General features: G+C 49.9%; 1 protein-coding gene across 2 annotated transcripts; it reads right to left on the bottom strand.

The window, feature by feature from the left end:
* Window positions 1-6,280: 6,280 nt before the first annotated feature.
* EFHD1 (EF-hand domain family member D1) lies at window positions 6,281-47,665 on the bottom strand. Of its 2 annotated transcripts, XM_059053093.2 has the most exons (4): window positions 46,927-47,348; window positions 24,397-24,544; window positions 16,663-16,797; window positions 6,281-7,572 (listed from the first exon to the last, which is right to left on the bottom strand). In XM_059053093.2, the coding sequence occupies exons 1-4, from the start codon at window positions 47,217-47,219 to the stop codon at window positions 7,438-7,440; spliced, it is 711 nt and encodes a 236-aa protein (XP_058909076.1). In that variant the 5' UTR covers window positions 47,220-47,348; the 3' UTR covers window positions 6,281-7,437. The 2 variants fall into 2 exon arrangements, with proteins under 2 accessions (XP_058909076.1, XP_058909077.1); XM_059053094.2 differs by lacking the exon at window positions 16,663-16,797 and having other exon boundaries at window positions 46,927-47,665.
* Between the last annotated feature and the right edge of the window lie 18,776 nt (window positions 47,666-66,441).

Genomic DNA, 66,441 nt, shown 5'->3' with positions numbered 1-66,441 from the left:
CTGAGAGTCACCCATAGAGAGGAGATCTTTGAAATCCTGGGGAATCACTGCAGCTGCAGTGATTCCCAGCAACTGCAGAGAGGAAAAGTATGGAGTTAAGCAGGATCTTGGGAAGAAAAGGTGTAGCTGGTGGACAGAGAGAAGTTGCAGGTAAGACCAGATAGAAGCAGGAACCAGTCTCAGAACAGAGGAAGGGAGAGATTGATCAGCAATGACAAATCTGCAGAGTTATCAAGGAGTCTGGGGCTGGGGACCAGAGGTGTTTATGGATCAGGGAGAACAGAAGAGTAGGAAAGAGTAGGTGATGAAGAAGGGAGGATGCAGAAATTTGAAAGTGGATAAAAAAGGAGGATGGATTCATCAGTGGAGAGGGCAGTAGCACTCAGATTGGTACCCTAAATAATAGTGTTGGACACACAGCTGAAAAGCAAAGAGAAAACACAAGGAAGAGAGTGTGGGAAGAGAGCAAGCCAGAGAGCGCAGCAAACATCAAGGAAAAGCTGCTCCGATGACAACTATGGAAACAGATTCACTTTTATGTTTAAAAACACTTTTTATTATAAAAGTACTTGCGTATTTTAAATTATTTTTTTAAATTTCCAACCTCCAGATGTATACCAAGAAAATTAAATCATAAAAACTATCTTGGAATACAGGTGAATGCCCCACGATGTGTCCCAAAATGTTATTCGTTTTCTCCTGGGTCTTGCATATTTAGGATTTCATACTTGCACTGTCCCAAAGAGTCTCCACGTGCATGTTCAACTGCTCTTCTCACTTTCTTTCTGGTCAGAGAGTCCCCTCTCTTTTTTAGTAACTGCTATTAACAGTTGCAATAGTAAAGCAGTGCATGTTTACAGTTTGAAATTTTTTGAGTTCAAAAACATATAAAGGAAAAAATTTAAATTCTCCCCAGACCTACCCAGGACCCTTAGTGGGTCCTTAGTGGGTCCTCCCCTTTCAAGTAACCCACTGGTGACAGTTTCTTGTATGGCTTTCTCCAAAATGTTGTATAAATAACAAGCACGATGTACTTCTTAGTTCTCAGCACCACCAAGAGCTGAGGATACAAGCAGTTTGACCCCAAATCTACTTGGCCACTGACCTCATGCAGCTTAGTTAACATGGGCAGAGATATGGCTTTATATCTCTCATGTAAAGCAAAACAAAACGCCTGAGCAGGACTGTGCATGCTGCTCTGCTCCTGGCCTTTTTCCAAGAATACGTCATGGGGTCTTCCACATCCTTTTCATTGGCTGCCTAGCAGTGATTATTTACATGGATGTATCATGATGCACTTAAGTGACCGCCTGCTGATAGACAGCCTCGTTGTTTCCATTATCTTTGCTAAAACAAACAATGCAATAACAAGTATCCCTTTAAATATACCCTTGTTCGTGTTTCTATTTACCTATAGGATAAATTCCCAGAGGTAAAAATCCCTGGGTCAAAGCTCATGAGTATCTCTGCAGCAGACATCTGCCATTCTTTCACAACTGTTCTGCATCTGAAGTACGTTCCCATGTTTGGGGGAAATAAGCATCTCGGTGGGAGACAGAGCTCACCTCCCCTTATAGAGGACAAATGGTCCAGATCCTAACCCTTCCCATCTCCAACACGTGGGCGTGTGACTGGGCTCAGCCTCAGACTCTGAATCTGGAGTAAGCACCTGAAGAAGCAAGACACCCCAAAGCCCTTATCAGCCAGGGCAGGGGCACCAGGCCTGTCTTGTTCCCATGGCGGGATTTCGGCTGTAGCGCCCAGCCACCTGGCCTCCTGCCCGTTTTCTCAGCCTGGTCCCCCAACCCCGCTAGTGATTCTGCGGGCTCCTCCTTGTCTTTTCGATCAGTTCTCCTTCTGCTTAAATCAGTCCCCTTAGATTCTGTTACTTGTAATTAAGAACCCTGACTGATTCTGCAGGAGCCGGCCTCCACGATGGCGCCCAAGAATTCTGAGCAGTCGGGCTGACCTGTGTGACCAGAAGGATATTATGGAAATGACAGAACGTGCTTCATTTATTTATTATTTTGGCTGCACAGGCTCTTCGTCACGGCGTGCGGACTTCTCTAGCTGCAGTGTGTAGGATCCTAGTTCCCCAACCAGGGATCGAACCCGGGCCCCCTGCATTGGGAGTGCAGAGTCTTAACCAATGGACCACCAGGGAAGTCCCAATAGACCATGACTTCTGAAACTTGGTCTTAAAAGACATTGCAGCTTACCCCTTTCTTGTATCACTTACTTTGAGGGAAACCAACTGCTATGCTGTGAGGACACACTAGCAGTCCAGTGGAGAGGTCCACGTGGCAAGTAACCGAGGCTTCCGGCCAACAGCCAACACCAACTTGTGAACCACATGAGTGGTGGATGAGATCTTCCAGCCCCAGTCAAGCTTTTAGATGGCAGCAGCCCCAATTGGCGTTTTGACTTCTCATGAGAGAACCTGAGCTAGAACCCAGCGAATGCACTTCTGAATTCCTGACCCTCAGAAACTGTGTGAGATAATAAATGTTAATTATTGTTTGAAGCCACTAAGTTTGGGGATGATTTGTTAAAGCAGAAATAAATGACTAATACAAATACAATGTAAAATTTTACCAGTCTACCAAATTGCCCTTCCAGAGGACAATAGCAATGTACACTCCCACCAATACCATGTGGTAGAGTGCCAAAAGCGATTGGTTTGGGAAAGGAGAGGAAGGGAGCAGGGAAACTGACCCCCGATAAGGTCCCATCTTCAGTGCCTCCCTAAGTTGTAGCATTGTAAGTTGGCCCCCTAGAACCAGTTGGCCTCCCCCGCAACCAGTCGGGCTGGTGGGTAGGGATGTGGCCAGAATCTGGCCTGGTGTACAAGCAGGGTCAGTGAGGAGAAATCTGAGCAGGGACAAGGCCACAGGTGTCAGGTCACATGATCAGGCCAGGAGGGCTCAGCAAGTGTCAGCTGCAGGGGCATGGCAGGTGAACAGGCAGATTGGCAAAAATCTCTCCAGGTTGGTTGGGAAAGGAGACTCAAAAAAAAAAAAAAAAAAAACAGAGGAGCTAGGTGAGTGGGCATCTGGGCTTGGGGCCAAGGCAGCAGCCAGGACTGAGTGTTTCTGGGCCACCCTGGCCTGGAGTCCCTCGCGTGTGACTTTAAAGACCCAGGGCTCAGAAGGAGACAGAGTTGTAGCAGTGCAAGGTAGAAGACAGAGAGGGCACCCGTATGTCCTGAGCACTAAATATATGCCAGGGATGGAATCTGCCAGGTAGACAATCACCATTCCCATTTTACAGAAGAGGAAACGGAGGCTCAGTGAGGCTACGTTTCTAGCCTAGTATCTGATTGCAACTCCTATTACATCACGCCGTCTCCAGGGCAGAGGCAGAACTGATTTGTTTGTTGGTGTTCCCTATTTCTCAGTCAAAGGGGGGCCTTTGGGGAGTAGACTCATCACCTTTCCAGCGAGACAGATGTCCGCGCAATCTCTGCTGTCCTCACTTTCAGAGCTGTCCTCTCAGGCTAGGCTCCCATGTCAGGTGCTTAGAAGGTCCCCGAGTCAGTGGCAGTGGTCCTCCCTTGCCCATTTCTGTCTGCTCCCACAAACCTGGTACGCCCTTGTGAAACACACATGCACGTGTGGTGGCAGTTTCTCACGTGCGAGGCAGCATACAAGGCCTACAGCAGTGGCTAAGGCAGTTTCTGCCCTTCAAAGAGTCCGTAGTCCAAAGAAGGAGGAAGAGAAGAAAAGAGAAGGATACTGCATAATGTCATAAGGATTACAATAGAGAAGAATTTAGGGTGAAATGGGAACCCTGAGAAGGGGCACCTAGGCTGCATGCATTAAGAAAGCTTCCTGGGCTTCCCTGGTGGCGCAGCGGTTGGGGGTCCGCCTGCCGACGCAGGGGACGCGGGTTCGTGCCCCGGTCCGGGAAGATCCCACGTGCCGCGGAGCGGCTGAGCCGGTGAGACATCCATGGCCGCTGAGCCTGCGCGTCCGGAGCCTGTGCTCAGCAAAGGGAGAGGCCGCAACAGGGAGAGGCCCGCGTACCGCAAAAAAAAAAAAAAAAAAAAAAAAAAGAAAGAAAGCTTCCTGAAGCTAATCTCTTAGCTGAGTCACAAACAATGAGAAATAGTTTTCCAGGGGAAGGGAGGGAGTGCCAGGAACAGGGAACAGCATGTGCAAAAGTCTGGAGGAGTGGCATCCCTAGGAGATGCTAGGTATTGCATATTCCGGGAGTGTGTACCATTTGGAAGGGGGGGGGGGCAAGAGATGAAGCGGGAGGCCGTGAGCAGGGCCCCGATCCTGAAGGTGGGGAGCCAAAAACTGAAGGAGGGATGATAGCAACGGTCCGATCTTTATTAAGATCATTCTAACGGCACTTTGGACAGTCAGGGCAAAATGAGGGCAGGGAAACCAGTTCGGAGGCCGCTGTAGAGGCCCAGTAAAGAACCAGTGAAGGCCATGGCCATGGAGATGGAGGATGGGAACTGCAGGTAAGAAGCATGAAGGGAACACTGTCTATAGGGCTTCATGACCAAGAGGGGGCAAAGCAGTGCTACCACATTGCTACACTACAATCTACAGTAAGGTCAGCTAAACAAGCTATCGGGCCCATACCCCGAAAATGTTGGTTTATACCCTTCCCATACTAATAAACCCATTCGTCTCCATTATCACACTAACAACACTCATCCGAGGCACAATAATTGTAACCACCAGCTCCCACTGATTATTTGCCTGAATCGGATTCGAGATCGGTTTTAGCTCATACATGGCTCTGGTTGTCCACAGAGGGAAATGGACATTTGAAGTAATTATAGTGTTGTCTCCATTCCTTCCTTCCTTCCTTCTTTTTTCTTTTCTTTTTTTTTTTTTAATCAATAGATCTTATTTTTTGGAGCATTTTTAGTTTACAGAAAAACTTAGCAGAAAGTTCAGAGTTTCATATACCCCTCTCCTCCCTCCCCTTCCAGTTGCACCTATTATTACTATCTTGCATTAGTGTGGCACATTTGTTACAACTGGTGTGCTCATATTGGCACATTATTATTATTATTATTTTTTTTGTGTGTGGTACGCGGGCTTCTCACTGTCGTGGCCTCTACCGTTGCCGAGCACAGGCTCCGGACGCGCAGCCTCAGCGGCCATGGCTCACGGGCCCAGCCGCTCTGCGGCATGTGGGATCTTCCCGGACCGGGGCACGAACCCGTGACCCCTGCATCAGCAGGCGGATTCTCAACCACTGCGCCACCAGGGAAGCCCTTGGCACATTATTATTAACTAAAGTCCATAGTAACATTAGGGTCCACTCTTTGTGTTATACGTTCTATATGGATTTTGACAAATGTATAATGACCATTATAGCATCATACGGAATGTTATCACTGCTCTAAAAAGCCCCTGTTCATCCCTCCCTCCCCGCTCTAACCCCCGATAACCCTAATCTTTTTACTCCCTTCATAGTTTTGCCTTTTCCAGAATTTCAGAGAGTTGGAAGCATATACAATGCAACCTTTCCAGACTGGCTTCTTTCACTTAGCAGTATGCACTTAAGTTTCCTCCATGTCATTTTGTGACTTGATAGCTCATTTCTTTTCGACAGTGAATAATATTTCTTTTTATCCCTGAATCAATATTCCATTGTATGGATCGACCACAGTTTGTTTATCCATTCACCTGTTGAAGAATACCTTGGTTGCTTCTAAGTTTTGAACTATGAATAAGGCTGCTATCAACATTCGCGTGCAGGTTTTTGTGCGGACAAAGTATCTCAGCTCATTTGGACAAATACCAAGAAGCACGATTGCTGGATTACATGGCAAGAGTCTCTCCCTGCCTTTTCCATATCCACTTCCTCTGGTGGGGAGGTTGGGGTGACCCTACGTGGAAAAAGGATGCCTGAGAATTGTTAAGTCTTGGGTTTGTGCAGAAACAGAAGTTATTCTCCCTGGGGAGCTAAGGGTGTTCTTTTAGGCCAGCGGTCTTTACCTAGGTCCCCTAAATACCCTGGAATGATACATGGGAGGGAAGGGTCATTGGCCCTCATCAGAGCTTCAAGGGGTCCAGGAAGCAAGAGAAATTAAGCTGCAGATTTTACCTGCAGCTGAAAGAATCCTCAGGGATGGGAAGGGGAAGAGTAGCTGTAGAGGAAACCTCAGTACTCAGAACGCCCCGGAGTGAAAGCCAAACCTCTAACTGCACTTCGGGGACTTGGTGTGAAACAGGAGCCTAGGCTGGATGTGGTCCCCACAGAAAACACCCTTCTCTCCCCTCCAATGCACAGAAGACTAGAAGCACAGTGATGTGATGGCAAAGTCCATTTGCACTGTTTATTTAAAAAGAACAGCCGTAAGGTAAAAATGCAGATGTTTTCTTTTTTGTAGAGACAGCAGGTAAAAAAGAGAAGAAATAAATATGATGTTAGAAATTCTTTTATAAAATACAAAAAACCCCTGATATTTGTGAGCAATCCCAAGAACTCATAACATATAAAAAATTATGCTGAAGAACAGCTTCACCTCAGCACCTTAGAGCAGAGGTTGGAAACCAGCTAGGTGGTGAGGACGGTCGTGACTGGGGATGTTGAAAGGCTCTGGATTTGTCACTTGGGAATGTCAGGGGTCTACTGTAATATAATTTGCATGGAGTCAGAGTGAACAGGAACTCTTCTACTCATTAATACTACTTATAATCATTCTTACAGTTAAGTAGCACAGTATTTAGGGGTAGGGAAAAAAAGGCTGAAGTGGGAAGAAGAAAGAAAAGGATAGATACAGGGGGAATGCTAGGAGGACAGGAGAAAGGTGATGGGAAGGAACAGAATCTCCTCTCCTTTCACTGTTTTGTGTCATCTCAGCAGCACGCCGTGCCCCCGACTGCAGAGGGGATAGGGAGTGGTCCAGCCTGGCCTGCCTTAAACCTCACTATCATCAGAGGACAGAAGATGCAAAAGCACCCGGCAGGATCAGGCTAAGAATGAGAACAGGGAAGTTGGATGAGAAACAAAGGAGAGAGGGGCATGACGGGAAGAGGCACAGAAAGGGATGACCCAAGAAAATGGACAACATTAATGTCACAGGCCTCCAGGGACTATGTCCTCGGAGGACCACCAAAGAAAGAAGCATCTGTACAAATTAACACAGCAGACCACTCTGATGTGGAGTGGGAAAGAGATAAGGAAAGAGTAAAGGTTGCCACGTCGAGGCACATTCCGGCTACAGAGAAGGGTAGAGGAAGGCGAGCAGGAGAGGGACTGGGGGTGGGGAGGGGCAGCTGGAACCTCTGGGAGGGGCTCCCAAATGGAGATGAGAGCCGCCCCCCGCCACCCCTGTGAGGTTAAGGAGTTTGCGCTGGGTGGTGGTTGTTGGGGCAAAGGGTCAGCAGGGGTGAGGATGGCCGGCCAGCTCTCCCTGGGGCATCTGTGAGGCACAGCTGTGGCCAGAGGTCAAGGTCAGCCCAACTATGTACTGAAAGCGGCCTTGAGTTCCCGGAAGGCTGCCTGGCGGAGCCTCCTCTTCTCTTCTGCCCGCTTCCGCTCATCTTGCTCCGCTTTTAGCTCCGCTTCAAACTTACTGGCAGAGTTCAAGGCTTGGACCTGCAGAGAAACAGCGAGGACAGACCAACAGAGTGAGACAGGAGAGAGAAACCTGGAGAGGGAGCAGCCCAGCAGACAGAATTCGCTTGCCTCCAGCCACGTGACCTGGGATCCCGGTCCTGTTGGGGTCCTGACCCCCGCCCAATACTCCCTCCCCTTGGTCTTCCAGTGTTTGCTTTCTAACAGCGAGGACACCGTCACTTTATTCGCTGCTGTGTTACACATGCCCCTTCCTATCTGCTGGGGTGGGCTTTTCCACCTCAGCTTCTTTTTCAGGATACCCTTAACATCCACGCCTATTGCCCGCTTCTACTTTCCACCTTTAATTTCACAATAATATTCTTTAGTTCTAGGGGGAAACAAAAACCAAAGGAGCTTCCTGCAGGCATTTCGAATAGGATTGCATCAATCTGCCTGTGGCAAAGGGATATCTTTATAATGTACAGTTTTCCCTGAATGACTCAGTTTTCATTCAGTACTGGTTGTTTGGGTTTTTTTAATGTTACCAACTAAAATTTTCAGCTTTCTCTGAATCAGTCCTTCTAAATTTACTTCCAAATACTGAATGTTTTTTGTTGGCATTGGGAATGGGATATGAATCCATCTTCAATAATACAGTATCAGATAAATCCATCTTATCCTCTATTCTAGGACTGAGTCTTCTTTTTTTTTTTTTCCTCTCTGTGTGTCTCATCAATTTGGTAGAATTTGCAAACATGTTGGGCACGTACTTTTTTTTTTTTTTTTTTTTTTTTGCTGTACGCAGGCCTCTCACTGTTGCGGCCTCTCCCGTTGCGGAGCACAGGCTCCGGACGCGCAGGCTCAGCGGCCACGGCTCACGGGCCCAGCCGCTCTGCGGCATGTGGGATCTTCCCCGACCGGGGCAGGAACCCGTGTCCCCTGCATCGGCAGGCGGACTCTCAACCACTGCGCCACCAGGGAAGCCCGCATGTACATTATTTTTAATAAAGACTGCTCAACTCCTCCCCAAACAGCTGCTCTAGTTTGCACCCCACCATCACGGAATGCAAGCGCTCATTTCCCGACCTTACCAACGCTTATCATTAACCTTTTTCCTGTTTGCCAATCTGATAGGCAAAAAAATTGGCACCTTCTTTTATTTCCTCTTTGGTGAATTACCCATTTGTATGCTTTCCCATATTTTTATTCAGTTGTTTTTTTTCCTTTAATTTGCAATTCTTTACATAATTTAGGTTTAGTCCCCTATTACATATTTTTATTCAGTTACTTTCCTCTAGTCTTTTGTTTGTCTTTTAACTTCAAGGTATCTCGGGTCATACAAATATTTAAATTTTGATGTCATCAAAAATTTCAACAGAGACTGCTCTTTCTTGACTCTGGCAAGAAGTCCAGGTTGGAGTTTACTATCTACCCAGCCTCCCCAAGCATCCATAGAACCCTACAACCAGGGTTCACACTCCCATTCCCTAGTGTGTTGGCCTTGCCCTAGTCTACTTTTTAACCCGAAAAGGATGCCTGACCAATTTTTGCAACACACCTGTCACAGTACCTCCAACTCCCAGGACCTGCACTTCTTTTTTTTAGGACCTGAACTTCTGCCTGACACACTTCACCTCTCCCTTCCCAGTCCGCCAAGTGCTGCCCTTGGACCAAGGACTTTATTCCTGCTTGCAGGCTGCGAATGTGTTTTTCTTAGAAGTCTCACAAGGGGCTTCCCTGGTGGCGCAGTGGTTGAGAATCCGCCTGCCAATGCAGGGGACACGGGTTCGTGCCCCGGTCCGGGAAGATCCCACATGCCGTGCAGCGGCTGGGCCCGTGAGCCATGGCCACTGAGCCTGCGCGTCCGGAGCCTGTGCTCTGCAACGGGAGAGGCCACAACAGTGAGAGGCCCGCATACCGCAAAAAAAAAAAAAAAAAAAAAAAAAGAAGTCTCACAAGGACCGTGTCTGGACCCACTGGGAGGTGAGGATTTCCAGTTTGGGATGGGCCTTCAGTAAAGCTCAGCCCTCCTCCTCCCATCTCTTTCCCCACAGCGTCTTCCAAACAGCCGCAGCCTTTAAGGATCCTGCCACTCTCAGCAGCCCACCTCCTCCCTCATTTAGAAAACACAGAGGAATGCAGTCCGTCCACTCTGGACTCCTCTCCCACCCATTTTATCCATCCCCATTTCCCTGTGCTTCTGGAAGTGAGACCCTGGGCGCTTCATTGAACATCTCTAGGCTCAGAGGTGTACTGACTAGTACCTGCTTGCAAGCCAGTTGTTTGATTTCCAGGAATTTTATGAGCTGGTTGTTAAATATAGCCATTGTTAGGGACTTCCCGGGTGGTCCAGTGTTTAAGACTTTGGCTTCTAATGCAGGGGGTGCGGGTTCGATCCCTGGTCGGGGAGCTAAGATCCTACATGTCTCACAGCCAAAAAACCAAAACATAACAAACAGAAGCAATATTGTAACAAATTCAGTAAAGACTTTAAAAATCGTCCACATCAAAAAAATCTTAAGGGACTTGCCTGGTGGCACAGTGGTTAAGAATCTGCCTGCCAATGCAGGGGGGGCATAGGTTCGAGCCTTGGTCCGGGAAGATCCCACATGCTGCGAAGCAACTGAGCCCGTGCACCACAATTACTGAGCCTGCGCTCTGGAGCCCTTGAGCCACAACTACTGAGCCCACATGCCACGACTACTGAAGCCCGCGCGCCTAGAGCCCGTGCTCCGCAACAAGAGAAGCCACCGCAGTGAGAAGCCCGCGCACCGCAACCAAGAATAGCCCCGGCTCACCGCAACGAGAGAAAGACTGCGCACAGCAACGAAAGACCCAACGCAGCCAAAAAAAAAGTTTATAACAAAAACATCTTAAAAAAAATATAGCTTTTGTTAAAAATTAGATTTATATACTTTCACAATTAAATAAATTATATTACAAACAAAAGTAATACATACTTAAAAGTCATTCCTGATTATTTTACTACATTTCACTATTATTTGTGTTCTTGAGGTTACCTACGTCTGTTATATCTCTAAGGTGGAAATCCTATGTGATGACATGCTACCATGAATCTTCCCAACTCCGCGTTCAACAGCATCCTGTTGGTAGCTTGAAAGCAACTCCAGCGGGAGTATTTATATCTTGGAACAACTATGCTACAAACAAGGGTTTGATTATTGTTTCATTGACTGTCTAGATAATCTTTTCTTAAGAAAGTGATGGAAAAATGTTAAAAATGCAGATTAAACATGTGTAGTGTTTGTAGCCTTTATATTGTGAATAGCTCCAAGATGGAGAGAATGTTCTTCCAATGTTTGAAAACTATTATCAAATTCAGCGAAGATGTTGCTCACGTCATTGATGAATGAATGAAGTTCTGATATATGTCCTTTCACTTTTTTCTTAGAAATTAATTTTAAACAAAATACCAACCAACATTCATGTTGGAATTACATTTTTTTTTTTTTTTTTTTGGCTGCACCACACAGCATGTGGGATCTTAGTTCCCCAACCAGGGATCGAGCCTGTTGTCCCTGCATTGGAAGCACAGAGTCTTAACCACTGGACCACCAGGGAAGTCCCCATAACTACATTCTTTTGTCAGTTGCAATCATAGGCTGCCTACAGGTGCAAGAGTCCGGCAAAGGGGGGATTCCTGCTCTGTCCAGTGGTTAGGACCCCTCCGCACTTCCACTGCAGGGGGCACAGGTTAGATCCCTTATCAAGGAACAAAGATCCCCCATGCCACGCAGTGTAGCCAAAAAAAAAAAAAAAAGAGTCCAGCAAAAATCAAGGAGCCGTTCTTTAAGAATCAATAGGTGGGCTTCCCTGGTGGCGCCATGGTTAAGAATCCGCCTGCCAATGCAGGGGACACGGGTTCGAGCCCTGGTCCGGGAAGATCCCACATGCCGTGGAGCAACTAAGCCCGTGCGCCACAACTGCTGAGCCTGCGCTCTAGAGCACGCGAGCCACAACTACTGAAGCCTGCGCGCCTAGAGCTCGTGCTCCATAGCAAGAGAAGCCACAGCAATGAGAAGCCCGTGCACCGCAACGAAGAGTCTCCCCTGCTCGTCTCAACTAGAGAAAGCAGCGCACAGCAACGAAGAACCAAAGCAGCCAAAAATAAATAAAATAAGTAAATTTATTTTTTAAAAAAAGAATCAATAGGCTATATGGAATCTACAACTAAAATAGTATATATTTTATTATTTGCAAATTGTGTGCTACATATCTTTTATATCTGTAAAATACATTTATAATAAACTTAGGCATATATATATACAGTTTGTCCAGACAGCCATTTGCTTAACATTTATCAACAAACCACTGTCTACGCTTCAATTTCCTCATCTGCAAAGTGGGTCAGTAACTCCTACCTCCAGAGAGATTGTGCGAGCATTAGACAACACATGAATCTGAAGCGCTCAGCAGAGGGTCTGGCCAATCATCAGCACTCACATGTTTGTCAGTCTCCCCACCTGCCCGTTCCTGGCCAGGTCAGAGGAGGGCTGGGGGCCCTTGCAATTACTCTACTTAGGCTCCTTCTTCTCCACATTAAAAGTCTACTTCATCTCTTGATTCTGTGATCTCCAAGTCCTTGTCCCATCAATCACCCCTTCCTTTTTTTTTTCTTTTTTTTTTGCTGTATGCGGGCCTCTCACTGTTGTGGCCTCTCCCGTTGCGGAGCACAGGCTCCGGACGCACAGGCTCAGCGGCCATGGCTCACGGGCTTAGTTGCTCCGCGGCATGTGGGATCTTCCCGGACCAGGGCACGAACCCGTGTCTCCTGCATCGGCAGGCGGATTCTCAACCACTGCGCCACCAGGGAAGCCCACCCCTTCCTTTTTTTATCTTCATGTTTTCTTCTCCCTGGATCACTACCCTGTGACATAAAAGCACACCAACATCTATCTTCCCTAGTCTTTAAAAAAAAAACCCAAAACTCAGAAGTTCTTTCCTGATCCTAAGCTACCATCCACACTGTGTCCAGGCCCCTCTGCCAACCTCCTAGACAGAAAAGCAGCCATCAGGGCTCTTTCCCCCCAGTTCCCACCCACCTCTTACCCTATTACAATCTGCCCTCCACAGTGAACCTCATCTCTCAAAAATCTCCACTGACCCATTTGCTGGACCCAAGACCTCTGCTCTGGCCTCATCTGATTCAATCTCTTCTTGAAATTGCTCCTGGCCTGCAAAATAGCATTTTCTCCAGGGTTTCCTTGTATCTCTGGTTACTTCCTCTCCCACAGTCCAGTCACCATTACTTCTGCCCTTGGTCAATTCCCTCTAGTTCTCGGGTTTCAGCCTGTATCTTGTGAAGATAGATAGCTCCTGTGGTCTGTGTGGCTGAGTGTCCATGAAACATCCACTTCCTCCTTCTTTCTTTCTAAGAGATGCTCCCCTGGCACCTGGCCCAAGGATCTAGGGGAGTCTGACCTCACCCCTGGGCTCGAGGAGAGAATCCAATAGATTCCAATAGGTAGATACTCCAGCCCTCGCCAGTGGTCGGTTCAGGAGTGGACAAGTGTGGAAGAGATTATTCCATGACCCTCAGTATCTAGTATGCTCATCTTCCTTAGTAGCAGAATTACAACTGGGCACATGGATCTCCAGGAAAAAAAAAAAAAAAAAGGCATTTTGTAGCCTCCCATTTAGCTGGGTGTAGCCAAGTTCTGTCCAACAGAACCTGAGCAGAAACTATTAGCAAACAAAAGGCACAAGGTCTTTTGTTTTTACTTTGTTTGCAGACAATCAATAAATATATGCCAGGTAGTGAGAAATACTAGAAAGAAAAATACCCAATCTAAAGAGGCTTGGGTAAGAGGGGTGCTAAAAAAAAACCAACAGCGTACCCTTCCGATGAAGGGGCAGATAGATCTTCCCTTGCCTGAAGTCACCTCGAGACTTAACAGTAAAACCCAGCTTATCACTTTTCCTCCATAAACCATTCACATTCACGGGCATGGGTCCTGTCTTGATTTTTTTAAACATCAACCCCTGGCCATACAACTCCAATAACCTTGTGCCATTATACTTTCCACCTCCAATCAAGTGGTAATAAATACTGAGAGTTCTAGGGAGTAGGGGATTAATCCTTACCTCCTCCCCAGCCCCTGCAATTCTTTTGCACAGGCTCCGGACGCGCAGGCTCAGCAGCCACGGCTCACGGGCCCGGCCACTCCGCGGCATGTGGGATCTTCCCGGACTGGGGCACAAACTCACGTCCCCTGCATCGGCAGGCGGACTCCCAACCACTGCGCCACCAGGGAAGCCCGGACCTGCAATTCTTCTCCAGCCGCCTACGGAGGCCTCCCTGAGTCCAGCCTCCCCCGGGGCAAGTCTGTCCCCATAGCGCCCACCGCTGATCACATCAAAGCCTTGCTCTCCAAGCCTGGCTGTGCACTGGATCCACCTGCAGAGCCCAGGTAGAGTTGGGTGAGGTCTGGGAAACTGGTTGGCAGATAATTCTGGTCAGCCGTCTGGGGAAGGCCTGACCCTCAGGGGAGCCCAGAGCTCCCTGTCCAGCTACATCCAGTATGGACAGAGGCCAGCCTCCAGACACTCCCCACCCCCACCCCCCACGCCTTGGAGCCTTTGCTCTTGCTGTTTCCACGGCAGGAACGCCTTCCCTTCCCTGATTACAAGGTGAATCCCCATTCATCTCTGAACATCTGTAGCAAATGTCAGCTCCTTTATGGCCTTCTCCCAAACTTGGGCAATAATTCCTTCCATTCGTCATTCATTCAAACATTTCCTGAGGGGGCCATTATTAGTCAAGCACTGTAATTACAAACACAACACACCTGCCTTTGAATCTGTGGGAGCGGAGGCAGATGTATAAACACAAAAAATTTTATTGTTATTCTTTTCATCTTTTCTCCTTGTTGTAAAAATAATGCACACACATCATAAAACCTTACAAAATTATAGAAAATAAGTTCCTCTGACAACACTATTACTAATACTTTAATATATAATTATCCAGGTTGTACTTAACTATTTAATGAAATTGGGTTTCAAACATACTGTTTTGCCTAATTCATTCAGGACATTTGTCCACACATAAATGCAGCTGCATCTCATTCTTTGAGAGCTGCAGGGTGTACAAATGTGTGGGTGTACCAAGGTGGACTCAATTCCCTGGTAGTGGAAGTTTTGGTTGTTTCCAATTTTCCTCTGTTATAGCAATACTGTATGAAAATCCTTGTCTATACATCTATGTGCATTTTCATGAGTATCTCTGAAGGATAAAATCCTCAAGGCATATTTCCAGAGGTGAGGGATATGAAATGTTAACAGCTGGCCCCAAACTGCTCTCCAAAAAGTTGGGTCAATTTATACTCTTACCAAGAGCGTCCAAGAATATCTTGAACAGATAAATTTTAATAGTGCTTCCATTCATAATAGAGGCACCCAGAAGAGCACGGACAGTCTCAGCCCCGAGAGTCAGGAACAGCAGCCTAGAAGAGGCAGCTCTTTAAGCTGGGTTTGATAGAATGTGTAGAGTTCTCGTGGAAGAGGCATTTGGGTGGGACATTCCAGGCAGAGGAAACAGCAGGTATTGAGGCCCAGGTGTGAAAAGACGCGGCCGTACTTGAAGAACTGTGCATAGGGGTGAAGAAGGCTGGATCCGGGATCAGAGCCAGATTATAAAAGGTTGGGAACGCCCAGATAAGACATTCCCAGAGACTCCATACAGACTTGAGTACTCGGCATATCGAGCTATGGCAGTGTGCTGAAAACAGCGTCCTGTTAACTTTGGGTTTCAATCCCAGGCCCCTGCCCAAGGCATCTCGGGAAATCTGCAAAGGGTGACTCAGTCAATGAATAGAGAGGACTCATGCCACCACCCCTCCTCTCTACTCATCATTACCAACGCGAGTTTCTCCAGAGCTTGATTTGGTGCCTGGCATTTCTGGAACTGAGGTGAACCAATGTTAAGTCATGAAGGAAGGGCCAAACCACTTTCAAGATTGGGTATATGATGCTGGTGTTGAAGGTGCAGTGAGCGGTCCGCCTGTCCCTGAACCTGCCAGGTGACAGCAGTAGGGGATTCAGGCATAAGGAGGCCACCACCATTCACAGCTTACGTACTGGCGGAAAGATGATGTACTCTTGTCTCCAAGGCAACGTCACAGAGAAGGGAAGAGAGAGTGCTGCTTAGCGGCCTGGGCAGGCTGGGCTTTGTCACCAAGGACACTCTGTCTCTGGGCAAACTCCTGGAATCAGCCAAAACTCCACAAGAGGCTGGCTGTCTCCTGCCTGGAGTGGAAGGGAGTCTCAACAGCTCCTATCACATACAGAGTGCCCTCGGTGGGCCAGGCGCTTGCTAAACACTTCATACACGTGAATGCATTTAATCCTCCTGGCAAGCCCATGATCAAGCCCATTATACAGATGAGGAAACTAAGGCACAGACAGGCGACAGGTAAGTGGAAGAGGCAGAATCTGAACCCAGGTAGCCTTATCCACCGCACTCCACTGCTGTGGAGGGGGACTTGGAGGGCTCTCCTGATCACTCTTTCTGCCGGTGTGCCCTGCTGAGGGGAACATGACAGCACCCAGCGGGGGCAGAATCTCCATAAACGTTCAATGACCCTATGAACTCGTGAACGAATGCAAGCACCCAGAAGGGCTCCAAGACCAGGCACTGGAGATGCCTTCCCAGCTCTCAGCCATTATCAATGATGCAAATCCTTTTTCTGATTCAGGGCAAGCCACCGGGGCACCCCCCCTGGGCCCCATTTTTCACTTGCTCACACACAGGTGTCTAAGATGCAAACATGCAGGTGGCTGTTCAAGTAACTCAACTGTGGTTTGGGGTAAGGAGGAATTCTTTAGGAAAGTCTGGCTTCAGAGTCAATCTGGCAGCATTGCACCAGCAAACCTGTTTGAATCTGAAACCAGGATCCAGTGCATTTGCCGTCTGGCAGTCTTCCTGCTTTGTTTTAAATTTTCCGATGGCACACAAACGCACTCTCATTGCCCCACAAGCTCACACGATTCAGCGCTTGCTGTTTCGCTCGTCCTGAGGGAGCGGATGAGCTGCTCGCCGGCTGGGAGCTCCTGCTGGGCAGGATGTGCAGAGGGAGGGATTGCCCCGCACAGCAAGGAGGCACCTACCTTGGCTTCAAAGAAGTCCTTGGCACCTTTGACGCCCTTCAGGGCAACATTGATCTCAGAAAGCTTGGCCAGCGCCATCAGCCCGCTGTCCTCCTGCAGTTCCCCCGCTGCGGCCTTGTGGAATATGAGCAGGAACTACAGGGGAAGGTCGATTAGGGGCAAAGTCAGCAGCGCCGAGAGATTCGCAACAACCCCCTCTGGCCTGAGCTAGGGTCATTATAGCCAAGCCTATTGGAAGGGGTGTATATGTGTCCGTGTGACAAATTGTTTTGTCAAAGCTGAAAACATGCGGAATTCCCTGATGGTCCAGAGGTTAAGACTCTGCCCTTCCACTGCGGGGGGCATGGGTTCGAACCCTGTTCCAGGAACTAAGATCCCACATGACCCATGCCAAAAAAAAAAAAAAAAAAAAAAGAAAGAAAGACAGAAACCAAACCTGCCTATTTTTCCACAAGGATGTAGGGGAATGGGCACCCTTATATCGAGTTGATGGGCGTATAACTTGAATGAAAAATTTTGGAGGGCACTTTGGAAATATTTACAAAAGATCAAATGTTTTCACCCTACCAATCATTAATTCCACTGCTGGGAATCTATCCTTTAGAACCATTTACATAATAGTTTAAGAAGCATTGTCTGTAAAAGCAAAAAAGTGGCAGCATCCTAGTTAACAGCCATGAAAGAAAAAATCCAGTAGACCTGTATGTACTATTTCTTAAAACTAAATGATTCAATATTTCTGACATTTTTGAACCATTCCTATTTTCCATTTGTGTCCCATTTTTGGCATTAGATTATTTACCCTTTTTGGTGTTCTCTAAGAGATCTTTATAGAACCTTGTTCCAAATACTTTATGTTTCAAATACATTAGCTCTGTCACTTCCCTTTCAATTTTGTTTACAGAAAAATTTTTTCCAAAATTATCCATTTGGGCTTCCCTGGTGGCGCAGTGGTTGAGAATCCACCTGCTGATGCAGGGGGACACAGGTTCGTGCCCCGGTCCGGGAAGATCCCACGTGCCGCGGAGCGGCTGGGCCCGTGAGCCGTGGCCGCTGAGCCTGCGCGTCCGGAGCCTGTGCTCCGCAACGGGAGAGGCCACGGCAGTGAGAGGCCCATGTACCGAAGGAAAAAAAAAAAAAAAAAAATCATCAATTTTTCCTTTTCTCTCACCAATCTTATGCTTAGAAAATCCTTCCTTGCCACCAAGGTTACAGAAACAATTGCTTGTGTTTTTGTCTACTGCCTTTATGACTTTTTAAAAAGTGTAAATATTTCATCTCAAATTTATTCTGATCTGTCATGTGAAGTTTATCATTAACTTTATTTTCTTCCAAATGGTTAGCTAGTAATCCCCACATCATTTATTGAATAATCCACCCCCTTCCTCCAGATTCAAAATGTGACCTGAATGAATTTCTCTTTAAAGCCAATTTGTACTAAGACCTCTGCAAAATAAATTTTTAAATAAATAAATAGGCCAACCTGAAAGAGCTGTCTCTGACCCCCCCACCTGCACATCCTTCCATCACCCTCAAGGAAGTTTTATGGCTTTTTACTTCTCTTCTTCAAAAAATTTTTGTGAATTTATCTATCAGACATCTTCTATCTAGCTTCCATAATTTATTTTTCCATCTAGAAAGAATAAAAATTGATGTATTCCAAGTCATCCCAGAAAGAGGCTCCTCCAGGTTTTCAAGTGCCTAAAATATGTGTGAAATTTCCGTTTTCAGGGGTTTTTTTTTAATGACCATCTCCTCTAAAGATTGTCTTCCCCAAGAGGAAAGAACATTAGCTAAAGCAGAGTGAGAGGTAAGACAACTTCAGCACGCTTTTTCCAAATTGCAACTTGTGTCTTTTACTGCCAACGCTCTTAATCCCTAGAGGGGAGCGTGTTTCATTAAGTGAAAGTCTCGGCTTCCACCACCACCACCCCAAAATGCCTTGCCAGCAAGCCTTTCTTCGTAATTCTTGCTTCAGGGGTCCTAACTCCACTGTGGACATCGCCAAATACAAAGCAAGCGGTGAAGCAAGATGTTCCAGGACTTGCAGCTTCACGGAGGCCACCATGGGCATGCTTGACTCTACAGAAACACCACGTTCACCCACCTGCAGCTTCAAACTCTCTCACTAGAGGCCGGCAGAGACTCAGTTTGCTGCAGATTATCCGAGCCAGAACATTGGCTCCAAAGAAGCCTTGGAAATCAAGCCTACTGAAGGAGGTGAGGCCCCCCCCAAGAATAGGATGGGGGACAGGCGGCAGGGGGGACAGTTGTGGTAGGGCTCTCACGGAAGAGACTGAAGCAGCCAGGACTTCAGCGCTGCCACGTGAGCCTCGGGCAGAGAGAAGGAGTAAAATACCCATCCACCCGTCAGTACCTGCCCATCCTTAAAGCACCTAGTTACAGAAGCCACCCCCCTCCCCAATGCTCCATACGGTAAACACAAAACAGATAGCCCCTCCATACCAGGGAGGCAGCTTAGGAAAGATGGAGCACTGCCCCCAGCCTAGCAGCAGTCCAAGTGACCTGACGGGGAGGGGGTGTCTCTTCATCTCTGAAACTCATTTGTCTCACGTCTGCAGCGGAGATGACAATGTTGGTGTTTACAGGAGGACTTAAAGTATTCCTCAAGGGTCCCGGCCACGTGTGCTCAAACCCACTCTGTCAGCTCAGCGGATGACCACCAGCAGCTCTGTCCTAACTTTAGGGGTCCCCCCGGTCCCAGCCAGTTAAAGAAGAAGAAAAAAAAAAATCCAGCTCTACCTGAAAATGTTCAGCCCTCCCTAAAGCATGCCAGACGTTCCCATTTAATGTATGACAATCACCAACCCCTGAATGACAATTTCTCCAGCTGCGCAGCCTTGTTTGTCTTCCTATTTATAGTCCACAAAGACTGGTATGTTGTAGAGAATTGGAAAGTGTCCTAGCTGTGACTCCGAGCAAAGAGGGGGGAGGGATGGAGAAGCAGAAAACAAAGAAACAGAACTAACAGAGCTAAAAAGCAGTTCCAGACACAAGCTGTCAAATGCTTCTGATAAATTGAAGGAAATTGTTTTTGATTGAATTTTTTTTTTTTTTTTTTTTTGCGGTACGCGGGCCTCTCACTGTTGTGGCCTCTCCCGTTGCGGAGCACAGGCTCCGGACGCGCAGGCTCAGCGGCCATGGCTCACGGGCCCAGCCGCTCCGCGGCATGTGGGATCTTCCCAGACCGGGGCACGAACCCGTGTCCCCTGCATCGGCAGGCGGACTCTCAACCACTGCGCCACCAGGGAAGCCCTGATTGAATTTGTATAAAGATTTTTTTGATGTGGACCATTTTTAATGTCTTTATTGAATCTGTTACAATATTGCTCCTGTTTTATGTTTGGGGTTTTTTTGGCCGCAAGGCATGTGGGATCTTAGCTCCCGGACCAGGTATCAAACCTGCACCCCCTGCACTGGAAGGCGAAGTCTTAACCACTGGACCGCCAGGGAAGTCCCATATTTAAGGAAATCTTAAATTTCATGGCTCTGATTGATGATGCAAACACTTCCCCACATTAGTTAGAGCTCTTAGATGGCAAGTGACAGAAACACACTTGTTGGCTTAAGTAAAAAGGAGGTATTCATTATACAAAAAGGATGTCTCAAAAACCCAAGGGTAAAATACAGTGACCTGGAAGAGGGCTGGAACAGGGAGAGGCAATGTTCTCAGGATTGGAGGCTACATTCCCTCTTGAGCTCTTGTGTCTGGACCACGTGGGAGAAAATGGCTGCCCCACATTGAGTTATTCTTACGGGAAGAGCCACCTGCACAGCCAACATGCAGTACTTCAGCCCCAGTTTCAAATTTCCAGATAGGGAATCCAACTGACCTAGTCTAGCCAGAGATCCATCCATGGACCAATCAACCATGAACAGGCAGGGGTGCAACCCAGTACAGCCAGGGCTGCCAGGGACTCACCGCAGAGAGGGTAAGGTGGGAGGAGAAAACAGGACCTACAGTTCTCAGTACTAACATGTAATCTAGTAAAACCCTTATCCAGCCTTTGTACAAAACTACCACACATCTGGTCTTGGAGCAATTCGCATTGAGACAGGTGTAATGGAATCAGTAAGGACTATAAGAAAAAGAGGGGAGGATATTAAGGCCTTGCTGTCTGCCTCCAAAGGAGAATGAGGTGGTGAGTGCCTGGAATAGGATTCTAGATCCCTAGTTATGGACATAGAACTGCTAACTCTGGTCCATCCTTATGACTTCTTCTACACGTCTGTACATGTGCATTAACCATAAATGCAAACAATTATATTTTATTTTAAAAATTCATTTGTTTATTTTAATGATTACTTCCTTTTAAAAATATTTATTTATTTATTTTTGGCTGCGTTGGGTCTTCGTTGCTGCATGCAACCTCTCTCTAGTTGTGGAGAGTGGAGGCTACTCTTTGTTGCGGTGCGCGGGCTTCTCATTGTGGTGGCTTCTCTTGTTGCAGAGCCATGGACTCTAGGCACGCGGGCTTCAGTAGTTGTGGCTCGTAGGCTCTAGAGCGCAGGTTCAGTAGTTGTGGTGCACGGGCTTAGTTGCTCCGTGGCATGTGGGATCTTCCCGGACCAGGGCTTGAACCCGTGTCTCCTGCACAGACAGGTGGATTCTTAACCACCGCACCACCAGCGAGGCCCTAAACAATTATATTTTATATACAGTTTGGAAATCTGCTTTTGTGCCTGCTTTTTACATTGTCAACGTGTGTTCTCTGGTCATCAAACACTGTGCTATTGGATACATCATCATTTTTAATGGTTCCATATATGCCATCTTCTAAAATGCCCCTCGTGTGCATATATTATTTTCATAATTGGAAGAGAAATGGTTTAAAAGAAAGATCGATTTCCTTGTATGTTGGGGGAAAGTAGCTTATATTTAGATGTAACTCACTTCAGTTGAGTTAATCCAAAGAAAAAGAAAGGGAATACAAACTCACCAAGCACCTACTAAGTGCCAGATCATGAGGACACCTGTGATGATGGTGGAGCTGTTGACTGGGGTGCCTCATGGCACATAACCTGGATCTAGCCAATCACAGTACCCTGGATTCAATGACTGGTCCAGGAGGTGGGCATGTATCCCTATTAGGGCCAATCAGAAGCCTTCTCCTGAGACTGGTAGGGACTCTGGGATAAAGAAGCCCTCTATCCCCTGGGACAATGTAGACTGGAGCTGCCAGCAGCCATCTTGTCATATGCCAGGGACAACACCCTATTTGGAAAGAAAAGATGAGGTGGACACAGAAAAAAACACATTCAAGATACGGCAAGAGGAAGACCCTGGATTACTTGTGACTGAAGCACTTCCACTTCTTCCTCTCCCAGGTATGTAAGCCAATAGTTGTTTGTTCTTTTCTTGTTTAAATTAGCTAGCATTCTCTTTCCCTCACTTGCAATCAAGAGTTCTAACTGGGCTTCCCTGGTGGCGCAGTGGTTGAGAGTCCGCCGCCTGCTGATGCAGGGGACGCGGGTTCGTGCCCCGGTCCGGGAAGATCCCACATGCCGTGGAGCGGCTGGGCCCGTGAGCCATGGCCGCTGAGCCTGTGCGTCCAGGGCCTTTGCTCCGCAACGGGAGAGGCCACAACAGTGAGAGGCCCGTGTACCGCAAAAAACAAACAAAGAAAAGAGTTCTTAATGATGGAGGCATAGAAAGAGAATTTGGTTCTCGAAACAGTCCTGAGCAAAAGCTATTAACAGCCCTATTTTAAGGACAGAAAAACTGAAGCTGAGAAGTAAAATAACTTGCTCCAGGTATGCAGCTCTGTGTGGAAGATGGAGGTCGGGCTGTAAGCCTCTTTTCATCACACAAACACAGCATCGGCCCACTAGTGGCTTACAACATGTGCAGAAACCAGCAGAGTGAAATACTAAGAGCAGGAGGTTAGACTGCGGAGTATTAATGGCAAATGCATCTATACGTCCAAATCCTGTACCTCTGGGTACAGCTCCTAGAGCTGGGACCACAGTGGGGCTCTGAACTGACGAAAGACTGAATGTGAATGTCACTGTAGGCCTGTAGGCAGGTTGAGGACCCACAACAAAGCCCTTTGGAGATGTCCAAGCCTCTGATGTCCACCGTCTGGGCGAAATGGCCAAGCCAGCAGCTAACCAAAAGCTAACTGAGCATCTTGGATGCAGAGAGGGGCACATTTGGGTGGTTCCTGGGTAAAACAGGGGGAGGGATTGTGTCTTAGCTCAGTTGCTGACTTGCACAGACTTTCTAAGCACCCTCGGTTTCTGTTCTCCAGAGGTCACAACTTTACCGTAGAAGTTCTTTCCCCAACCTTGCCTCCAAAGCTTCACCAAGGCATGATCCTTTACCTTCTATACTCCAGGGGTACCCAGATCGGAAAGAGCCAATGCCCAGCACGATGTATGAATGATACAAAGGAACCAAATGAGAGGCGAGGGAGACAGAGAGGCAGCTGGGAAGTTGAATGTGGTAAATGATGGGGGAAGGCTGTAAGCCTGGCCCAGCCCTGAGCTGGGACCTGATTGCAGGCAAGTGCTGACCCTTTTGGTCTTCTAGCTCCTTAGCCTTGAAATGAGAATTCTGGTACCAGATTCTCCTGAGGGCTGTGCCCAACACAGGTTTACGTGATCCATCCCCACATCTGCCAGTTCAGGGGAGGATGAGATGGGAGATTCTGGCGTTGATGTGTGGGCAGTGAGAGGCAAGGCCAGCTGGGAAGGGACTCATGGTTGCCAGGTCAGCTGCAGAGACACCCCAGGAAGAGCATCCAAAGGCCCTATCTAGCCTGGAAAGATGACCTGTATTTGGCTAAAGTTCTCACTCTCAGAAACCAGGATGCCTGCACTTCACTCTTTCTGCAATAACCAAGGTTAAACACCAGGAGACAAGAACAGTCCTCTCAACCCCCAAGGGCCCCAAAAGAGACACGACTGAAAATGAGACCACGGCAGCTGGGCTAATGTCCAAGCCTTTAGCCTGGATGGTGTCGCTAAAGTTATGCTAATAACAGGTCACTGACATATCTAAAAACCTTTCCACAAGACTCAAACACACAAAACATGGAATTCCCTTCCTTGTGGAGCTGCATCCGTGCCATGGAAGAAACCCAATGGCCTTGAGACTTATTCCCCAGAATGAAAATGGCTGAGGTTTTCATCCATCGGGGGCTCAGGCGACTCCATGTGCTCTTCCAGGAAGATATCTGTACGAACACAATTTCAGGGTTTCAAAGATCCAAAAAACCCATCCTTGGACCTGTTTGGAGCGGAAGGTCCATGGGCACAGAGTAAGACCCTTTGTATAATTTCTTTTTTCTTTCTTTCTTTCTTTTTTTACTATTTTAAAATGCTTCTTATAAAATTAACAGTTTGAATATATTTTTTAAGTATAAAATTATAAAGCCTCCAACACTTTGCACCCACCAACGTCCACAATGAATATTTTGGTGAACATCCCTCCAGATTTCTCAGTACTTTTACCATTTTAGCCAGATGAGCTTATCTTACCCACGCTGACTTTCAGTGTGCTTGCTGAGCATTTTTTCATGCCAGCACTGCGGCTCACTAGCTCCTTACATTTATTTGAAAAGGCAGAACTCTAGGTTAAATATCCAAGCAGCACTCAAGAGAGGCCAACGCTATTTGCACTCCAGGGGATGGTAAATCTGCGAGTCCTCTCAGGGCCACCCCACCCCCCACCCAACCTCCAGGGGCTCAGGGCCCGCAGGCCGCAGGTACCTCATGGAAGCTGAGTTTGCCGTCGAAGTCCTCGTCCACCTCCTTGATCATGCTCTTCAGGCCCAGGTGGGTCTGGGGGGCCCCCAGCTTCTCCATCATCAGCTTCAGCTCCATCAGGTCAATGAAGCCATCCCTTCCGGCGTCATATCTGTAGGTCAAAGGCAGGGCGCTGGTGAGGGATGGCCATGGCCAGGACCAAAGGACACTTTGGTGTTAATCTACCAAATGTGTAACGCTTTTGGCCTTATTTACTGAAAAATGACTCAAAAGGCTCCTGCCTTGCAGTGCCACCCGGGTCACTGCATTGGAAGGGTCCCCTCTCTCTCCTCCAACACCTCTGGGGCTCTGCGGGATATGACTCAAAGTGGGTCTTGTACTGCAGGAGTGTTTTCATGTCTTTCAACTCCTTAATTAGGCCATAAGTTTCTTGAGGATGAAAAACATGCTCGTCTACCTGGGTCAACGAACCTCAACTGAACCTCCTGACGCTGGACGATAGAATAGCTGCTGCAGGGCGCCCCGTGCACCCACTCTATTACGTGGAGCAACTGACAGTTCTGGAAGCCTTCCCTTGGTCACTGGCCCCTGGGGTCTCCACTGCCCCCAGTTCCACCAACCCCTCCTCTCGTCCTCTGGTCTCCTGTCTCTGGAAACTGCTTCCCGCCCTGGTGCTGGGCTGTGAGTCAGGCCTGGCCCCAGCACTGCGGTTTCATGCTTAGCCCTCTGGCTCACGATCTAGTCTCCAGGTCTGAACGGTCACACCTATGTGTCACAGATGAGCGGGGTGGTGGCTCTGCCCTGCTGGCCGAGTTTCGACACAGAGCCAGCACCTCTGCTGGCTGTCCCCCCAGATGTCCCCCCAGCCCCCAGCCACCTGCAGGAAACGACCCCAGCCTCGCCATGGCAGGGGTCCTGGCCCTGCCCTCTACGCCCGAGTGCCTGGTCAGCCCCGTGGAGCCCTCCTCAGCCTTCTGTACTTCTACTCCAGTCACTCCACTCCCCCGCGCTTCGCTATACACTTGGGCTATTGTGGAGCTTCCTCACAGACTCGCTGGCTCTTCTCCCGTCAAGTCCATCCCATATTCTGCTCCTCAGAGATCACTTGTTGCTCAGGTATGAACGTCATGCTTTAAGAAACAAATCCATTCATAATAGCCCAAAGGCAGAAACAACTGAGTGTCCACTGACAGATGAACAGTTAAACAAAATGAGATATATCCATACAGTGGGATATCATATATTTACACAATAGAATATTATTCGCCATTTAAAAAATGAAATTCTAATACATGCTACAACACGGATAAACACTGCCAACATTATGCTAAGGTTGAAATAAGCCAGTCGCAAAAGGACAAACGCTGCATAATTCCACTTATATGAGGTGTCTAGAATTCATAGAGAGAGAAAGTAGTTACCAGGGACCAGGGGAAGCGGCGGGTGGAGGGGGTTATTATTTCACGGGTTCCAGTTTCAGTTTGGGATGAGGAAAAGGTCCTGGAGATGGGCGGTGGTGAGGGTTACACGAGAATGTGAACGTACACTGATCTCAACACTTAGGTTAAGAGGGTAAACGTAAAAATCAAATACATGAACAAACAAACAAAACAGGCTTCCTCGCTGTCTATCACCCCCCAGCCCCAGCTCCCCAAAAGAAACCACCATTGTTAGGAACCACCGTACCAGCCGCCAAGAAATGTAGCCTGTGGGCAGCCAGAAATCGAAGCCTGTGGGCTGGTGGTATTTTGAGGCCCATGTGGTCATGCTGGAGAGGAGGCCCAGTACTCCTCAGTGTGCCCTGCTCCAGCCACAGTGGCCGACTCATTCCTCCCACCCAGAACGTACCTCCACCCACCCTCCTCGGTGGCCTTTTCCGTCCCCTGGAGCTGGGGAGCCTCCCCTTCTTCCTCTGATCGCTGGCAGCACACGTCTGCCCTCTGTGCCTCAGCAGACGCCACTTCCTTCAGGCAGGTCTGCGCTCCCACTCCCTCCCTGCCGGGAAGCATCACGCTGCAGGATGCTAAAGGACACAGACGGTACCCCTGGAATCCTGCTGGTGAACTCTGAGGACCCTGAAGGACAGGACAGGTGCTCCAGGGTGGTTTCCAGGAAGCGGGCGTAGGGTATGAATGACAGATGGACCAGCCCAGCATCAAGTATTATCAAGGGATGGCACTTAAAAGAGGAAGCAATGGTTGCCAGGGGTCCCCTAAAAGTGATTCGAGGATTGGCCTCATTTACTTGGTTTTTTCACTTCTTTTTACGGATTTTTTTTTGGTTTTTTCTTTTTCTGGCCGTGCCGCACAGCATGCGGGAGCTTAGTTCCCCGACCAGGGATCGAACCCATGCCCCCTGCAGTGGAAGCGTGGAGTCTTAACCACTGGACCGCCAGACAAGTCCCCACTTCTTTTTAAAAGAACAGCTTTATTGAGATATACTTTACGTACCATAACATTCACTCTTTTAAAATTGCACAGCTCAGTGATTTTTAGCATATTCACAAGGTTGTGCAGCCAACATCACTATCTAACTCCTCAACATTTGCATCACCCCAAAAAGAAATCCATGCCCTGTAGCAGTCGTTCCTCAAACCCCCCTCCCCAGCCCCTAGCAACTACTAGCTTGCTTTCTGCCTCTATGGTTTTGCCTATTCTGGACACTTCATATACATGGTATCATATGATACGCGACCTTCTGTGTCTGGCTTCTTTCACTTAACATAATGTTTGCAAAGTTCACCCAGCTTGTAGCACATGTCAATCAGTACTTTACTCTTTTTATTCATCGCTGAATAAAATTCTCTTGTATAAATACACCATATTTTGTTTATCCATTCACCTGCTGATAGATGTTCATGTTGTTTCTACTTATGGCTGTGATGAATAATGCTGCTATGAATACTCACATACAAGTTTTTGTGTGGACATTTGTTTTCATCCCCCTTGGATATATAACCAAGAGTAGGATTGCTAGGTCATATGCTCATTTGCTTTTTTTTTTTTTTTTTTTTTTTTTTTTTTTGTGGTACACGGCCCTCTCACCGTTGTGGCCTCTCCCGTTGCGGAGCACAGGCTCCAGATGCACAGGCTCAGCGGCCGTGGCTCACGGGCCCAGCCGCTCCGTGGCACGTGGGATCTTCCCGGACCGGGGCACGAACCCGCGTCCCCTGCATCGGCAGGCGGACTCTCAACCTCTGCGCCACCAGGGAAGCCCTGCTCATTTGCTTTTGAAACAGGGTTCTCAAGCTGGTCCAGCAGAAAACTATGATGACTGACCTATTATCTCTACCAGAGTCAGCAAGCCCCCTCTACTAGGCTTCTGGGGGAACGACAGACAGGAGTAGAGGCCCATACACTTCAGCAGCTTGCCTGTTAGGTGTAGGGCCACCTAGGAAGAGTGCTGACTGTCAGATTTGCTGGTGAGGGCTTCCCTGGTGGCGCAGTTGAGAATCCGCCTGCCGATGCAGGGGACACGGGTTCGTGCCCCGGTCCGGGAAGATCCCACATGTCGCGGAGCGGCTAGGCCCATGAGCCATGGCCGCTGAGCCTGTGCGTCCGGAGCCTGTGCTCCGCAACGGGAGAGGCCACAGCAGTGAGAGACCCGCGTACTTCAAAAAAAAAAAAAAAAAAAAAATTTGCTGGTGACACAAAGCTGGGACAGAATCTAGGCCCAAAGGATCTCAGCGAGCTGGTGACGGCCAGAACTGGGCTCTGTGTGTGGACATGACAGAGACGGGTATTAGCCAAGCACAAGGAAGACCTTCCTGGCAAAAAACAGCTAACACAAGACCTGAGGTGAGAAGAGCTCTTACAAACAGGCCGGAGGGACCGTCTCTGTTACAGGGAGTCCTAGTCAAAGTAAACAAGCTTCTTTAGCGTGGAACTTTCCAGAGCCTTCCATATGGTCACGTGTCCGAAACCTACTAGAGGGAAACAGCACCCAGACTCATCCGACCACACCACCTCTGTGTTCAGGGATTTTCCACTGGAGGAGGCACATCTAAGCAATCGAGTGTTCCAAGGAAAACACTTTGGGAAGCACCCCTCAGGGCGGTTCTACCTTAGGAAGGCAGCCCGTTAAACGGCCCTTATGTTCCCCTCCAGGCCGAGATTGTGAATGAATGTCCTCTGCTCGCTGCTCAGCATACAGTGCACGCTCCTGCGACGTTTGCAGAGGAGACTGAAGCCACGAACAGGGATGCATTCGAGATGTGGATCTTTCCGAGCAAAGGCAGAGGTCTGGGGTCTGAACGCAGAGAAGAAAGGAAGGAACGTGAAGGGAGGACGAGAGCAGCTGAAAAGCTCAGGGGTAAAGAGAGGGGAGGGGGCCCCAGGAACAGGAGATGAATTGGGGCAAAGATAAGAAAAGGTCAGGGAACAAGGCAGGAATTTGTCCTCAGCCAGCAGGGGCAGGAACACAGCTACCGCAGCCTCCTCAGCACGAACGGCAGTCAAGATGGGGTCACGGCAGAGAGGGGCTCGGAGGCCTTATCCCTGGCATTTCCCTGGGGTTCTAACTGAGAAGAGTCAAGAAGGGTTGGAAAACCTCTTTTAGACCCTCAAGCCGGAAACATTCCCCAGGCCTAAGAAAGAGGACAAATATGTGAGAAAGGGCCTTGGCAAAGTCTGGGTGACAGGTTAAAGGAATTCCAATTTTTTTCACTAGGCAGGAAATTTTGGTTTGACAACTTCGGTAACCATGTGCCTGCGAGCAAAAGCACACCACCTCGGTGGGCAAATCCCAGACGGAAGAAAGGACCAGGGGACTTCCCTGGTGGCGCAGTGGTTAAGAATCTGCCTGCCAACGCAGGGGACATGGGTTCGAGCCCTGGTCCGGGAAGATCCCACGTGCCGCGGAGCAGCTAAGCCCGTGCGCCACAACTACTGAGCCTGCGCTCTAGAGCCCGCGAGCCACAACGACTGAGCCCGTGCGCCACAGCTGCGCAGGCCCGTGCACCTGGAGCCCGTGCTCCGCGACGGGAGAGGCCACTGCAACGAGAAGCCCGCGCACTGCAATGACGAGTAGCCCCTGCTCACCGCAACTAGAGAAAGCCCGCGTGCAGCAGCGAAGACCCGACGCAGCCAATAAATAAATAAATAAATTTATTTCTTAAAAAACAAACAAACAAAAGAGTAGCCCCCGCTCTCCACAACTCGAGAAAGCCCGCTCGCAGCAACGACCACTCAATGCAGTCAAAAGTAAATAAAAATACATTTTAAAAAGAAAGAAAGGGCCAGGCGTCCTGCCAGGAGCACCAGATTGGCACAGGAATAAAGCCAGTGTGCGGACTGAGAGGGGACGTCTCCAAGGCAAGAGGGCAGGAAAGAAAGGGGTCACGAGTCAGCCGCTGCCTCGACTCCCAGGGACTCAGCAAAGACTGCGTCCCTTTGTTCCTGCCCGAAGCACCAGCCAAGCCCATAGTTAAGTCCTGGGAGGACCATACATTGACCACGTCAGCGGTGTCCTCGCCCCTCCCCATGCCACTGGGATTTGTAATCCAGAAGTGCATCCTTCCCTCTCCAAAGTGACCGTCTCCGAGGCTTTGCCCACAGCCACTTCCCTCAGGGCCCGCATATGCAAGACAGGCAGGAAAAACCTCCCAGGTCCCCCTCATCAACTTACTGTTTCACCTGCTCCTCTCGAAGCATCCAACTACCATGTGCGCCCCGCGCACACAATGGAATTCAAAGCCCCTAATAACTACAGCTAGCCTGCTTTGCAGTTCACAACACACTGTCTCATACACTAACCCTTTCATCTTTATGACAGTCCTATGAAGAATTCATAATAGCCGCCCGCGTTTACTGTTTATTGAGTGCTCACTAAGTGCCAGGCTGTGCTAAATCACCTGATTTAACTCAGCAGTGCCGTGAGGTGGTAACGAGTCACCCCATCTGACAGGTCGTCAAAGCTGAGGGGTGCAGTGAAGCCAATTGCTGTGGCTCAGAACCAACCGGGGGCTTTCAGGCGGGTGCCTGGCTTCACGTGGGAACAGGGAAGGCAGGAACGACCACGAACGAAGCTCCCACTATGTGCCCCTTGACTCAGTGGGGAGCCCGGGGATGGAGAGGGCGCGTACATGATGTCCCAACAAACAGACCAGTAGTTAACTGTGCGATTCACACATTTTACAATTTATATCTGACGACTTTGGCAGAAATAATAGGAGTCATGTTGCTGAGCCCCACACGTGTGTAGATTCCAATTCTGGTCTCGGAGCGCGGTATCGCCAGCTGCCCACATACGCAAAATTATCCATTTTTGCCCGAAAGAATACCGATGTCTCCCAAACATTTGAAGAAACAGTCTCACCAACACAGCCCTTCAAATAGATTTGATCTGCTTTCACCCTCCAGCACTCCTTTAAGGAACGTCACACCGTCAGGCTGACGAAGAAACCAAGCCCGCCTAGGCCAACCAACCAAAGGTCACTAGGCCCAGCCAGCGAGGTTAGCCCCGGGGCATCCCCACTTGATGCCCAAGCCCACCGCCCGACCGCAGGACTGGGCAGCACCGCCACCAGTTGTAGGTTTGGGGGAAGGAAGACTTGATAGCAGGTCAGTCCTTATAGGATGCCAGCGTGGCCCCTCCAGTGACAGTTGACAGAGACAAGCCAGCCAAAGCTGAGGCAGAGAGGTGTCCTGGGGAAGCAAGGCGTTAAACGGATAAAGGCCCTTCTGCAAGTTGTAGGACAACTTCAGCAACGCATTCCACTGTGGGTGCGCTTGAAGGAAGCTGGAGGTGAGGACCCCTGGCAGAGGCCCCCAAGGCTGGACCGGGGGCAAAGCGTTCACCCTCAACCTGCTCAGAGCCCCTCTCCTCAAGTAACTGCATCGTGAGGACCCCCTGAGACAAGGCCATCTGCGAACAGGTGACCTTACGCCAAACTTCTGGGCCCGTGGGAGAGACGAATGCGGTCGGATTTGCTTTCCTCATTCTGGAAACCTCCTTTGCTTCCAGTCCCTCCACGAACATCCCATCACGTGCCTTGCAATTTGGAATCCAGCCCCGTGGAAAGGGAGCAGCACCTAGAAGAACCTGCCCAGGTCGGGCCCACCTGCACTGCTCAGCTGGCAGGGCCACCCACTAGGTGTGGGACCAGGCCCCAGGGGAGTCCGGGAGGGAGCTCCAGCCCTCGGCTCATCTGGGGCTCTCCTTCTCCCCACAAACCTGGCCTAAGCTGCATCGCTCTTCCCCTGCTTCGAACCATCAAAATATTTCCTTTCCCCGCCTCCCAGTAGTTTACATCTTTCAAATGCTTGCAGGCTCATTGGAGTTCCCTTAAGCCCCTGGCTCCTCCCCCTACCAACATCTTAGCTCTCCCTGTACCAGTTTTTTTCTATAATTTAAACTTCAACCAAGATTTTTCTAGTTAAAGGCAATCCAGGATATTAAAAAAACAAAAAACAAGAAACCTCACTCATAACTCCAAGACCCCTCATCCTTGTTTGTTTCCTAGGGCTTCCTTCTAGCCCTCCTCTGGATTGGGGAGCTTTTTCCATGTTTTTGCTTTAAAATGTCCTCATTCCCTTCATCTTCCTAATCTCCAGGATCTGTTAGGGGGAGATTCCAGTTCCCTCAGCACTGCACATGGCCCTGCAGACACAGGCCTGGGTGCAAAGCCAGCCCCGCCGTTCATTTGGGAGAGACAGGCTGCCGAGCCCACTGCAGGCTGACTATAACTGAGCTGTCTGGGCCTTGCAGAGCTGTAGAGGGGCCAACAGGAGATAACACGCCAGCACTGGCCCCCGGCACCCAGTAAGCAAGCAGTGGGAGGGAGCTATATTTAAAAGTAGGACCTGTCTGCAGCCGTGAAGAGGAAGCAGACAACTTCCAGGGCTGCTGCTCTGAAGAGCTGCCCACACGCACTGGCCTCAAGCAGCCTCTACCATCTTTAACGATCTGGGGGAAACCCAAATCCACAGGCTGCTGTGGCCCCTCCGGCTGAATTTGCAGGAAGCCCTTGATGAGTGACTCTCATCGCCCCGCCTGTCCTGTACGAGAGCATCACCTCTGTCTTCCGAGGGCTCACTTGAGAAGGCTTCCCAACTCAACTGATGGAGGTCATCGCTGGTCAGGGGAACGGGGTAGGTAGAGGCAGGACGGGCTGAGACCCCTGAACACTGGGCCCACCGCCCCGAGTGCCTATGACCTGGGAAAGCCCCTGGCCTGGCCAGAGGGGCCCAGGTGACCCCTAATCCTCACCCCACCAAAGGCCTGCCAGTAAGGAGACAGCAGCAAGGGCTCGGGGGCTGGTTTCCAATGTCCGCCCAGTGCTGGTCCATGAATGGCTCGCCCTCTCGCTCCACTGTGCCGAGCCCCTGGGTTTTCTTGGTTTTCACCTCCCCAGAATAATCCTGCTATCAAGGAAGAAAGAAGCAGGCCAGCCTTTGTCTGCCTGAAACTCAGCCATCAGAAACTCCCCAGGGATCCCCAGGGGGTAGGGGGGTTCTCAGGAGGATTTGCCCCAGAAAATGCCTTACTCTGAGTGTTGGGGGTAGCCGCCTACACCTCAGAGACCCAGAACATGGAAACACACCGGTTTTTCTCCAGAAAGGCCTTATATGGGAAACATGCACTGCCTTTTCCGACAGGCGGCCACTCAGAGTGTGGCCCCCAGACCGGCAGCATCAGGTCATCCAGGATTATTCGAAACGCAGAATTTCAGGTCCCTTCCCGGACCTGCTGAATCAGAACCTGCATTTTCACAAGACTCCCCGTGTTGCCCAGAGGCTCCTCCAAGTAGGAGGAGGGCGCTGTGCCAGACTATCCCCAGAGCAGGTAGCCCTTCCTGGGGCTTTCCTGCTTCTCCCGTGGGTGTCTCTAACTGTGCCGATGCAGCTGAGCCTCAGGGTCCCCCGAGCCCACAGGACTGTTTTTCCTCCGTGCTTCCCTGCCTGCCCCTTCTCTGAGGTCCTGGTTTCCTGTCTTCTGTGTAGGTCCCCCTTAGCTGTCAAATTATCTGCCCTTTCTTTGTCCCTCCCTCTCTCCCTCCCTCTCTCCCTCCCTCTCTCCCTCCCTCCCCTCCTCCTTCCCTCCCTCCCTTCCTTCTGATTTGCTGCAGACTGAGAAACCACATCTCCAAGTGTGTTACAACTGCACGCAAAGTACGAGAAAGCAGGGTCCGAGGAAGGGGGACTCTGAGGAGTGAAGTACAAAAGCTGGAGCCCAGAGTCTGATTTCCAGTCACGCTGCTCCCAGCCGCCTTTGCGGGATCAACGCCTGGCTCTTCGAGTCACCTGGCTCACATCTACCTGGGGCCTCTCCAGAGCACAAGAAAAGCACAAAGACCAGTCCCAGCGGGAGGCAGATGTACAGACAGTTGAGCTGTGATAAGGCCGGAGCAGAGCTGGCTCTAACAGGAGTGAGTGTGCAGAGCCTGGGAGGGAGCCCCTGTCGCCAGTGCAGTCCAGAGGTGCCGGGGTGTCCCAGAATGGGGGAGGGGGCCAGCTCCCGCAAGGCGTTCTGGGAGAGCTGTGTCTTCTTATGGGTAAGAGGGGCAACCTGCAAAGAGTGTGACGCAGAGAAGTGACATCAGATGGCCGTTTCAGGAAGACCCGCCAGCTCGATGTGCAGGATGGATTTAGGGGGGCAGTGGGGGGGGTGGAGTGAGCGGTTGGGGGGCATGCAGTAGTCCTCGCCGTGGAGAGATGCAGGGAGAGAAGGTGAGCTGGGAGTCGTACTGGGTGCCGGCGAGAGCCAGCTTCACCTGTCCTGTGCACAGCCAGTGCTGCGGGGACTCGCTCCTGGGAAATATCCTTCTTTTTCTGGTAAGAGGCCAACATCTTTACAGGCTGCAGGAGACCAGTTGGGTCTCCCCAGCCACAGCCTCCTATAGTTCTGTACATGGTGTCTGGAAGTTCATGAAGAAAGGGAAGGAGGCAGGGCAGGGCTGAGGGGCCATCCCCACCCCTACAGAGCACTCACTGTGTGCTCAGGGCCCCGCAAGACAGCAGAGGGGATGCAGAGTCAGGCAGCTGCTACCCAGGCTTTTGAGCTGCGCGGGGAAGTCCTCTCTGTCCCAAATGCCTGCAGCGGGAGTGCAGTGCACCTGCCAGGGACTCCCACGCGGATTCAGAAGGAGAGAGAGCAGAGGTGCACCAAGCACCATCCCCCCCCCCCCCCCCCCGCCTCATGCTCTCAGAATGGCTGCCGTAGCCCAGGGGTGGAAAAGACCTCAGATTGGGAGGTTTCAGCTCCACACGAACTCTCCCACTGATGCCAGCAACCCAGTGTGGAAACAAAGCCAGCCAGCCCCCGTGACCACCCTCCAGAGGAACGTGCCGGTGGCAACTAGTCAATAGGCCAGGCGTACTAAGTGCTTCGGGCACAGATGCCAAGAACCCACGAGTGAGCAGGTAGAGAGGGACAAGCCTTGGAAAGCTTTTGACCTGGCAAACGTAGCAGGGAGCGATTCGGGCAATTGGAGCCTTGCCGGGCTCCTCCCGAGGAAGGTGGAGGGCAAAAGGGCTGGCGGTGTGCTCCTGCGGTCAGACTGCCCTGGTTCAAGGCCCCGGTGACATCCTGTGCTGTGTGTCCTTGGGCGAGTTGCTCTCTGGGCTTTGTCCAGTTGCTGCCAAGATTACCGGAAGACAGATAAACTCTCAGCTTATCCGCAAGCTCATCAGTAAGGGCTCACTTTTTTAGTTTTGGCTCATTAAGAGAAGGACCCTAATCCTGGGGTCTCCCCTTGGTCCTTTTGAAATCGGGGCACCTTTGCTGGGTTTGGATAAGTACAGGCGTCTGGGGACTCACTTGGGAACAGGGAATGGAGCAAGTGGACCTGGGAATCTAGAGTTACCGGCTATCCATCCAGGAAGGAGGGGGAGAAGGGCATCCCAGGGGACGCCCGCCCTGAGCACACCCTGATGGAGGCGATGGGGAGGCCACAGGGGCTCTTCTGATCAGGGGTGTCGAAATGAGCAAGGGTGGTTCTTTGCTGTAGTAATGGGGTGTCTCCCCTTGGCTCCCAACACCTCCTAGAAAAGGCCTGATGGGCTGGGAAACTGGGCCAGAGGTGCCTCTGGAAACCTAGTTTGCCTGGGAATCCCCAGGAGCCCTGAGGATCTCGGGGGACGGGTGCCCCCAAACAACCCGGGGTTCCCTCCCCCCCCCAGACCCAGTCAGGCCTGGCGCAGCCCCAGTAGGGACCCACACTCCCTCGACTCCCAAGCCCAGGAGCCGGGGAGGGAAAGGGCCAGGGGGAGGCCCTGAGGGAGGGGCAGGTCAGGAGCTACAGGCCCAGTGGAATTGGACTGTGCGGGGACGCAGCCGTCCCTCCGCACAGAAAGGAAAAGCACCTGAGCTGCCAACCTCTGGGTCTTCGGAGCCTCCACCCACAGCTTCCCTGCCAGTGGCCACTTTCCAGTGTCCTTCCTCTGGGCTGGCACCACCTTAAATCCAGCAGCCCTGCTAGGGGCCTGGACCTGCGGCTCCCTCAGTGGAAAGAAGCTGGGGCTGGAACAGGAGTGACCTAATTAAGGCTGCGACTGCACACCAAGCAGTCACGCGATCTTGGGGACAACCTGAGAAGGTGGTCACTTTCCTTTTTCCGCATCTCACTTACAGGCATGTGCCCTGTGTCACGCGGTGGGTGGCACTGCCGGAGAGGACTACACAACCCCACCGAAGGCGCCTATTCCTGACAGCCCTGGGAGCCGGGAAGCTCCACTGGGGCCGTAATTAGGGCCTCGGGGCAGCTCCAGATGCAGAGCTCAGGCCCCTCTACAGAGGTCAAGGATCCCCTGCCCTGCCTGTGGCCCTGGGTCCAGCCCTGGGGACTGAAGGAAGAAAGAAGTCAGCCACACTGAACCTTAAAGAGAGGACCCTGCTCTCCCAGGGCAAAGGCCTGGGAGGAGGGGGAGGGGAACCTCCTAAGAACCAACAGTAATGGACAGATTGGAAACTGGGGGTTATGGGAGAGAGACTGCGGAGAGCCAACAGCCCAGCAAGAATGGGGTCAGGCTGGGGCAACCAGCCAGAGAGAGAAGAATGCAGTAGCCAGCTGTGACCGGCCTTGAGGGTCAGCGTGAAGAGTCTGAACTTCGTCCCACGGTCCCCATCTGTAAACTGAGGGATGATAAAAGCACCCATCTCTTAGTGCTTACAATGCATAAATGCCAAGAACAGTGCCTGCACACAGTAGGTGCTCTGCAAGCAGTGGCTGTGCTCAGTCAAGTCGGTCCTTGTAGGAAAGGGTGGGGGGAGTATGAGCCATTTAGGGAGGGGACAGGGACCCTGTCACTGAGCCCAAGATGGACAGAGCTGCACAGGCTCAGGGGCCAGCACCTCTCCAAGGCTGAGACACAGCTCACCATGTCCCTGTGGGCGCAGAGCTGAGCCTGTCAGCAGCCAGATCTTGCTGGTAGAGAGTTGATGACAGGGGACCATGGTCCCAGGCACAGCGTTCAGTGGGAATTGCCAGGTGGGGCTGGGGGTCCCCGGGAGTTGCCTAATCCCAAGGCTAGGATCAACTACAGCCCTGGGGTCCCTTGCCACTCTGACCAGGAAGGGGCGGCAGGGCCAGCCTTAGGCACGTGACAGTTTCTAAGTCCTGAACGACATCCGTCTACTTCCTGCAAACCTGATCTGAGCTGGCAGGGTGCTAAGGACATAGTGTCAGCCAGAGGCAGCCTTGTGTGGAGACAGACCACCCAGTCCTCGCCTCCAAAATCAGAGAATTTACCTTCATTCAGCAACACGGGGGGCAGATAGGCAGAGACTGAAAGAAAATAAAACCAGGCCTGGACACCCTCCAACACACACACCTACCCACCCACGACTTGCACGAAGGCCTCCACACTGAGAGAAGGGCCGTTAGCAGCAGAACATCGGGCAGCACTGAAAGGAACGAGAGCCGTCAGTGCAGGTGACATGCACCAAAACGGCACTGGCCACATGCACTCCCGCATCTCCACTTAGAGACCCTTCTAAAAGGAGAGGAAAGCAGAGGCACTCGGCTCATGATGATAAAGGGAGGAAGGGAGGTTGGAAGGGGGGCTAGGGAGAAGGGGGAGGGTCCAAAGACTTGAGATGAAGAACACCTTATTTAACCACGGGGCTCAAGGAGGCAGACACCAAGGTCAAGGTCTCTGTGCAACCAAGTTAGTTTTCATTTGCCTTTACATCTGGAGGGCTTTTGTTCTTTGGGTTTTTTTTTTTTTTTTTTTTTTTTTTTTGGTCGCACCACGCAGCTTGTGGGATCTTAGCTCCCAGACCAAGGATCGAACCCGTGCCCTCTGCGATGGAAGCACAGAGTCCTAACCACTGGACCGCCAGGGAAGTCCCAAAGCCCTTCCTGACCACAGCCTGGCTCAAACACACCTTGGACCACCTCTCAGAGGAAGTAACACCAAGGCAGCCCTTCCAGGGTGCAGAATGTCACGCAGGGGTCCCAGCTGCAGGGCACCGGCTGCCCGGCCCTCTTAGCTGGCAGGAGAAGCGTATACATATGTCACTCCTGCTCCAGCAAGAATCTTCCAGAAGCAACTCTGGGGTCCTAGAGCTCTGGGATCACTCTGCTTCTGCCTCGTTTTCCCCTGGGGGCTCCAGGTCTGCCCCAGCCAGTGAAACCCCAGGCCACTGACAGGGAGAAAGGCCGAGAAGTGAGGGAAGGGGCGAGCAAGACCACCGACCACTCACAGGGCTCAGGATTCAGAAGATTCCAAAGCAATTGCCTAGAATAGGGGCCGTCGGGCTTCCCTGGTGGCGCAGTGGTTGAGAGTCTGCCTGCCGATGCAGGGGACGCAGGTTCGTGCCCCGGTCCGGGAAGATCCCACGTGCCGCGGAGCGGCTGGGCCCGTGAGCCGTGGCCGCTGAGCCTGCGCGTCCAGAGCCTGTGCTCCGCAACGGGAGAGGCCACGGCAGTAAGAGGCCCGCGTACCGCAAAAAAAATAGTATAGGGGCCAGCCAACTGTAGCCTGCGGGCAAATTCTGCTCACCAAGCCTTACCCGGACACAGCCACGCCAGTTAGTTTAGGTTCCTTGATGTATTGTCTGCAGCTACTTTTGGTCACAGTGGCAGAGTTGAGCAGTGGTAACAGAGACCCTAGGGCCCACAAGGCCCAAATAGATTTACTACCCGGCCCTTTACGGACCAAGCTGGCCCAACCCTGGCCCAGCCAGGGTTAGGGTTAGGGTTTCACTTAACCCTCATTACCCACCTTCTGCCCCCTGAGGTCGAGCAGATCCCCACCAGACTTCAAACTCTCAGCCCCCATCCTCTGGCTCCGAGAGCCTTGGCCCCAAGGCGTTTGATCCATCGAGGGCCTGAACCCCTTCCCAGTCCTGGCTGGCTGCTCCTCCCTGGCTGTGTCCAGAAAGACCAAGACCCCCTGCCCTGAATGCAGCATCTTCACAGTGTCTGCTAGGCTACCCGGGGTTTCTTATACATGGATGGTCGATGGCTTTTCCAGGATTTGCATCCTTCCCCGCCAAGCAGCATCATGTTAAATCCAGCCCATTGTTTAGAGTTCATAGAGCTTCTCGAGGGCAGAAACCCCTCCACATCAATCTGTATAATACCGGTACCTGGCATGTGCTTCACTGAATGAGTGAAAACACTGAATGAATGAAGAGCTCACAGACAGCAGGTGAGAAAGAGGCTCATCATTATCATCATTATGGGATCACAGGAGCAGACATTAGCAAATGTACAGACAGTGCTGGCCATGGGAGCGCAGGGGTGGGAGCACTGGGAAAGGGGTCACAGAAGGTCGGTGCAGCCTTGGAACCAAAGAAGGATTCAGTGCGGGACTTGGGTCTGTGTCTTGGCAGGCCGTTGGGCACAGGTAGAGTTTCATCCTGCAGGATGGCAAAGTCCACGCTCCAACAACTCAGATATCCCCGTATGTGGGCCTTCCAAGGACCATCTAGCACTTAGGACCAGGGGAGCCGTTCAATCACCAACACTGAAGGGACACAGAAGCAGGGGGAGGCTGCAGAGTGTGAGCCTGCAATAGTGCGCCTGATACATAGATATTCATGAAGCAGGAAACTAATAATAGCAAGCTGTGCAAAACCTAGCGTGTGTGCTGGGATCCTACACTGAGTATCTCTTCCCAAAGTCACGGACAGGCCTGGCAGCCACTAGCTCCAGAGCCTGAGACCTGATTCATTCGACACATACTTAGAGATCACTGGCTGAGCCACGCCGTGAAACCACACATGATGTAGCCCGCGTCCACCAAGCCCCCCAAATTCAATGGAAGATGGTATTTCTATTTACTAGTTAGTCTGGGGGTTGGGGAGGTATCACAGGGCTGAGAGTATAAATAAAGTTAGAGTCCCCTGGACCTTAACGCTTTGAAACTAGGCACTTAACTAATTTTGCAGGAGAGAAAGGAAAAAGAACTTTTTTTTTTTTTTTTTTTGCTTTATGTAAGATTTTAATAAGTCACTCGAATTCTCACAAAATGTGATGCTCTGTAATAAGGAGGGTGGAGGAGGCTTCCCAGAGAAAGGAGGTGAGGAACAAGGAATGAGGAAAGGAAACTCTCTGCAAAGATAAAACTGCCAGAAACGGTGGCACCTCTTTCCAGCTCCGCCAACATCACACTCCGGGCAAAGAAAACCAGTGCTTAAACCTCTCTAAGAAATAGTTCCCAGTTAACAGCGTCTTTCTGCCGGAGACCAAGACCCCAGACAGAAGTCGGCCTGGGTTCTGGCTGACTGCCCGCCAGGAATTCAGACAAGCCCTGGGTTCTCCCACCCCACCTTCAAGCAGAACAGTCAAATGTGCAAAATCCAGGGCAGGTGAGGGAATTTCAACTCTAAGGTGGATCACCGGGCACTAAAGACACAGAGGGTCAGAAGCCCTCGCCTTTCTCTAAGGGGAAAAGTCACTTAACTAACTTCCAGTTAATTCCATCCACCTTTCCCTGTGTATAAGGCAATTCACTCAAAAGATACAGATAAAGATCCACCTCCCCAGTAAACCACCTCCTAACAGGGCTCCCTTCACCCCTCTGGCAAATTCCCAGCCCTCCAAGTCCACACCCCTTCCTCCCTCCCTCAGAGAAAAGTCTAGGGAGGAGAAAAAGAAACTGGGGGTGGGGGCGATGAGAAATGAAGACTTCCAGGGCATCCCTGCCTTTTCGGGGTTCTGCAGTGGTGGGGAGTCAGGTACTGGCAGGGCGTCCATGACGTCATCATTTCCGATTCTGATAAAAAGACAACTTTCCCACAGCCAAAGCCTCCTCTCCCCACCCTCTCTCTCGGGCATTGAAACACAAGCGTTTAGTATACTGCGAGAACATCACAGCTGCATTTTAAGATGCTGTATTTGGGTCCGCCCTTAAGTGGCTGCCCTCATTACCTCCCTTTGAAAGGAGCCTCTGGATAAGTCCAGGGTAATTAAAATTTCCTGTCTAACCTTCACCGCTCCACCAGCTCGTATTACGGCCCTGGACACACACTGTAGAGTCAGTTTCTTCGGGGCCTTCTCACTCTTCGTTTAAAATCAGGCCACTATTCTCTCGGCCCAGCCTATCCAGTAACACTCTTGGAAACGGAGAGGGAACTTTCTCTGGCGGGGCTGCTGACGCCTCTGGCTTCCCACACTCATTAGAAAATTCTCTCTCTTCTACAACACACCAGGCTCATTTGTGGTAGGTCCCAACAATACAAAGGCAAATAAATGACCCCCCGCTCCAAGAAGCTGATGTGTTCACAGGCTGGAAAGGATCCAGGGTTTTTTAAACCTTGAAACTGTAAGAGATCCCTAAGTGAAATACTTTTAAATAGGAAAATCAAATGTAAAAGATCAAAGCACGTTTTGCAGTGTCTGCATGAATCTATATAGCCCCGGACAAAAAGAACAGACGTACTTTGTTCCGGTCAAGTCAGGTTCTGAGTGAACCCTAAGGCGACATCAGAATCTGGATCTAGAAACGGATTAAAAGCGAAATTCCTGCTGAAAGTAAGTGCGCTCCTGGCACAAGTTGGGGGTTTTCTCTTGGTTTTGTTTTGTGCAGTTAGATGGCAGCTCCATCTGAAAGAGTGTTAGGCTTTGAGAAGACTGACCCCCCTTCTCTGAGGGGTAGGAATCATTCTGGCTTTGGTGACATCTCAGACCTCCTAAATCACCTAAACAATCTAAAGTGGTTAAGACTCTGACACGTCACAATGCACATAGACAGAGCACCTCTGCCCAGGGGCAGTAATGGGGTGAAGAGAGCCCCCCCCAAAAAGATTCACAGCTATCTAGAACTTCAGAATGTGACCTATTTGGAAATAGGATCTTTGCAGATATAATAAGTTGAATTAAAATGATGTCATTCTGTGGAATTCCCTGGCGGTCTGGTGGTCAGGACTCAGCATTTTCACTGCCGTGGCCCAGGTTCGATCCCTCGTCGGGGAACTAAGATCCTGCAAGCCACGCAGCGTGGCCAAAAAAAAAAAAAAGTCATACTGGATTAGGGTGGGCCCTAAATCCAAGGACTAGTGTCTTTACAAGAAGGCCATGTGAAGACACACACACACAGGGAGAACACCATGTGACTATCAAGACAGGGTCTAGAGTGATGCGTCTGTAAGCCAGGGATGCCAAGAATTGCTGGCAACCATCAGAAGCCAGAAGAGGCATGGAAGGGTTCTTCCCTAGAGGCTTTGGAGCGAGCATATGGCCCTTCTGACACCTTGATTTCGGATTCCAGCCTCCAGAATGGTAAGAAAATACATTTCTCTTGTTTTAAACCACCAGCTTGTGGTCCTTGTTACAGCAGCCCTAGGACACTCATCCACTCACCCCGAAGCAGAATGAGTAAGTCCCCTCAGCAGAGCCCTGGGGGCGGTCCCAGGGGGACCAGTTACCCACCAAGCGGCCACATCCCCACTCCACAGCTCAAGCTGCAGGTGAAATCAACTTCAAAGGAGAAACCAGACACTGCAAAGTGTTTGTAAATTATTTAACAGAAAAGACAACACACAATTTGCACATCCACCAAAATGATGGCTGTGAAAATTAGTGCCTGAAACTTACTGGCCTCACCATGGGCCAAGCATTGAGCTAACTGCTTCATATACATGCATTTATTTCATCCCCACAAGAAACTCACAAGGCAGGTACTTTTCTATCCCCACGTGACATAAGGGGAAACCGAGGCACGGAGCTTTTCAGTAGTAACCTGCCCAAAGTAACCTTCCAAGTAGCAAGTGGTAGAGTTGGGGTCTGAACCCAGGAAGCCCGACTCCAAGTTCGTGACCTTAACAGCCTCAACAACACTGCTTCCGCAATGGATAGAAGGTGGAAAGCATGGAAAACAAGCTGAGATTTTTCACATGATTTTTTTTAAATTTATGCATAAAAACCAAAGGAAAAAGAAAAAGACACGTTTCAGTTGGGGGCAGATGTGTGGCAACGAGCAGCTGCTGGCTGGACAGGGTGATGGCAGACAGACACACCCCCAGGGCAGGGAGGCGAGGCGGGGAGGGGTGGGCTTGCCCAGGCCTCAGAGAGTGGCCAAAGCATGTGCAGAAAAGGCTCGATGCCATGGGGTGGGGGGATATGAGCAAACATTCGGTTTTCAAGAGGACCTACCCAGATGTAGTTTTGGTTTTTAAAAAAAATTTTTTTAAGTCATGCCGTTTTTTTTTTTTAAGTCAAGTAGGACAGCAGGAAGACGAAAATATGAAAGAGGGCCAGAAGAAAAGCTGGGCTGGGCTGTGAGCAAAGCTGGGACCTGTCAGAGGGCCAGCTATAGGACAGGTGGTACTGCCAGGCCAACGGGTGGCAAATCCCCAAATGCCAAGCCCCACAGCAGCCTTCCCGGGTAGGAGGGGGCCCACAGCCTACCGCAGCCTGGGCAAGGGAAGTGGGTGCAGGCAGCCCCCAGGGCTGGCGAGATCGGCACAGAGGGTCCTGGAGCCAGCTGGCCGTCTGCAGAGAGATCAAGGTAGCAGGACGGCAGAGGGACCAGAGGGTAGCAGGGGGGCTGGTCTGACTTAAGAGACCATAGGGGGCCCTCCATGAGATGAGGGGTTTGTCCATCAACTAGAGTCACCGCCACGTGCCAGGCACCGAGGATGGATGAGGACTAAAAAAAAAGCAGAGCTGTGTCAGAGATGTCCAAGTGACAAAATCTCCCAGACTGGGGAGCCCCAGACCCTGGTGGGGTGGGGAGAGCAAAGTTTCAGCTGCCTCCCCGCTGAGGAAACTGGGTGGAAGCACCTGAGGGGAACCCCATCGGGCTCAGCTGGAGGAGGATGTGTCTGGAAGTTCAGGGGGGCACCAGGTGTGGGTAGCAGGGCAGCCCGAAGGTGCGGCAGGGCGGGAAGAGTTCTAAACATGGACATGGGGCCTGGAGCCAAGGGGGTGGGGACAGCCTTCAGCGAAAGGCCCCTGTTCCACGTCACATGCTGACTTGGTACTGGCCACCCCCTCCTCTCACTCAGTTCTCACCAAACCCTTGAAAGAAAAGGTTGTCCCCGTTTTACAGACGAAAAGACAGAAGTGGTTAAGCAACTTGCCCTTGATCACAGCTAATGACCCTGGAACGAGGGGGCTATAGCCCCACCATCCTCAAACTCACGACGGATAATTGGGTCTCTCTCTTTTTTTTTTTTTTTTTTGACAGCATTGTATAGCATGTGGGACCTTAGTTCCCTGACCAGGGATGGAACCTGTGTCCCCTGCGGTGGAAGCGCAGCATCTCAACCACTGGCCCACCAGGGAAGTCCCAAGATAACTGGGTCCTGATACTATGTTTAAGGGGTGGGGGGAAATATCATTCCCTGAGTGGTCCCTGCCCCTGGCAGCCACAGCAGCTACCTGGCCCTCATGGGAAGGTGGTACTTTTTTTTTTTTTTTTTTCGGTATGCGGGCCTCTCACTGTTGTGGCCTCTCCCATTGCGGAGCACAGGCTCCGGACGCACAGGCTCAGCGGCCATGGCTCACGGGCCCAGTCGCTCCGCGGCATGTGGGATCCTCCCGGACCGGGGCACGAACCCGTGTCTCCTGCATCGGCAGGCGGATTCTCAACCACTGCGCCACCAGGGAAGCCCGGGAAGGTGGTACTTTTACCAGCAAGAAACTAAGGCTTCGAGGGACTATGTAGCTTTGCCCAGGGTCACAGGTCCTAGGCCCTGTCTGACTCTACGCCTGTGAGGCCCCTCCTGCCACACTGGTGTCTCCAGCCACCACCTGGGCGACTCTAACTGGAGCAGTCTTGCCTCCCCTGCCTTCCAGGACATGGGGGGAAATGCCCAGGAAGGTTTCTTTGCAATGACTGGTGCCTCAGATGCTACTGCCTAATGACCAGAGCTGCCAGTCCTGCCTCAGGACACTGGAGGCTGAAGGCCTGAGTCTGCCCGCAGTCAGGCCCGGGATGGAGCTGTGAAGGCCCTTCACAGGGAGCAGTGCAAACCCCTCCTCAGCAAGAGCCCCAGGGGGGCTGCCAGTGCCCCTGCTATAGTCTCCGCAGGGGGAGGGCGCGTGGCTCAGGCCTGGCCAACCAGAGCGACAGGGTGCCCTGGCCACAGCAATTGGTTCAGAGCCAATAAGAAGCAATAGTAAAGCTACAAAAGACACACACCCAGTAAGGTCTTTGCTGTGGTTACTCTTCCCACTGGACTTGCTGGAGCTGCTGTGGCCACACTGCCACCACCAGGGATAAGCCACCTGAGGATGGGGACAACACAGAGAGGAAGCCGGCTTAAGAAAAAGAAATGAAGCTCTGATGGCATCATTTGAGCTCCCTGATCCAGCCATACCTGACACCAGTCCTTTTTTAGTTTTATGAACCCATCAGTCCCTTTTTGGTTTATGCCAATTTGGGTTGCAAGTGACAGAAAACCCAGCCTAGACTTGTGACTGACACAGTAGCTCTGGAGGAAGAAGTCTCGTGCTCAGGCTAGACTGCCAGCTCTGTGGGACCCCAGACCGCACACTGCCTTCCTTCCCTGTGCTTGACCCTCTTCCGGTATCTGTTTCCACGCCAACGCCACCTTGCTTGGTCTCCCAAGCCCCCCTGATTGTGTGGACTCCCTTTATTACTCTTAGGCAACAAACAAACATCCTATCAGAGATTGTTCTGCAGAAAAAAATAATAGTAATAAAAATAAATGAAAGAAATCTGAATCACCCCAAAGTGATTGGAAGAAGAAGGTCCCCAAGATGCCCTCTCTGAAGCCAGCTGGACTGGGAGGAAGTGCTGGGACCTGGGAGCAGCCAGAGGCGGAACAGTATGCCAGGAAAGGCATAACCCCAAATAAATCAAAGGGGCTGTGACACACCGTTCACTTTTCCGTCTCTGCCCAAGTGCATTCTTCGGCCTCAACTCAGCCTTCCTTAATGGCCCAAATTACACCTATCGGGTGTTAACACCAGGGGTCAGTGCCTGGAAGCCAGGGACGCGGAAATCAGGGTGTCAGGGATGCGGAGGCTCCGGGTACCAGCCTCTGCTGACCTCCGCGCAGGGGCTGGGGCTGGACGACAGCCCAGCCTCAGGAAGGGGCCCAGGCTCCCGCCACACAGCTCTGGCCAGGGCGCCTTTAAATAGAACCTCCGCGCGGGAGGACAAACACATTCCAAGCGCATTTTAAACCGCCCCAAGCATGACCTGGCCGGCGGCCTCCGCTCCCCCAGGCATTTTTCCGGTCTTGGCCCAATTCTGGAACTAATATTAATAGCTCAGTTAGGAGCTTACGGTGTGCAAAATACTTTATGGCCTTAAAAGGCAGGGACGATTACTTCCCCCACTCTCCAGATGAAGAAACTGAGGCTCAGGGAGCTGCCAAGCTACAAGGCCGACTACTGGGGGGTCTCTCTACGCTGCCTCCAACGCCCGATGGGGCTGACACGGCAGGACCGGAATGAGCCGCCACCGAACCAGCTGCCACCTGCCTTGTCCGGTTCCGGAAGGGCGCCTCCTGCCCAAGAGGCAAGAAGGGAAAACAGCCATGGCGACGCTCCCAAGAGGCTCCCTGACCGTGCTCGCTCCAGGAACGTACTGATCTTTCGTGCAGAGTTTAACACACTCCCAGTTCTCAGTCTCTGTTGGTACATCCAACCCCGCGCGGCCGCCAAGGATAAGTTTCCTCCTTTGTTTTAAAAGATAAAGGACAACGAGGCTAATTTCTCCCTCGGGAGATAAAGTTAAAGTTGGCAGGTGAGGCGCGGCGCGTCTCCGTTTCCTAGAAGTTGCGCCCCGGGCAAATCTCGGAGCCGGCCCGCGGAGGGGGCGGGACCCGCCGTCCGGACCCGGGAGCTCCGGACTCGGGCTCGGCTGCCCGAGGGGGGACTTCTGACCTGGGTCACGGAGAACGGCGGCTCCGGCTTCTCGGTGTCCCACCCCCCGCACCGCGCCGGGATCGGTCGGGGCGCGCTGGATCTGGGGGCCGTTGGGTTAAATGCTAAAGACACCCCTGGAGCCCCTGCACTATCCCACCCTGTGTCCCCCCGCCAAGCGGGGCCCGGGACTCCCAGCCAGAAAGACCAACCCACCGCCACCTCCACCTCCCTCCCGGGCTCAGGGTCCCCGGGGGCTCAGGGTCCCCGGGGGCGCACGGCGCAGGACGCGGCGGAGAGCTTACAGTTTGAACATGCTCTCCAGGTCCTTGATGAGACGGCGGCTGAACTCGGGGAACTCGGAGTACGGGTGGAAGACCTTGCAGCGGCGGGGTCGCGCCGCGCCCTCGTTGATGTCCAGCCGTCGGTTCAGCTGCGCGCTCAGCTCGGCGTCGGCTCTGGTGGTGGGCGCCCAGGCGGATGGCTGCGGCTGGGGCTCCGGGCCTGGGGCGGCTCGGGGCGCAGGCTGGAGCCCGCCGTCCACCCCCTGCCACTGCAGTCGCCGCTGCAGCTTGCTCGCCAGCTCCTCGCTGGCCATGGCCGCAGTGGATCCGGGGACGCGGGCACTGGGCTGACAGCGCGCTCCTCGCCGACTCGCGACTCTGCGACACTTCGCCAAGACGGCGGGGACCCGGCGGTTGGGTGGAACCGTGGGCGGGGGCAGGGGAGGGCGGCGGGCGGGGAGGAGCCGCGGCTTTAAGGAGGCGCTGGGGCTCGGGGACAGCCCGCCCGGCCAGAGGCCACGGGCCACAGGTGTCGGCGCGTCCCGGGGACGTCGGCCCGCTCTCCACTCCCCGGGGCTCCAGACCCGGAGCTGAGCGCCTCCCGGGACGAAGAGTGGACCCTCGGATCAACTCTGACTTTGCCGCCCGCTCCCAGGGAGCCCAGGGACCCTGTGGTCCCCGGGGGAACGACACCGGGAAAAGTTTCAGTGCCGTTCTGGCGGCTCCTTTCGTGCCCAGACTGGAGCCGCTCGCGGCGGGGGACAGGCTGGGGGTGGGGAGAGCCGAGCGCCCCCGGGTGACACCTACGCGCCCCAAGGCTGCGGGTGGCACCCAGTGGTCGCCAGGTCTGGGTGAGGGAGGCGCCCGCAGGGAGCGCGGGGAAGGGGAGGCTGAATTTCACTCACCGAAAAGAAATGTTTCCAAAACACACTAAAAACAGGTAAGCGAACCGAAAAAAGAACAAGCAAGGGAGACAAACTCGTGGCTCTCCTGGTGGTAAGACACCAGCGCCGCTTCGGGGGCTCTGGCTTTTTCTGTGAAACACAAGAAAGAGAAGAAAAAGAAGCTTGAAAATAAAGAAATAAATCAGCCTTTTTAACAAGAGGGTAAAAACAAGTACAGTCGTCACTCCCCCAAGGATGGCTGTTACGTTAGCCAAGCCTCGAGGAGAATCTTGTAAACACTGATCTGCCCCTACTGGGCCGCACTCTGTTCTGACTGCCTCAGGGACTGCTGCTGACCCAGGGCAGGTCTGCATCACCCGGCTGTGGGTACCTGAGACCCAGGCCCAGCCTTTGGCGCGCAGGCATGTAGGGCCCGCAGAGGCCCTGCCGGGGATTCCAGGCATCTGTAGAGGCCTAGTGAAAATATATATATACATATTTTTTTAATTAGGGAAAATATTATCTTTTTAAATAAAGTGATCGAATAGAATCTTTTTAACATCCCTACTAAACAATTTTATTCGGTTTTATAAATGGCCTTTTTTACATCAGATTTTACGCTTGAAATGGCAATTGATAGACCCCTTCAAATACACCACAGGGCGCTACCTTTCCTGACCTGGTGATGGTGACTAGATTTGCTTTTTTTGTCATTTGTGAGCACTCTACGTGACATTATTTCACACACATACACCAAAAAAGAGATTTAAAATTCCTAACACTCTACATCAACAAGAAACTTTACATGAATAGGTATTAAAAAACGTCAGCAACCGTTTTACATGCTAAAATTTACCACAGTTCACATTAAATTTAAAGACTCTAATAGCTCTTCCTTTTCTTTCATTTATGATTCAAGGATAATGTTGAAAATTCTCATGTTCATGAGAATGGATTTTGAATGCAATTTGACCTTTTCATTTAAATGCCTCCAAATGAGACAGAGCTTTTTTTAAAAAAAAAAAAAAAAAAGCTTTGGGCGCAGTGGTTGAGAATCTGCCTGCCAATGCAGAGGACACGGGTTCGAGCCCTGATCTGGGAAGATCCCACATGCCGCGGAGCAACTAGACCCGGGAGCCACAACTACTGAGCCTGCGCGTCTGGAGCCTGTGCTCCACAACAGGAGAGGCCGCCATAGTGAGAGGCCCGCGCATCGCGATGAAGAGTGGCCCCCGCTTGCAGCAACTAGAGAAAGCCCTCGCACAGAAACGGAGACCCAACACAGCCAAAAATAAATAATAAATAAATTTAAAAAAAAAAAAGAAGGGAGAAATCCCCTATCTCATGAAAAAGAGTTGATCGTATAAAATCAATTAAAATATGATTTGGTAAAGTGTGTATACCAAAAAGCAAAAAAAAAAAAAAAGCTTTATTGAGGTACAATTGATATACAAAAAACTGCACAGATTTAATGTACACAATTTGATGCACTTGGACCTGTGCAAACACCCATGATACTATCACCACAATCAAGGTAATAAACATTTCCATCACCTTCAAAGGTTTCCTTGTGTCCCGTTGGTTTTTGTTTTGGGGATTTTTTTTGCTGAGAACACTGCACATGAGGTTTATTTACCCTCTTAACAAATTTTCAGGCACACAAGACCATATTGTTAACTACAGGCTCTGCGTTGCACAGTGGATCTCTAAGGAAGCACTTTGGAGTAACATACACGTGGAATACGAGCTGTCCCCCAGGCACCACTCAAAAGGCACATCACCTACAAGGGGCAGAGTTTGGGGGCTGTGCCCACCAGGCATCCCCAAGCCTCTCCGCCCTGAGGTAAGAGTGGAGGACGGAATGCCTCCTAAGCCCTGGCACCAAAGCAGCAGGTACCAGGATGCTCACCTGGCGACAACGGGCCACTCCTAGGGAGAAAATTTCAGTATCTCACTAGTGACCCAAAGTGAGGCGCAGTCACGGCCAAGACTGGAAACCCTGCTTCCCATCTCCCTTTTCCCAGTGTCCAGCTGGGTGCCTGACCAAGAACTCACAACAAGATCACTGAATGACAGGCCAATATCAGTACTATGGTGAAATAGGACCCATGTTTCATAAAATACATTTCTATGTATATAAAAAAAAAAACTAAAGGGAAAGGGACCAAATTATTAACAGTTGTAAATGCTAGGAGTCAAACCATTTTCATCCACTATTTTAATTCTCAGCTCCCTGACTTTTCTACAATGAGTATATAAAACTATTATACCAGAAAACAAATGTTATTGCTTGCAGTGGTGAAGTACGAGAGGGTGGATATTTTAGCTGTAGCACAGGCGAAAGTATTGGGTTGGCCAATTAGTTCGTTCAGGCTTTTCCATGAGATGTTACAGAAAATCGGAACGAACTTTTCGGCCAACCCAGTATTTTTGCCTGTGTCATCCCATGAGCGCATTTATTTCACTAACATTCCTCTGGGATGGCTATAGGAGCTTTTGCATTTCATAGGGAAAATCAAGCGTGTTTTACCCGCAAGACTTCTTTTTCAGTTCTCTGTTGCTGTGTAACAAACCATCCCCAAACCTATGGCCCAAACAACAAATCTACTTTGCTCATGAATCTGCAATTTGGGCAGACCTTCACGGGGAACTCTCTTCTCTGATCCACTTGGCATAGGCAAGGGCAGCTCTGAGGCTGGGGTCAAGAATCATCTGAAGATTCATTCCCTCCCAGGTATGGGATGGATGCTGGCTGATGCTTGGCCCTTGCTTGGAGCTGTTGGCTAGAACACCTACACGTGGCCTCTTGATATGGCCTGTGCTTCCTCACCACATGGTCACTGGGTTCCTGGGGCGGGCTTGCAAAGAGGGAGAGACAGGTAGAAACCGTATCACCTTTTATGAAGTAGGCTCAGAAATCACTTAGCTCAACTTTATGGGTCAGAGCAGTCACGAAGAGGAGAGAACACAAATCTCCACCTCTCAATGGAGGAGTGACAACTTCATCAGAATAGCGTGTGAGATGGGATATGTACCATTGCGGCCATCTTTGGAAAATACAGTTTGCCTGTCCTCCCTCTGAAAATCCCTAAAGGCTTGAGTCTATTGCGGTTCTGTGGCATCCAGACAAGAGTATGTCCTTCAGCCCGGATGTGTTGGCACAATTCTCTGGGCCCTCCGGAAGTGCGGACCTGCAAGTCACAAAGAAGTCAGAATGAAATGAAGTCCAGAAAGGGAAAAGCCCTTCCAAGAGGGCAGAAACCTGGGGCTGCGTCCATCTCTGGAGGCATTCAGTCTTATCTTCACATTATCAACTTCTTTAATGAGTCAAAATCTCAGGGCTTTGATATGTGTTAGAGGAAATGGTTTTGTCCTTTTAAAATGAGGTAAATGTTAGTGCCAGGTGCTCTTTCTAAGTCTCTTCATGCCCTAGCTCACTGAATTGAGAATATTCTAAAAGTAGAGAATGGAGGCAGAATCAAGATGGCGGTGTGGGAAGACGTGGAGTCAGCCTCTCCCCACAACTAGGGCACCTGCCAGTGCTGTTGGGGGACTCTGACGCCCAAGGAGCTGGGAGAAACCCCACAGTGCACTGGTAGGGGTAGGATGTAGAGGGACTGAGGGGGGAGGAGAAGTGGAGGCTGGGGAGATCAACAGGCGGGAGGAGTGGAGGGCGATTGCCCCGCCCACTCGAGCCCAGAAAGCCTGCTGGGCTCCCAGGTGAGGTCCCCTGCCCTCTGAGACCAGGGATGGGGGTCACACCTGGGGCCCTTCTGTTCCTTGAGCCTAAGCCCCACCCCCCCAGGCCCCCAGGGCCTTTTCCAGCCCTGTGGGTCCTGAGCATGGGCCCCACCCAGCCCCCAAACATCAGCCTTGTTTAGGCCCCACCCTCCACAGCCAAGGCCTTTTCCCACTCCTTTTTTTTTCCTCCCTATTTTTTTTTTTCCCCTCCTCTTCTTCTTTACTATTGTGGTACTGTTGTACCTTCTGGTTGTTGATTCATCTATATTTTTATTTCTATATTCTTCCTAACATATCTGTTAGTTTCCTAGTCTAATTTCATTTTTTACTTTGTTATTTTGTTGTTCTTGTTGTTTTGCCACCCCAGACAGCTTGCAGGATCTTGGTTCACGAGCCCGGGGTCAGGCCAAAGCTCCTGCAGTGGGAGCTCTGAGTCCAAACCACTGGACTAACAGAGAACCTCAGACCCCAGGGAATATTCATCGGAGTGAAGTCTCACAGAGTTCCTCATCTCAGCACCAAGACCCAGCTCTACCCAATAGCTTACAAACCCCAGTGTGGGAAGCCTCAGGCCAAATAACCAGTAAGACAGGAACACAATCTCACTCATAAAAAAAAAATAAAAAATGAGATGGCAGGGCTTCCCTGGTGGCGCAGTGGTTGAGAGTCCGCCTGCCGATGCAGGGGACGCGGGTTCGTGCCCCGGTCCGGGAAGATCCCACGTGCCGCGGAGTGGCTGGGCTCGTGAGCCATGGCCGCTGAGCCTGCGCGTCCGGAGCCTGTGCTCCGCAACGGGAGAGGCCACAGTGGTGAGAGGCCCTCGTACCGCAAAAAAAAAAAAAAAAATGAGATGGCAAAAAAATATGTCACAGATGAAGGAGCAAGGTAAAAACCGACAAGACCAAATAAATGAAGAGGAAATAGGCAATCTACTATGTTGTCCACCAGGAACTAACATTGTATTGTTGGTCAATTATACTTCAAAAACAAACAAAGAAACAAAGTCATAGAAAAAGAGATCAGATTTCTGGTTACCCGAGGTGAGGCATGGGGCGAGGGAATTGGATAAAGGTGGTCAAAAGGTACAAACTACCAGCTCTAAGATAAGTACTAGGGATGTAATGTACAACGTGATAAATATAATTAAGATTGCTGTATGTTAAATATGAAAGTTGTGAAGAGTAAATCCTGAGTTCTCATCATGAGGAAAAAGGGTTTTTTCTTTTTCTTTTATTTTGTATCTATATGAGATGTTGGATGTTCACTAAACTTATTGTGGTAATCATTTCACAATGTGTGGAAGTCAAATCATTATGCTGTACACTTTAAACTGATACAGTGTTCTACGTCAATTATATGTCAATAAAACTGGAAGAAAAAAGTATCCAAAAGAGGGAGAAGTTCAGTGCAAGGTTGGTGCTCCACGCTCAGCTGGTTTGGGCATTGCTCAGAAATGAGAATAAAGCAAAGCTGAAATGACACGGACTCTGACACCCTAACTCACATCTGGTGTTAATGTTTCCTCTTTTGGAGCCCTGGCAGGTACAGGGCCAGACAGGCTGGTTTTTTTACTGGACACTGACCGCTGCCGTCTGCTCTTCTGGACACCTGGGAGCTGGTCTGAGGAAGCCTGCACCCGGTTGGGAGAGCATGGCCCCCAGTTTCCCAGACAGGCTGCCCCCTGCTGGAGGTCATGGGGAACCACATGGCAGATCGTTCCCTGAGTCACCTGGCTGGTTGGTGGGAACCCCCTGAGTATGGAGGCCTCCTACATGCCCCTTCTCCGGATGCCAGCAGAGGCTTCCTGACGGCATCACATCGCTGGGACAGTTCTTGCCTCAGGGGTTTCAGATTTAGTTCTTGGAATCTCTGAGGTTTAGGAGGGCAAATAGAACTGCTCTGCCCAAGGAAGGGAGATTCAGATGCAGAAGTGGCTCCAACCAGCCGGTGAGTAGCTGGGAGCACGGCTGGCCCACCCGTCTCCCTGAGTTCTTTGCCACTGCATTTCGACCAACTGCCACAGGCTGTCTGCTTCTGGGGCCTGGCCTTGACAACGATTTCTTCATTCCCCAGGTGACTGGAGCCCTCTAGCTATAGAAGATCTTGCCACGAAGGTCATACATGGGGTGGGGGGGCGGGTGGGTCCGGGGTGGACGGCCCCGTCCCAAGATGCCACTGTGGGCCAGGTTGCAGAGCGGGTGTCCTCATCCGGCTTTAGGGCTCTGGACAGGCTCACCAAGGCAGCTGTCTTCTCAGGATGGACGCCCCTGCACTTCCAGGATGCATGTGGGATCAAGGGGCCCCTGGAAACCCAGTGGACAGGGTGGGTGTCCTGATCATACCAGTTCCCTTGCCCCTACAGATGGCGTCTGGAGCCTCCACCCCCTGGGTCTGAATGGGAGGTTGTTGATTCATTTGACAATATTTACTGGGCATCTACTACGCACAGATAGTCATAGGCACCTGGGCTGCTTACTGCTAGTGGTAAAAATAATAAAAGCTCCTGTTCAACCAACACTTACTCTGTGCTGCCTGCTGCACATGGTACTAGGATCTTTACATATATGGCCTCACTTGATTTCCCAAAAGTCCTGCAGGCTAGGATACGTCTTATTTAATCTTCCCAGTAGCCTGGTAAGTACCCTCACCCTAACCAGAATCAGAATCTCTGGAGATGGAGATTGGGAATCTCTATTTTATTTCCTGAGGTGTCCCCAGCTTGGGGTTACCAAGGAGGCGGATCCTGTGCACCCTAACTTTAAAGATGAGGGTCTGTGCGGTGCAGAACTTGCTCAGGGCGTCTCCAGCCCTGCGGGTCTCCGCACTCGACCCGCCCCCCCACGAGAGACCGCTAGAGAATCAGGAGCAGAGAAGAAGGGAGAGCGTGGGGGTCCCACTCTCACTAATGTTCCAGGTGAGTCCGACTGCAGGCTTCTCCACCTCCACCCGCCTGCTAGGGTTGTAGGGGACCGCGAGATCTTACAAGCTTTTAGTTACCAATTCTCTCGTCTACAAGACAAACTCGAGTATGGGTTTAAAAGTGAAGAGGATTTCAAATCCTGCCAGGCAGGGGATTTAAAACGGAAAGTGCCACCTAGTGGCGGCAGCGAGGAATTACCGCGTCCCCACAAAGCTACTAGAAATTTGCTGAGAGTAGACCTTAAAAAAAAAGAAAGAAAAGAAAAAGGAAAATTACGTGAGGTGATGGATGTGTTAATTAACGAAATGGGGGATGCTTTCACAATGTATACATATATCAAATCACCACAACGTACGCTTTAAATGTCTTACTATTTTATATGTCAATTATACCTCAATAAAGCTAAAATTAAAATAGAAAAAGAAAAAGATTGTCTGGTTAATGTTGAAAATTACAGACTTTCAAAACTGAAAGGGGTTTTAAAGAGTACCAACTACAACCCTCCCATTTTCCGTCTGGGGACCGTCTCACCTGTAAGGACGATGCTTTCATGGTCGTCCTGAAGAAAGTGAGTGATAACACTTTGGAGAAAGGCCTCTGTTAAGACTAAATCATCAAAAGGAAGCCAGACAGGGGCCCGAATATTATTTACCTGCACTTGGTACGCTTTCCTGAAGCACACCTAAGGCTGAACCCGGCGAGTTCCGGTTCATCAGGAGTTTGAAGCGCCCTCTTCTGGGTCCCAATGGTATGTCAATGACACTCTTAAAATTTGTTTCGAAGACCAAATAAAATTCATTATGGCCATAGCATTTGTTCATTCATTGAGCAAATGTTTATCATGACACTTTATGCAGGCACTGTGCTTCGTGCTGGAGATTCAAGGAACGCACGACCTCATTTCTTGTGCTCAGGGCATTAATGGAGGAGACAGATGTCAGTAAAACATTCACATAAATTCACACCAGCTGTGATAAATAGCCAGGATGAAAGAACAGGGAGGTGACAACGTATTACAGGGGACCTGACCTGGGAGGTTAGGGAGGGCTTCCCATAGAAGGTGACATTGCTCCTGAAGTGGAAGTTTGGAGTTAAACAAAATGTCAGGCAACAGGGCCTGATGTGGAAAGACGGAGCCCGCACCCAGCCTGGTGCTAAGGTCACTGCAGGGGAAGCTGACCTCGGTGCACTGTTAGGTGGCAACAGTTTACCAAGAGGGATAAGAAGCAGGATCCCGTTTCCAAGTTTCATCAAAGAATGTTAACAGGAGCTCATTTTAGAATGGGAATTTGAAAAGTTCTACCATCTTTTGTCATTTCTGGGTCAGTTAATATAATCTGATTTTTCCTCAGGCTAAAGGCAAACTTTTACTTCTTATTCTTTTTTTTTAATCATTAAGTCTATTATTTATTTATCTATCTATTTTGGGCTGCATTGGGTCTTTTCGTTGCTGTGCACGGGCTTTCTCTAGTTGAGGGGAGCAGGGGCCACTCTTCGTTGCGGTGCGGTGGCTTCTCTTGTCGTGCAGCACGGGCTCTAGGCGTGCGGGCTTCAGTAGTTGTGGCACATGGGCTCAGTAGCTGTGGCTCGCAAGCTCTAGAGTGCAGGCTCAGTAGTTGTGGTGCACGGGCTTAGCTGCTCCGCAGCATGTGGGATCTTCCCAGACCACGGATCGAACTGTGTCCTGTGCACTGGCAGGTGGATTCTTAACCACTGTGCCACCAGGGAAGTCCTTTACTTCTTATTCTTATGTCAAGTAATTTTTTTTCCGATGTCATACATTGTGAGATTTTTGTTTTGGGGTGCTGGGTGTTGTTGAGTCCCTTTAAAGAGTGTTGGAGTTTTTGTGGCAAGCAGTCAATTTATTTGCAGATCACTTTGATCTTTTAAGACTTGTTTTTAAGCTCTTTCAAGATGGGTCTCTCCTTTACCACCAATTTAACCCGCTTCTAAGGTGTGGTACTTCTGGGCTCTCTACCCAACACCCTATGCATTCAATGAAATGTCTTCACTTTGGCTGATGGGAACTCAATTCCTGGAGCTTATGAGCCTGGGAATTGTTCAGCTTATGGCTCTGCAGTAATTGTTCTTTCCCTGGAAGGTGTTATTGTCTGGCCCCCCCAAAACTCGGGGGACCCTATGAAGATTTCCAGAGCTCTCATCAGCTTCTCCCTCCTCCTGCCTGCTCTGTCCTGCCAGTTCTAGCTGTCTTGACCTCCCCAGATTTCCATCTCTGGCTCTTCAACTCGGAGAGATTACTGAGCTCTGAATGGGGTTTCCCTTCTTTGTGTCAGTCTGGATTTTACCTCCAGGCAGAAAGCCTGAGACAGGGTAGGACTCACCTCATTTATCCCCTCTTCTGAGCTGCCTGCTTCTCAAGGCCAACTGAGCATTTTGTCTAGTTAGCCAGTTGTTTCTGACAGGAGTGCGTGGGGGGACGGTCTGATGCTCTCAGGGCAGGAAGCAGGAGATTCTACTCTTCACCGGAGCCCCGGAGCCGGCAGTTCTGTCCTCTAGTTGTTTTAACATTTTAATGTAAAACAGCTTTAAAGTTACAGAAACGTTGCAAGAACAGGACAAAGAACTCCTGTATGTCCTCCAGCTGGAGACCCTATTCACATGTCACCAGTTGCCCCAGTAGCATCGTTTAGAGCAAAGGATCACACATGGCCGCCAGCTGTCTTGCCTCTGCAGTCACTTGCCAACTGAGTCAGCCCCTCGGTCTTTCTTTGACTTTCAGGACTTTACATTTTTAAGAGTCTAGGCCAGTCATTTTGCAGAATGGACCTCATTTTCGATCTGTCCAATGTTTCCTCGTGGTTGGACCCAGGTAACGTGTATCACATGCACTGTGTTCTCTCCCTTGTAACCTGGTGGGTGACGCCTGAGGTTTCCTGGTCGCACAGCTGGTGGCAATAACTTAATCCACTTGATGAAAACAATACGTGCCAGGTTTTTCCAATGTAAAGTTTCTTTTCTTCCTTTTGTATTTAATAAATGTTTTGTGGGGAGATACTTTGGGACCATGTAAAACCCTGACCCTCACTCCCTTTCACCCACTCATCTTAGCACGCCTGAGTGTTTCTTACTGGAATTAGTTCTTCTATGGTGGCTGCCAGACAGTGATGTTCTCATGTCTGCACTGCTTCTAACCCCGCCATGTCATACACTAGATTTTAATATGTGCCTTAAGGTCATCGGTGGGGGGGGGGGCGGTTGCTACTTGAAGAATCATTGAAAAGTGAAAGAAATTATCGTGCAGTTAGTCAATTGATGTCTCCTCCGTTGAAGAGGAGTCACGGATGAGGGGGCCAGAGGTCCAGAGCAAAAGCGGGAAGGGGGTGAGCTCCATCTAAGCCTGTTGAATTGTGGGTGACAATGAAATCTGTGTCTAGTGAGAAGGTGGGAAGAGGACCCGAGAGCCTGGGCACCCCACGTGACACCCATGTAGCCCGCGCCCTGCTGGTCCCCTCTCAGCCACCCCCAGAGTCCGGCGCCGCTGGATAAAGCGTCGCTGGGGTCTCTTTGGTCCTCAACCGGCTCTGATTCTGTTCCTGCGCCGGGTGTGGGCTGAAACGCAGCAAAGCAGAAAGCGACCGCCAGAGGGCGCTGCCACGCCCCTTACACTCCGCCCCGAGGGTTGCCGGAGACTCAAGCGAAGATCTTCCGCTGCCGTCAACATTTGATGGCGATGGCGGCGGTTCATGGACCCCCACCACTACCCGGGCACTGCGCTGACTCTTCGGGACTTTATAGTTTATTTGATGCCAAGGGAACCTCACGGCGTAGGAAATCGTTACCTTTCCAGACGAGGACCCGAGGCTCAGAGCGGTCTAGTGACTTGCCTGAGGTCACACAGCGAGCAAGCGGGAAAAGCTGGCCTGACCCCACAGGCTGTACCCTCCGCACCTGCCCTGCACAAGCGCTTCCAGGGATTAAACTTCCGTGTTGAAGGTGTTTTGCTAGATACTCAGGAGTCATAGACAAAAAAGTTACATCCCTATGGTAAAGGAGGGTGGGCGTCACAGTGTTGAGGATTTGGTCCCCAATTCTTTAACGCGCCCCCAACGCTTGGGGGCGGGGGGGGCTGCAGCTTAGTGTTTGTGCGTCTGACTTCATCACCGAGTAAGAAAACGGGGCAAGAGAAAAAAAGCAGGACAGTGAGACATCCAGGGAGCTGGGACACACCCTGGAGGGAGGGGTCTGCTGAGGACATCGGGGTGCCTGGTGCATCCCCACCTCTTCCTAGGCTCTGCAATTAATAGATGCCCAGTCTGGTAAATTGCTTCGTTTCCTGGAACCTCAGCTTCCTTATCTGTAAAATGGGATCACAATTGTCTGGCTATGAGAGCTTGGAAGGATAGAATGAGATTATGTATTAAAGGCATAACTACACATTGGTGTCAGTGCTGGTAAGAGAATGTATGGGCACCAAGGGGAAAGGGCAGCTGTGAGAAACATGCCCACGGAAACCAACATGTCCAAGAGGGGCACCAAGGTTTCTGAGTCCAATTCATGCAGGCTGAGAGGGGGTTTCTCTGTCTTGAGGACTGTGGGAAATGGGAGACTGGAGATGAAAATGATACAGTTATCTAGCTGGAAAAGCCCAAAGAATCAACCACCTTCTACACACACGCATGCCTTACAAACTCAAAAAACATTAGAACTAATAAGCTGGTTTTCAGTAAAAGGTGGTTATAAAGGAGAAATTTACAAAAACAATACCCATTCCCTCCACTATAATATCAGTTTAAAATATAATGAAAAAAAATCTACTCTCAATAACAACAAGATATAAAGTACCTTGGAATGAATTTAACAAACATGTATAGGGCCTAGATTTAAAGGTAAACAAAAGTAAACAATAAAACTTTGCAGAGAGACAGAACAGACTTGATTAGAGAGGGATACAGAGCATGGCCTTGAAAATAATATACGATGTTATTAAAATATTCAGACTTTAATTCCATGCTCAGTTTAATCACTACCTAAAAATAAATTCTAATACATGTATGAAAGTAGTCAAGAAATATTTGAAAAAGAAGAATTGTGATAGAAGACTTTCTTACTTTTACTAAAACATATTTTTAAACTATGGTTATTAAAACCATGTGTTATAAAGGCATAGAAATAGCCATTCAGATCCAAGGAACTGAACAGAAAATCCACAAGTGGGCCCACACTAATATGATAATTTAATATGTGATAAGGGAAGCATTTCAAGTTCTTGGGGAGAATGCTTAACAAATGGTGTTTTAAAAAACCTAGCTAACATCATAGACTGAAAATAAAGCTAAATGCCTATCTGAAGGCATTTAGCTTATATCTGAAGCCAAATTTATTCCAGATTTATTAAGAATTTAAATGCAAAACAAAAAGCACCAGTTTTACTGGAAGAAAATATATTATAGGTTAAAGTTTACTTAACTTTAAAATAGAGCTAAGCAAAAGCTAACATCATAAAGAAAAAAACGGATAAACTTAACAGGTAAAAATTACCGTAAATGAAATTCAAAAGCAAATGACAGCCTGGGGAAAATATTTGCAAAAGCTATGAAAAGAGATTAGTATTTTTAATCTCTAAAGAGCTCTTCAGAAATCAATAAAAAATGTTTATTTTAGTAGAAAAACTGTCTCTGGGCATAAGTAGGCCATTTACAAAAGAAAAAAATATATGAATACCCAACAAATACAATGTCCAAAATAGAATAATATCATTTCTTGCTTATTAAATTGGCAAAGATTTTTAAAAATAATAGTAAGACCTAGAGTAGAGGAGTGTGTAAGAAAACAGGTATTTTCTGGGGCACAGTTTGCCAGCACATGTCAAAAACCATTCAAAGGCATGTAGAGCATGTTGTGATTCCCAATATCCCTGACATCCCTGCCCTGTACTGTGAAGAAACCAGGGGTGATCATTTTAATCCAACTGGGATAATCTCACCCTCTTGCCACAGCAATTGGCCAGGTAACGCAAACTGGTTTAGGTTTGGCCACTTTACCCTAATCAAGCCAAAGAGACTCAAGGAAGATTTGCTGGGGCTACTGGGATGGAAGATTCCTTGTTCTTTAGCAAGAGCTCCTAGACTTCTGCTCTCCATCCTTTTCTGTAATGAATGGAATGCATTGAGAGCCCTGGGAGTGCTGCAGCCATTTTGCCACCATGAGGGATGGTGCCGAGAATGAAGCGGTCCTGAGGGAGGCAGAGTGGAGAAAAGAGGATTGGGTCCTTGATGGTATTGTGGGACCAGTGAATCACAGCAACCCTGAAGCCTGCTCTACCTCTGAACCTTCTGGCTTTGTGTGTCAATAAATCCCCTCTATTGTTTGGTTTGGGTTTCCCTAGAAGCAGGCCTAGAGCAAGGATTCAGTGCAAGGCAACACCAATAGGAGAGTCTGGAAGTGAGACAGGGGAGGGAAGTGTGTTTTATGAAGCCACTTCAGGGAGGCACATCGAGTAAATACACTTAAATGTAACTGTTATTAAAATTAATGCAAAAAATAAAATAAAATGAATGCCTTTGGTGACAGCAAAAAGTTGGAAATAAACTAACATCCAACCACAGGGACGATTGAGTACTACACAACAAATTATTACATGGCCATCAAAAAGCCCACAACACTGCAGAAATGTAACCATTGATGCAAGGATGTTCATGATACATTGTTAAATAAACAGAGGCAATTACAAGACAAAAAGTACACTTGTGCCAATGTCCGCTTCCTGGTTTTGATACTGTGCGATCTTTGTATAAAATATTACCACTGGGGGAAGCTGGGTGAAGGGTGCTCCCCACCTGTCTGTACGATTTCTGCAACTCCCTGTGAGTCTACATTTTCAAAAGAAAATGTGAAAACAAGAAAAAGAGGACCTACAGAACAACCCCATTTTTTAGAGATCTCTAACATGTACATGGTAAAAGTTTCACACCTTGGTAGTAAGACTATTTTTCTGAATAAGTGAGATGATGAATTTTTCTAGATCCTTTCTTTCTTTTTCTTTATTTTTTCCCCCCCCATCTCTTTGTACTTTCTGTAATGGAGCAGTTTTAGGTTTACAGGAAAAAGTGAGCAAAAATTATAGAGAATTGCCAGATCCCCTCTATCACCCTCCCCAATTTTCCTTATTTTTTAACGTCTTATTTAGTGTAGTACACTTGTTACAATTGACAAGCCAATACTGATACATTATTATTAAACAAAAGCCTCTTGGTGTTGTACATTCTATGGGTTTTGACAACTGTATAATAAGTGTATCCACTTATTATTATTATCCACTTATCACAGTATCGTACAGAAGAGCAGTTTCACAGCCCTAAAAATCCTATGTGCCCCCCCTCTTATCCTCCTATCCCCTCCGCAACCAATGATTTTTTACTGTCTCCATAGTTTTACCTTTTCCAGAATGTCATGGAATCACACGGTATGTGGCCTTTTCAGCTTTGGCTTCTTCCACTTAGTGATATACATTTAAGGTTCCTTCATATCTTTTCATAGCTTGATAGTTCATTTCTTTTTATCACTGAATAACATCCCATTGTATAGATGTACCAGTTTGTTTATCGAATGAGCGTTGTTTAAAATAAAGGGGGAGAGAAAACCCTTCCCTTAGAAAGGAGTATAAAGCACATTCGAGGGCGATGAGGGAGAGCAAGAAGGTGTGTTCAGAGAGGCACCGCATGGCAGTGCTGTGCACTGGTGAGGACGGAGCCCAGCGGGCACCCCAGGGCACAGGCATCAGGTTGCCTGGACTGGAAAGGGGCCTGCGGAAGGAAGGGCGCCGGCAAGAGGTTCTCAGCGGGAGCCCTGGGCCTCTGGGTCCCGGCAGAGAAGGCGGAGGCATGACAGGTGCAGGAGCGGTTAGATCTTATGTTGCTGCATGTTGACCTGTGTATTGAGGAATTTCCTGCCTAGCTCATGGTCGTTTTCAAACCACTCGTCCACCCCTTCCTGGCAGCTGCGGTCTGGAAAAGCTCATCACCGAGCCATCGTTTTATAAGTATGCTGCAAGAATTTCCCAGGAGGCCAGGGGCTCAGAGCCTGGACATTTAGCACCTCCGTGGCCAAACTGGCAGGCTGCTGGTTGTTGCTGGTGCTAGAGTGTAATTCACCAGCCAACAATAGCCTGAAAGCCTGATGCCACTGCATCCCCAGAACCAGGGTAGCTGCGGGAGGTGGCAGAGTAGCTGTCCCTTCAGTTCTGAGACTCTCATATCCAGGGATGACTCTTGGCCTTAAAGACCATCTGGTCTCCCCTTGGGTGTGCCACTGGGATCTCCACGGTAAACGGTCTCTCTCTGTCTACCCAGAGGCCCTGGTTTCATGGCACAAGGCCATTTCCCACAGTCAATGAGACGTTTGAAGCCATTCAACGGTCACTGTTCCTTTCTCCAGACTAGAGGACTTCTGTGACCACCCTCCTCTCCCTCAGACTCTCCATCTGCATTGAGTAGCCCTGTGTAGAGGCAGCTGAAGCCTCTCTCCTTCCTGGGAATCGAGTTTAGGTTTCCCTGTCTCGGTTGTGAGCACACCTCCTGTTTCCTGCCTGGGTTAGTGCTGGGGGATCCATGATTTCCTGGGCTCTTGTCTGCACCCGTGCTGCTGGACCCACCCTTTCCATGCTGGGGACAATTCAACCTTCCTCTATTGATCTCACACTAGTTTCGCCGTGCTCCTTTTATGCTCTGATCATCAGTTAAAAGATCCTTTCGGGCTTCCCTGGTGCGCAGTGGTTGAGAGTCCGCCTGCCAGTGCAGGGGACACGGGTTCGTGCCCCGGTCCGGGAGGATCCCACGTGCCGCGGAGCGGCTGGGCCCGTGAGCCGTGACCGCTGAGCCTGCGCGTCCGGAGCCTGTGCTCCGCAACGGGAGAGGCCACGACAGTGAGAGGCCCGCGTACCGCAAAAAAAAAAAAAAAAGATCCTTTCTATTGTCCATGGTCATTTTGGCAAGCGTCCGCTCATCTGGGCCTTCCATCTTACCAACGGTTAGTCTAGAGATCCAGTCTTGGTATGGCGCCCTTTTCCTGCCTTTTCCCCCATATGGTTGAACTGTGACCACCTTACCAAGCCTTAACTTGGGAGGAGACAGTCTTCCCACTGGCCCATCAGCTGGTGGGGTGCCCCCTTCATTTTGGACTCCAGCCCCCTGTCTTGTGAGGACCACCCAGAGCCCACTTAGGAGGGGGGGGGTCAGGTGGGGCTCCCACCTTGTCCCCTTTATGCTGGTCCTTCCGGAGCCACACCCACTCTCTGGGGCCTGTTTCTTTACACCTGCTGCACTGGTTCTTACTCTCCGCTTGCTCCTGGTGACAGGGCGTCCCATTCGGCTTCATAAGCACGGCCTTTTATTTATTTATGGCTGCGTTGGGTCTTCGTTGCTGCGCGCGGGCTTTCTCTAGTTGCGGCGAGCGGGGGCTGCTCTTCGTTGCGGTGCGTGGGCTTCTCATTGCGGTGGCTTCTCTTGTTGCAGAGCACGGGCTCTAGGTGCACGGGTTTCAGTAGTTGTGGCGCGCGGGCTTAGTTGCTCCGCGGCATGTGGGATCTTCCCGGACCAGGGCTCGAACCCGTGTCCCTAGCACTGGCAGGAGGATTCTTAACCACTGCGCCACAAGGGAAGTCCCAGCACGACCTTTTCTGACCTGAGCTCGTGGAAATATTTCCATCGTGTCAAGTGGGGCTCATGTTCGTTTATTGTCAGTCTGGGAAGCTAAAGCACCTACAGTCTGTGCGGTGACATAGGACTAGCGTTGGGGAAGGTGGAGCTTTGTGCACGGAAAACAGGCAAAGTAAATCTGCGTAACAGGCCTGCGGGTGTTCTCCCTGGTGCTGGCACTGATGGAGCTGCCGGAACCTGCTCTGGAGAGCAGGAACCCAGGACCCACCTTAGAGAGAGACCTGGGCCTTGAAATCAAGCATCACGCCTCGGGCAAGTTCTTGGGCTTTTTATTTTGAAATAATTTCAGATTTATGCGAGATTTGCAAATATAGTACACAAAGTTCCCATATACCCTTCACCTGGCTTCCCCTAATATTAGCATCTCACACAACCATGGTACATTGATCAGAAGTAACGAGTGAGCATTGGTACATTCCTCTTAACTAAACTTCAAGCTTTCTTCAGATTTTCCCAGGTTTCCCCCTGGTGCCCTTTCTTCTGGTCCAGGATCCCACATTACATTTGGTCATCATGTCTCCTCCATTTCTTCCAGTCTGACAGTTTCAGGATCTTTCCTTGTCTTTCATGATGCTGACACTTTTGAATAGTACTGGCCAAGTGTTTTGGTATTTTGTAGAATAGCCCTCAGTGTGGGTTTGTCTGATGTTTTATCACGAGTAGATATGTTATGGATTTGGGGGAAGAAGACATCGGAGGTGAAGCGTCCTCATCACATATCAGGTTACATGATGCCAATATGACCCAATGATTCTATTAACCTAGATCATTTGGCTTAAGAAGGTCTCTGCCAGATTTCTCCACTACAAAGTTACTATTTTTTCTTTTCCACACTGCCTAGTTAGAAGGGAGTCTTCCTCCCTCCCTCCCTCCCTCCCTCCCTGCCTCCCTCCCTTCCTTTCTTTCTTCTGCACCTCGTGGCTTGTGGGATCTTAGTTCCCTGATCAGGGATTGAACCCAGGCCCTGGCAGTGGAAACGCTGAGTCCTAACCACTGGACCGCCGGGAATTCCCAGGAGTCACTAAATTCGATCCACACTCATGGGAAGGTGAATTAAGCTCTACCTCCTGGAGAGCAGGTATCAAATGTTTGTGAACGTATGTTAAAACCACTGCTGTAATTAATAAATATTTGGGGGAGGTGATATCCTGTTTCTCCTTAAAATTGCTCACAGTTTTTAGCATTCATCACTATGGCGAAATAATAGTGACTTCTATTCCCCCATTCCTTCTATATTCATTATTAGGAATTGTTCTATAAGGAAGATGTCCCTTCTCCCTCATTTATTTATTAATTCAATCATTTATTTGTATTAGTATGGATCCATGAATATTTCTTTTATTCCTTGCATTGTAGTGCAATATTACCTTACTTTGTTGCTTAAATTTTTCCAGCTTTGGCTAGTGAGAACTCTTTCAGGTTGGCTCGTATGTCCTTTTTGTTTGTTTTAATAGACTATGTCTTTTAGAACAGTTTTAGATGTATTAAGAAATCGAGAAGATAGTAGAGAGAATTCCCATATTCTCCACACTTAGTTTTCCTTCTTTTTTTTTTTTCTTCCCTTTCTTTTTTGGCTCAACAATGCAGCATGTGGGATCTCAGTTCCTTGATCAGGGATCAAACCCACACCCCCTGCCTGGGAAGCACAGAGTCTTAACCACTGGACCGCCAGGGAAGTTCCCCAGTTTTCCATATTATTAACATCTTACATTACTATGGTACATTTGTTACAATCAATGAGCCAATATTGACACATTGTTATTAACTAAAGTTCACAGTTTATTTGGATTTCCTCAGTTTCTAGTTAATGTCCCTTTTTTTTAATCCCAGGATCCAACCAGTGTCAGTCATCTTGTCTCCTTAGGCTCCACTTGACTGTGGCAGTTTCTAGATTCTCCTTGTTTTTGACGACCTTGACAGTTTTGAGGAGTACTTGTCAGGTATATTGTAGGATACCTCTGTAGTGGAATTTGTCTGATTTTTTTTCTTAGGGTTACACTGCGGTTCTGGGTCTTTGGGAGGAAGACCACAGGGGTAAAATGCCATTTTCATCATATCGTATCAAGGGTACACACTATAACGTGACATACCTGTCGATGTTGACCTGGATCACCTGGCTGACGTCACGTTTATCACTCTCTCCTGTAAAGATGCTCTTTTTATCCCCTTTCCATACTGTGCTCTTTGGAAGGAAGTCACTATGCACAGCCTACACTTAAGAAGAAAGGAGTTATTCCATAAATTAATTGGAATTTTTCTCCACAGGGGATTTGTCTATTGTCCTCCATCTATGTATTTATTAAATAATTTATTTATA

Source organism: Kogia breviceps, chromosome 2 (genome assembly GCF_026419965.1).
Source record: "Kogia breviceps isolate mKogBre1 chromosome 2, mKogBre1 haplotype 1, whole genome shotgun sequence".
In the NCBI taxonomy this organism is placed as follows: domain Eukaryota; kingdom Metazoa; phylum Chordata; class Mammalia; order Artiodactyla; family Physeteridae; genus Kogia; species Kogia breviceps.
This window is presented reverse-complemented; position numbering and strand designations above follow the sequence as displayed.

Coding starts and splice junctions, on each gene's coding strand:
- EFHD1 (XM_059053093.2), bottom strand. CDS start 47,219: ATGGCCAGCGAGGAGCTGGCGAGCAAGCTGCAGCGGCGACTGCAGTGG. Junction 24,545..46,926: donor CTGGAGAGCATGTTCAAACT/GTAAGCTCTCCG, acceptor TTTGACCTACAG/ATATGACGCCGGAAGGGATG. Junction 16,798..24,396: donor GCAAACTCAGCTTCCATGAG/GTACCTGCGGCC, acceptor CTTCCCCTGTAG/TTCCTGCTCATATTCCACAA.